Source organism: Peromyscus maniculatus, chromosome 4, assembly GCF_049852395.1.
Source record: "Peromyscus maniculatus bairdii isolate BWxNUB_F1_BW_parent chromosome 4, HU_Pman_BW_mat_3.1, whole genome shotgun sequence".
Taxonomy (NCBI): Eukaryota; Metazoa; Chordata; class Mammalia; order Rodentia; family Cricetidae; genus Peromyscus; species Peromyscus maniculatus.
The window spans coordinates 95,525,139-95,597,227 of NC_134855.1; the positions used below are offsets into that span (position 1 = coordinate 95,525,139).

General features: G+C 42.9%; 1 long non-coding RNA gene across 1 annotated transcript; it reads right to left on the reverse strand.

The window, feature by feature from the left end:
* Positions 1 to 27,674: 27,674 nt before the first annotated feature.
* Positions 27,675 to 35,961, reverse strand: LOC143272760 (uncharacterized). Its single transcript, XR_013050347.1, has 3 exons — positions 35,853 to 35,961; positions 30,693 to 30,805; positions 27,675 to 28,187 (listed from the first exon to the last, which is right to left on the reverse strand). It is a non-coding gene; the product is annotated as an uncharacterized LOC143272760 (long non-coding RNA).
* Between the last annotated feature and the right edge of the window lie 36,128 nt (positions 35,962 to 72,089).

Below are 72,089 nucleotides of genomic sequence, written 5' to 3' on the forward strand. Positions count from 1 at the left end.
TTACTTAGCAATTAGGAGAGCCGCAAGAACATAAGATTCATACTTAAGGGAAGCTGCCTTGTGAAGTTCCTGGGCTCCGAGTCTAAAGCACCAGCCGTAACATCCCAGTTCCAGCTGTGTGAAAGTGTCTATCTCCCCCTTAACCCCAGATTTCTCTTCTGTAAAACAGGAATATTAATCTTGAATGATCCTTTGAATTTTGTGTAAGGATTAGAGAAACTAACTATAAATGTTTGTCTAGTTCTTGGCAGGAAAGATGATGCTTGATGAATTGTAGAATAATTATGATGAGGATGATTGTTTAGGATAAACAACATTACACTGAGCCTGTCAACTGCTAAGATCCAACGTGCACTAACGCTTGTCATCCCTTCAACCAGGAAACCACTGAGAGTCTCAGGACCTTAACTGCCTGAGTTATGACCATGACTTTCACTTCTGGAAATTTTTCTATCATCAGCAAATTATAAAATTTCCCCTCTTTAAAATTCTTACACCTTCTCTTGTCTTTTGTTGTTTGACTTTTTGCATGAAAGCCTTGATATCAGACATTTTTAACCAAAATAATATTGTAAGTATTTTGTCATTCTGTCTTATGTTTACTAGAGGTTATTTTGAGGTTTAGGACATTGCCTTCTCAACTATAAATGCTTATTATGAATGATTTGGGGGGATTTATTCATGTGTTTTCTCTGCATTTATCAAGATGTTTATTTTTTGTTTACTACAATCTTCAATACTGTAAATAGCATTCACATATTTAAAAGTGTTTGACTTAGTTGCATCTTAGAAAGGGTCCAGCTTGGATAATAATAATTCATTATTTATTGTTAATGTATTGCTGGGTTCCAGTCACCAATTTTTTAATTTATTATTTTTATATCTTCTCCAATAAGTGGAAATGCTATATAACATTCTATTTTTCATCTGTACCTGGCTGTTTTGAGCATCATACTTTTATTTTACTCATAAAATAAAATGAGAATATTCACTGTTTTATCACTACCTGTCCTTTGGATGTGTGGTAGGACTCACTTCTAAAATTGTTGAGTTAAGTTTTTCTTTCTTTTTGTCTTTTCTTCTTTGCATGGGTATATGCATATTGTGCTTGTTCAAGTGTGTGTACATGTCCAAATACATAAGTGTGCATGTGTATGTGCAGGTAAGCAGCATGGGTGGGTGCACATGTATGTATAGAAGCCTGGGTCAGATATTGGGAATCTGTCTCCATTTCTATACTACCATGTTCTTTGAGGCAGGGCCTTACGAACAAACATGGAGCTTACAAAATGGCAACTCTCAGAGCCTTTGGAGATCTCCTGTCCCCAACTTCCAAGACTGGAGTCACAGGCAAGTCAACATACCCAACCATCATTTTCATGGGTTCTGGTGATATGAACTCAGGCCCTCTTGCTTGGCATAAGTTTTCACTCTGAGTGGATCCCAGCTCCTAAGTTTTCCTTATAGAAAGATTCTTCTGCCAGGGATTGCTCCGATTCCTTTAATAGTTACAGAATCACTCAAAGCTTTTTCCTGAGTCAGTCTTGGGTATCATTTTCTGAAAAATTATGTATTTTATCTAATATTTCTAATTTGATAGCCTACATTTCTACAAACTAAAATCTCTTTAATATACAGAATCTGTTATTAAAGTTCCCTTTCGATTTCACTTTCTTTCTCTTTTTACCCTTCATCAAGAATGGCTTCGTCGATTGTACTAAGTCTTTTGAGAAGCAGAGTCTTTGTCTCCTGTACTAGCAGCAGCAACACGTTTGAACATTGCAGTAGCCTCAGCACACAGAGTCCTGTCTGACATGCCATCTGAGTGTCAGGTCTGGGGAAGAGAGAGAAAAATCACAAGGAAAAGTGTGACCAAAAACCAAGCTTAACTAAATGCATAGATCTTCCCAGAAGAAAAAGAGAGTGACAGGCAGATAAACAACATACCCTCTAGTTACATCAGTATTCAATTTTTGGTTCACTAGAAGAATGCACAGATCTTAAAAGTTGCAAAGTCATGGGCATTTCCTTTCACCTTCTAGTGCTTTTAATTAAAACAAACAAAAAACCCTCTACCTTCAAGAACATGATGGGCTCTAGTGTCAGAATCAAGCAACGCTGAATTTGCTAATTTTTCTATATATTGGTCAATATCTGTCTTATGACATGTACTACTCCATCACCATTGTTCTTTTTCTAATCTTTGAGCATGTGGCTGATGTGCTGAGGGTGACCGGGCCACACAAATGCAGCGAAAGAGGAAATGTTGAAAGGAACATAGGCTTTGCTTATGTTGCTTAATGCACTCCTTCAGACGCTTGGTTGAGAAACAGATGTGTGGGCCACTCTTACCTTCAGGAAGAACTCTCTCTAGTGATCAGCAATCCTAACCCTCACATCTCTGCTCTTACAGCAAATTCAATAAGGAGGGATGAGAAGAGATATTACAGTTCCCGCCACATATTTCATCCATGTATTTAGTAGGAGTTGTCTGGTGCTCTTTGAGCTAACTGAGAATGAGGTCGGTTGCATGATTCTGTAAGATAGAAAATTAAAGTTGATTATTCTGGCCAAAGCACACACTTTGTAAACCCTAAGAAATCATTATATTGGGTCATATCTTACAATGTCTTCCCAAGATAAATTGTTGAGACAAACTGCAGGTAAATGAGTTTTAGGACAAACCACCTGAAGTTCAAGTCACTAAAGACTCTTCCTGGCAACTCAAGGGATCACAGTGAAGCTACTCAACACCAGCACTCAGATAAAGCAGTGGGCAGAGGCCCCAGTCCTGCTGACAAAAGGAGCCCCAATAAGGAGATGGCTAGAATCTCTGGCAGGAAGACCCCTCCTCCTGGAAGTCAGGCTAGGTGGACAGGATGAGAAACACATGCTTGCTGTAGATAGTAAAATGATTAGAAGAGAAAACATAATTCTCATAAGCACATGAATATTGAATATTATTTAATTATATTAAACAGGATATTTTTAAATATATATATGGCATAATCAAATGTTGTGAATATGGCATGGCAGGTATATGAGATTGTCCTGAATATTTAGAGTACAACTATATGCCAGTGTCTAGCACATAGTAGGTGCCCAACAGGCATTTTAAGAAAGATGCATAATATAAAGTGCATTGGTCTGGGTGTTAAAATCTCAACTTGAGTTATTAACTAGCTATGTAACTTCAGGAAAACCATTGAGTTTCTTTGGGTCTCAAGATTGTCTCCTACCAAGCAGAAAAGAAATTAAATGGCCATAAGATCATTTCCAGTTTGAGGACTCTACATCTCCTCAGTGCTACAAGAAGAATGGGCCCCCAAGACCATATAAGAATATTTGCTCAAGGAATCACTGGGCAGAATGCCAATGGCAGAGAAATGAATGAGATGTTCAGGGAGTTGCAGGTGGTCCCGTGTGCCTGAGAACTGAGCAGCAGATAGATGATGAAAGAGATAAGAACAGATGATCTGAAAATGACCATTGGAGGTGTGAAAGGTGAACAGGTACAGGTGAAGGCAAACTTGAGGGATCCAAGTTCATCTGTTAAGTCAGCAAGATGACTCAGTGAGTAAAGGCATACGCCACCTAACCTGACAACCTGAGTTTCATCCCCAGGTCCCCCATGGTGGAAGGACAGACTCCTGTAAGTTGTCCTTTGATCTCCACACACATACCAAGAAATGCATACCCATTTCACACACACATCACACACAATAAGTAAATGTAGAAAATTAAGACAAATGAAATCTAATACTATTTTAAACCAACCTATATTTTGATATGATAATTTGATCTTGGCCTATGCTATACACTGGAATCAGAGGGAAAAAAGAGTGGGAGAGGGAGAGAATAGATAAATAGAAAGATAGGTAATAGGTGATAGTAGATAGATAGGTAGTAGGTAGATAGATAAATGATTGATAGATAGATAGATAGATAGATAGATAGATAGATAGATAGATAGATAGATAGATAAATTTATTGATTCTGTGTGTCCCAGGTTAGTCTTGAACCTGGACCACTACTAAAGACTGACATAGTAGAACTGGGAAATTCTCAGCTATATGATGAAAATCATTGTCATGGTGCTTTACAGTTTGTAAACCTTTAACAAACCCTTAGTTCATCGTTAACACAGAGAAGGAGACTCCATAGATGTACTGGAACCCAAAGCACCATTTGAAATCACCAAAATTCCAATTTAGGCATAATAGAGTTGGTAACTTATACACTTATGGGCTTATTATTCCAAGGATGTAACAAGATGATCAAAGACTCGAAGGAGGCTCCAATAAGTTCATATACAATGAGTTAATTCATTAACTGTTTGAGAGCTATACTGTATTTACTCATGCATCTCTTAGAGACCAAGGCTAGGCTGGAGGTATTATAGTAATAAAAGTTATAGTCAGATACTCTCAGAGCTTACAGTCTATGATCCTGTCTCTTCCTTCTACTGAAAACTCAGGTATTCAAGCCCTCAAAGGAATGACTACCACATATAAGTGTATTTCCCACATTACCCCCAAACCAGTTACAGAACATGAGGATGTGGGTGTTGTTCATTACCACAGAAGACTCTGGAGCCTGGGTGACACCAAGCATGCTAGTTATTACGTGGTTAAAATGCGGAAGGAAACTAAGTTGCATAATTCCTGGAGTAGGCACCATCACATTTAGTGTCCATGAGGATCCTGAAATTATAATAATTATGATAATGTAATTTTCCTCTCCTCTTGAGTGAGTTAATTGGATTCTTCGAGCTTTAATAATATGCCCAAGGCTCAAGAGATTCATGTGGTCTGACTGAGATATGTCTATCTCTAAAAATGTGGTCTTCCCACTACTTGATGTTTCTGATAAACTACCAGCAGTTAAGAAAGACTGATACACCACCTTAAGAAATCACAAGATCAGAGGTGCCTGTGGCAGCCTATCCAGACCTCTGTGTTCGAAGAGCTGCATGTCATGTGAGTTGGAGTTTTGCTGCTTAGCTCAGCTCATTAGCTGTGATAATCAGCACACTACAAGAGGGCAGGGCACCTAACCTAGGGTGCCTGAGATGCTCACCTTGACATGTTCCTGCTAGCGTGTCGGCTGGTGTGAGGAATCCTGGTTCACTGAGTCACCCTGCCATTGCTTAACCGACATCGAGTTTTCAACAGTATGGTATGCTAAGTGATGTAGGCAAATGAATAATAAACATGAGAATGTGAGCAGTCAGAAGGTTGATGAATAATCAAACCTCCATTACCTATTGTATAAGCTAGAACTCATAGACTTTGGTGCCTTTAATTCCACAGATTGCTATGCCCTAAGGAAACACATGGCATTACACACTCTGTCAAAATACACACCAAACTGAATGATACCCAGTTGGTATAGAGAACTGAGTGCCAAACCTTTAATGCCCTAGTCTTCTACAGACAAATTGCCCACAGCATGTGCAGCTTTACCAGCATCACCTAATCTTGACTGGCAACTCCAGTCAACATCAAAGCCGCCATATTGCCTCCAGCTATGACCGTCTCTGTAGCTTCACTCTTGCTATCCCCATATCCTCTTTTACTCCAGTTCCGGTTGCTCCATCAGCAGCCAGACCATCTTCTTGGAACACAGACGTTATCCATCGAGTTCCTCTATCAAGCCTTCTATGGTTTTCTAGACATGGTGCTGCCCGTAGTGGGCTGGACTCTCCTACATCAGTTAGCACACAAGAAAATGCCCCCACAGACATGCCCACAGGCCAACCTGATGGAGGCAATTCCTCAGCCAAGGTTCTCTCTTCCCAAGTGTGTCAAATTGACAACCACGATTAGCCATCACAACTCATGTCTGTGTGTCAGAGGTTTACCACACAGCTCCGATTTGCCTGAATCACGATGTTTCCCCACCCTCAGCCTTAGATTAGTTCAGTCATCTTGTTCCTGCTGAAATATTTGTATAAAATTGTCCTTACATAACTCATGCAATGAAATATTTTTAACATTTATTTGATATTGGTTGACTGAATGGATGAGTGAACATGCTTATCCTTTCCTGAAAGGAATTGCTTTCTATAACTCTGAAAATCTGTGGAGAATCAAATTATCACCCCTTGACACAGAATGACTTATCACACCCCCATACTGCTCACTTACCTACTGCCAGCCCATGTCACAGCTTCTGGTCTATGGGATTACTCTGTTGCATGAGCCCCATTTTAGGTTATAAGCATAGAACTCACCTTTTCAGCACATGAGGTCACAAGAAGCAGTCAGTTGCTCACCTTGCACAAAACTTGACATTTGATAAACGCTCTATTGAAATCTTAAATTTTAACAAACCTTTTTAAAAGCCTTACATTTGTCTTAAAGTTAGTATGTGGTTTCAAACATCGCAACACATGGGAGTATGTGTTTGCCAAAGTGCATTTCATTTGTTGGTTAAGAAAGCATGACAGTGAGAGTCAACATCTGCTTTTTCAACTCAAACTCAAAAGACAAAGCAAAGAGCACTGTGAGGTTTAGTGAATGCTTTATGGTGCAAAACCATCTGCCTCTACCTGAGGAATTTGGAGACCCAGACAAAGAAGAATGTAAGGTGTGGACAGTATTAAGGATGGCACCATACCCACAGACGTGGTGTTGACCATGTATTTTGTGAGGTAAAGATGGTGGAAGTGTGCAAATGGGCCAGTGCAGTGTGGACATTGGAGTGATGTAGATATGAGGACAGCAAGGCTGAGCAATGCCAGCTCTGTCTTCTTGGTATGTATCCTAAAAGTGGACCTCACCCTTGCAGGGAATATCAGATGCTGAAACAGTGGTATAAAAGACAAAGACAGATGCAAATAAAGTGAGGACAAACCCCTAAATGAGTTAAGCCAGTAACCAGGGTGAGTGCATGATACCACATCCTTAGGCCATTCAAGTGCTCAGTGTTCTGAAGTAGAAGCAGATTTCAAAGAAAGCTTAGCAAGTCCCTCCTCTCAGAGGGGTGCAGAAGCAGAGGCAGAACGATTGTAAGAGCCAGAGCGGGAGCAGTGTTTTACCTTACTAGTCTTCTGCTGTCTATTCTGGTTTCCAATTTTGTGTTTTTATGTTTGGTTGGTTGGTTGGGGCTTTGGAGTGTGTGTGTGTGTGTATGTGTGTGTGTGTGTGTGTGTGTGTGTGTGTGTGTGTGTGTGTGTGTGTGTGTGTGTGTGTTTCATGCTGTTTCTTTTAAATTCTGGTTTGTTTGGGTTTTTTATTTGTCTGGCTTTTTGGTTTTTTGTTTTGTTTTGTTTTGCTTTGCTTTGTTTTGCTTTTTTTTTAAGAGAGAAGAGATAAGAGAGGGGAATGTGTGATCAGAATGTATTGTAAGGGACAGGAGAGATGGCCCAGAGGATAAGAGATTTGCCTGCTCTTCTAGAGATTCTGAGTTCAATTCCCAGCAATCACATGGTGGCTTATAACCATCAATGATGAGATTTGATGTTCTCTTCTGGTGTGTAGGCATACATGCAGACAGAACATTGTATACATAATAATTAAATAAATATTAAAAAATAAAACACATAGCCGGGTGGTGGTGGCGCACACCTTTAATCCCAGCACTCAGGAGGCAGAGGCAGGTGGGTCTCTGTGAGTTCAAGGCCAGCCTGGGCTACATAATGAGTTCCAGGAAAGATACCAAAGCTACACAGGGAAAACCCTGTCTCAGAAAAATAAAAAAATAAAACACATACTTTAAAAAAGAATATATGTTTTTTTTTTTTTTTTTTTTTTTTTTTTTTTTTTTTTTTTTTTTTTTTCTTGCCCCAGCCCACCCCCCATTCCCACCTCCTCCAGATCAAGGTCTCCCCCGAGGACCGGGGTTGACCTGGTAGACTCAGTCCAGGCAGGTCCATTCCCCCCTCCCAGACCGAGCCAAGTGTCCCTGCATAAGTCCCAGGATTCAAACAGCCAACTCATGCAACGAGCCCAGGACCTGGCACCAATGCACAGCTGCCTCCCAAACAGATCAAGCCAACTGACTGTCTCACCCGTTCAGGTGGCCTGATCCAGTTGGGGGCCCCTCAGCCTTTGGTTCATAGATCCTGTGCTTCCATTCATTTGGTTATTTATCCCGGTGCTGTAGCCGGGCGGTGGTGGCGCACGCCTTTAATCCCAGCACTCGGGAGGCAGAGGCAGGCGGATCTCTGTGAGTTCGAGGCCAGCCTGGTCTCCCAAGTGAGTTCCAGGAAAGGCGCAAAGCTACACAGAGAAACCCTGTCTCGAAAAACCAAAAAAAAAAAAAAAAAAAGAATATATGTGAGAAAAAATTATTTTCGATAAAACACACAAAATATATAGACATATGGAATAATAACAAGTGTGTTGTCACACATGTGTTTGTTATCTATATGCCCTGAAATTGTCCCAATTTTAGCTGGGAAGGAAAGCTGCTATGAGTAAACTTAACACACGGCAGTGCCAGGAGAACTGAGGATGGTATTCTGCTTTTCTGTTCCTAGTGAGAGGATCAGACTATACGAAACAAGGAGCAAAGCTTATGCCCTTGAAACAGAAGGGCTATGTCCAGTTTTAAAAACAGAAGAAGCAGCTTAGTGGTTGTAGTCAGTGCCCTGCACAGAACTCATGCCGGAGACCATTGGAAATACCACAGGGAGGAAGACGGTGCCCACCTGCGCCTACATGCCCTGCACAGGCAAGTCAGCCAGTCAGTGCCACCCAGCTCCCATGTGAAGCCCTTCCCTGCTCCAGCCCTCACACCACTGGGGAACGCAGACTCCTTTGTCCTCTCAACACAGAAGCCATCCCTGTATCTCCAGGGCTCGACAGGAGTGGTCAGGACCCCTTGCTCATTTCCACAGGCGACCACATCAGATGCCAGACCCATAGAAAGGGCAGTGCAGTAAATACATACACAAGTATGCATACACATACACAAATCTGAGGGCCTGAGAAGTTCGCTCCACCACAGAACGATTTGCCCAACTGTAGTTTGGAATATGCCAAAGCAAGTTCTAACCAAATACTTTATCTCTGGGTTTGTCTTCCACATAATGTGTGAGTCACACTTGGAATCAAACAACTCAGGTTTTCTGTCTGTACCCCATTTCCTCCTTCAGACTCACAAGTCAGGAAGCCGCCAGCTCCAAGTCTCCTTGAGTCCCTTTGCTGAGCCTCAACAACCACGGATTTTCTTTGAAGGTCACTCCATAGCGATTGTGTGCATAAAGAAAGAAAGAGAAAGTAGGGCTGGGGGTGGGGACTGATGTCATCATCCCAGTGGACAGATGTTACTGGTGGATCAGACAAGATAACATCTGTCCTAGACTAGGTGAGGTGTGCTGTCACTCCAGAGTGTAAGCAGCTGCTTGCTGTCCAGATAATGGTTGTCATTCTGTCTTCACCATGGAGGGGCAACCCTTCAGGGCAGGTTTGTTGTTTTATCTTAAAGAAGCTCCTGAAAAAAACATTACTTTTTTATAGAAAGGACTACAACTTAGCATTTCATTAGATTATAAGTTATTGCTTAACTGAGATCTGAAAAGTCTATACTGATAGAGTGAAATCAAGGAATAAATTGTACTCACTTCCAAATTTTTGCTAGTTGTGGTCAAAATTGTGCCACTGTTCATTGTTTGACATTAGGCAATTGCTTAATCATACCAACCTCAACTTGGCTCGACTTCAAAAATGGAGATTTCAGTCTTTATTCCATGTCACGTGTTCTTAAAACTCCGATCTCTGTGTGCACATGAAGCAACACAGATGACAGAGAAGAAACAAAGCTTCCCCAATCTTCATGCAGAATCTCTTCATCAAAATCTCTTCGGTTGCTGAAGACAGGGAGCAAAGACTGCAAATCTGTGGTGGGAAACCTCAAGCAGAGAGCACTTTCCAAACATAGCATGGCAGGTGTACACATGAGTTCACAGTAACTGTGACAGCATACACAAGACTTGTGCAAGCACCAGACAGACAAAATTCCAGCATGGACAGGAGGAAGACAGACACACAATCCCATCTATTTGTTGACTGATAGCTGCTGGTGAGAGACGAATCTTAAAAAAAAAAAAAAAAAAAAAAAGGTCAGCTACACACCTGGATGGACCTCAATACCAAGGCTACCTGGACAACATGAACTGAATAGATGGAGAAGGAAGAAAGAAAAGAAGTAATCGCAAAGTCGACTGTGAAGGGATTTGGAGTGTTGAAAGAATGGTAAAAGGAGTTGAAGGTGGTGAATATGTTCAAAATACATTGTATGAAACTCCCAAAGAATTACTAAAATAATTTTTAAATACAAGGTGGGTGCTGGAGACATGGCTCAGCATTTAAGAGCACGGGCTGCTCTTCCAGAGGAACTGGGTTCAATTTCCAGCATCCACATGGTGGCTCACAACTGTAACTCCAGTTGCATGGAATCCAATGCCCTCTTCTGGCCTCCTTGGGCACTGGGCATGCACATGGTACACGGACTTACGTGTTCAGGCAAACACTTAGACACATAAAACAATAAAATAAATTTTAATTTGTTTGAACAAACAAGGTGGGTAACACTTGAGAGGCAATACCCAAGGTTGAGCCTTTTCTCCATGTGGATGTGCATGTCCACATGACTCTGTACACACACACACACACACACACACACACACACACACAAAGCAGGAGATGTCTTCATTCAAATCATGAGAGTAGAACTCTGTATCAGGCTCCTAATTCTTACGCACTTCAAGCCCAACTGGGAAGACAGAATTACCAATTTTACCATAATATGCAGTATCATAGAGTACAGATTGAGGAGGGAAGATGGGACACAGCTAAAGAAGAGAGGATCGGAGGAGCATTTGTAGAGTCCCTGGTTGGGATGGAAGAGCTAATGGTAAACACAGAGACAGACAAATGAGGTCAGAAGCTTATTATTGTTCTGGCTTGCTGTGGCTATGATTGCTATATCACAAATAGTTTTCCAGGCATTCCACCTGAAGAGAGGTATGATCTGTGATGGTAGAGTCACGCAAGACTGAATGTGCAAAGGGGAAGAACAGGCTTAGTTTCAGCCGTGGGACTGAGTGGGAGTTGACTTTTGGTGATTTATTTTGGTGATTCTATGTATTTATTTTAGGTTGATCATTTTCAATGTTGGTAGCTGTGTGCAAACTCCAAAACTTCATAAGTGTGCTGTGGATATCACTCTATATAAATAAAACACTGATGGCCAGTGACCAGACAGGAAGTATAGGTGGGACAAGGAGAGAGGAGAATTGGGGAAACAGGAAGAAGGAAGGAGGGACACTGCAGCCACTGCCAGGACAAGCAACATGTAAAGACGCCAGTAAGCCACCAGCCATGTGGCAAGGTATAGATTTATAAAAATGGGTTAATTTAAGATAAAAGAACAGTTAGCAAGAAGCCTGCCACGGCCATACAGTTTATAAGTAATATAAGCATCTGAGTGATTATTTTATACATGGATTGTGGGACTTGGGGCTTGGTGGAACCTGGAGAGAAGCCCTCCAGCAACATAAGTGAGCAGTATATAGAAAGAAACAAGGAAGAGGACCTGAGAGTATGGCAGGGGCCGTGGGAGAGGAGAAAGTGTCCAAGAGAAGGAAGCAGAAGTATGAGGAGGAGGCAAAAAAACATCTGTGGACAGGATGGCGCCAGGATATATGCACTTATAAAAGTCTCAGGCTAAAATCCATTCATTTGTATAATTAGCACATACTCATGATAAGAAGAAGAAAATAAAATGTGTTGAAGTTCTATACAAAACATAAGTTATTTGCAATAAGAAGTTAGATTGACAAAGCCAACAATTTCCACACTAAAATTAAAAAAAAAATAATCCTCTTCCTTCCTCTGATAGTTGGCACCATGACTCCTTGATCTGGAGACCTTCTTGACTTTTCTACAGCAATGCTTTCTCTGTGTGATGCTGTCACACCGAGCACAGCGGCTTCCTCTGTGGTCTCTGAAGGGCAGATGTTGCGCTGTTCCGGCCGTGGATATCACTCAAGCCATGAGCAGAGCAGGAAGAGACATTGCGTCACAGAAGCAATGATAGCGAGCTAGCACGTGAGAAGAACCCCAGAGTGTGGAAATTCAGGCCTCTCTCATGCGTCATACAGGATTGATCATCCCCATGACTTTTACATGCTACCATCTTTTCTCATAAGGACTACACTGGTTAGTATTTGTCAACTTGACAATAAAACCTCTACACACCTGGGAAGAAGGACTCTCAGTTGGGGAGCTTCTTCCATCAGATTGGCCTGTGGGCAGGTCTATGGGGCATTTTCTTGATTCATGATTGATTGGGATGCCCTACTCCACTATGAGCAGTGCCACCCTGAAAAAATGGGGACCCCATTTATTCATCTCCGTGTTTATCATTAGCCCTTCCATCCCAACCAGGGACTTTACAAATACTCCTCTGAGCCTCTCTTCTTTAGCTGTGTCCCATCTTCCCTCCTCAATCTGTACTCTATGATATTGCACATTATGGTAAAAGGAAGAACTGCTTATTCTGTCTCTCCAGTTGTATATGAAAGGTAGTAAGCCAAGAAGAGCACTCCTTCGTGGTCTCTGCTTCAGTTCCTGCCTCCTGGTTCCCACCTTGCCTTCCATCAATAATGGACCTCAACCTCTGAACTAAACACACTCTTTCCTTCTCTAATCTGCTTTTGGGCCAAGTTGAACTAAGCCACAGAGTAGAAGCTAAGAAATCCACTCACAGAAGCAAAAGTGAAAATCAAGAAAGAATTGTGTGGAAAGTACAATAGAAAACACCCCTGGTTTTAAATCTAGATGAGAATTCTTCATCACTCCAAGCTTTGGTTTCTTCCCCGACAACTAGAGATAATATTTTTATTAGTTAACAGTTAATAACTTTTCCCAAATGGAAAGAAGCTTATTCTAAATATAAGGAGATAGGGGTAGGTTTTTAAGAGACTTCATCACCAATACAAGCATTCAAAGTTGACCATTTCAGCATGCAAAGCAGTAGGAAATATTAACTTCAGTAGGCAAAAAAAAGTATGTTTTCCCTTTATTGCCCTTGGCCCTAAGGCTCTGGAAAAGTCAGATAGTTTTTTGTTTTGTTTTGTTTTGTTTTGTTTTGTTTTGTTTTGTTTTGTTTTGTTTTGTTTTGTTTTGTTTTGTTTTGTTTTGTTTAGATCTCTGATGTGCCAGGCTATGCTGCAGTAGAGCATGGGCAGAGCTGGTCTGTAACTCCTTTTCCATTCCCAGTGTGATGGCGGTAGAGGTAAAGGACAAAACTTGGTCATAACACTTGTTAGGGATGGAGATGCGGCCCTCATTTGTGGGAAGCTATGGTCCTCGGTGTAAGGACCATTGCAATGGGGTCTTCAGGAGATCCCAGACTTACCTCCAGGAGCCAGTTAGGATTTATAGCCAAAGGGGAAGCTGCAGACAGTGCAAATGAAATTCCTAAGAGGAAACAGCAAGGGTACAGGGTTGTCTGGCCAAGATAAGGTCATGGGATTAGTGCCAAAAATGGCCCAGAGTGATAAGACATAGTCTTATAATGCAGACTTTTTGTCTAAACAGTAGAATTGTTATCCCGAGTAGAGTCTATAAAAACAAAGGGGGAAGTCTGTCCTCATCAAGCAAAGAGCTCTAAGGAGCCTGACCAAAGAGGAGGTGTTTCACGTAAATGAATTGTCGGTTAAACAGCTGACATTCTTCTCTAGATGCTCCATTCAGAACCCATCCCGGCCATCAGTTAAAGTGTCTCTCTTCCAGCTCATCCTGTATCTTATCAAGTTATTTCTCCCACAGAATTCTTTTGCTTTTATCTGTGTCACATTCTTATGAGTGAAGACGTAAAGGCTGGGAAAGGAAGTTCAAGGCCATAGCTCAACTCAAGGACAGAATAAGAAGCTCTGGAAAGAACCTATGCCACAGACTCACCATTCCTCTGAGTTGGGATGTTTCGAAATGTGCTGCCCCCAGGTGTAGCCTGCATAGCCCTACATACTTTCATCTCGCTAGGAGGGGCAGCACTCTGAAGATGGGTAGGAACTGCAAAGCTTAAAGAAAGCATGAAAAGGATTCTACTTGCAAAAGCCCAGAATCAACTGCTGGATCGAACTGCCAAGTTAAGGGATATGAACTTTCCCCAATAGGTAGGGAAGAGCCAGTGAAGATCTGGGGGGAAAGAAATGGCAAAAATTCACAGCGTACAGCTGTGTACTTCAAGGATCTGTCTGAGAGCAGAAAGTGGCATCCATCAAAATTGAGGTGTCACACAAAAGATCAAAATGTCTAGAAGCAAGAGGGTGCCCATGACACTACACAGTGCCTTCTTTATTGGACAAGGAACTAGAAAAGAGAATTCAGAAGAGATGTCCGGATCGCAGATGTTCAGGACACTAGGTGAAAAATAGTACGTTGTAGGATCACTTCTGCTGTTGTGATAAAATACCCCCACAAAAAGCAACTTAGGTGAGAAATAGGAGCCAAGCCAAGATTTTGCCTCTGTAAACTATTAACTGGCATATTTGGGTATCAGCTGAGCTGGCTGGTGTCTGGCAATAGATACCATTGGCTGATGTTTTGACCATGCAAAGAAGTGATCACATCTGTTTGAGAGGTAATCAAAAAAGAATGTCAGAGAGAAATACCCCAGGGAGAAGAAATGCATCTGACTTCTTAGATGGTGGTTTCAAAAACCAAAGACAAATGACAAGCTGGAAATAGCACACTAGTGGAATCCGTAATAGTACTGGGAAATAGCTTGCATCTGCAAGATGGACCACATATCTACCACCCCTGGCTCAGAGGAACTGGTGCCTAAGAATGATAAGTTTCCCAGTATGACTAACTTTTTGAGTGACTCTCTGACGCTTTCCCCATAATGTGGATGGGAAATGAGGTGTCAGTGTAAGGAAACATTTGGGGCACAACCTCCCCGGCTGTTCTGAGGCTCACCTCCCCTTAACAAATCCTCTGGGGTACAAACAGACATCATCTGCAGCTCAAGAGGACACTTCCATTGTTAGTTCCCACTCCAAGGAAAACAAGGATCAAATATGTGGGGAGACTCAGGAAGGACATTCTTCCTGGTGACTTAGTTTGGGAGGTGTGTAGGAATAGTCCTTGATCCCTGTATATCAAAATGCATTCCAAATTCCCAATGAAACAAGTGCAAAAGCTCCCAATTAGATATTAAAATCCCTGCTTTTCCAGGCAAAGTTCAAGAATATGAATGGGCCACTCTAAAAGATAATACTGAACGGAGTTTAAAAGTCGCTTACACCTGAGGTATTAGTTCAATTAGTGTAGTGTCTGTAGTGCAAGTGTGAGGACCTGAGCTCAAATCCAGGAACAGATCTGTAAATCCAGGCATGGGACACCTGCTTATAATCCCAGTACTGGGGATGGGGAGACAGATGGATCTCCAGGGCTCACTGGCCAACCAGCCTAGCCTAGTGGGGCAAGCACCAGGCCAATGAGAGACCTTATCTCAAAATAAGACGAGTAGCAGTTTTGAGGAACAACAGCTAAGGTTGCCCTCTGCTTTGCCACATACACACACTGCCATGTTTATCTGTGAGCACACGTGCATTCACACACAGTCACATGGCCTTCTTAAGTCTCATAAAGAGCAGCAACAGATTTAGTGTGGATGGTTCAAGACCCCCACCTGCCTATAGTCTTAACATGCAGTTTTATACTAAACAAGAAGTTAATCATGAAGTCCATCAGTTGGGGTCCCTCTATTGATTCCAGATGAAGCTGCAATGTAGGCTCCCTTTAGCTGAGTCATAGCCCAAGGTATAATGAACTAATTATCCAGCAAGTGCTGACGACTTTCACTCATACTTCTCAGTCATACTTTAATTATCCATGTAATAAAAACCCAGTAGTTATCCAAACTCCTCTGCTCAGGCAGGCCCAGAAATGCACTGAGGGGTGTAGGAATAGGGAAAGAAAACTCCCCCAATCAACAGTGCACCTCACTCTGCCTCATCATATCCACATGGACTCCCATTTAGTGTCGTGAGCGAAATTCACCTCAATATTACTCTGTCTGGGTACCTGGGAGCCCCTGAGGAAGATACGGAGGGACTCTTAAGTCAAGGAGACCACGGGTTCCTGTGGGAATTCCTAGCCACAGTTCCTGTGGGCCTGTGTCGGTTCACTCGGTTGACCTGTGCTGTGAACAGGCTCTGAGTTAGGTGGACAGTGACAGCCCTGGCTCTGCTGGTCGCCAGTTGCAACAAAATGACTTCAATCTCGGGTGCTTCTGGTTTTGTGTTATGGTTGGTTTTGCTGTTTCCGTAAAAAGGAAGAGGTCTCTAGAAAATGGTCTGGGGACTCTTGGCTACATGTCTTAGTCACAAGGCTCTAAGCAAAGAGCAGCAACATCTTATTCTCTGCTGTGACATCAACGTCAAACACAAACTTCTGGAACAGGATTGTTGTCAAGTGTTAGTTTTTAGCCGTGAGCTCTCACAACAACAAAAACCCCAATTGTCCAATTCAGCATATGTGGTTGGTTCACATCACTCAAGGCAAATGCTCCTCTCTTGCTTTATTTTTGTCTCAATTTCCTAGATGCTACCCTAAGCTGCCACTTTACTGGGAGTACTCAACTAATACATTGAATCTCACTGTCCCTTTCCGGAAACCATGTAAATCCTTTTAAAAAGGACATATGAATAACCAGTACGTCAGACATATCCACATAGTGAAAGCCACTATGTGGGAAAAAAATCACTAGGCTGGATGACAAGATTTATGATTAGAGATTTAGAACATTAAATGGATTCTGGGAAGAAAAATGGAAAACACTCCTCACAGGTGTTGACTAAGATAAAGTCAGCACTAGCCTGCAGAAAACTTTAAAAGGGGGGCATCATTTCTGAGTTTCCAAATTCCCCTCTTCGGTCCCTTTCCAAACTTCAACAAAGGAGTCATCGTTTATCACATTTGCATGTTTAAGTCTTCACTCTCTGATTGTGCAATTAAAGACAGCTGTCCAAAGAATTTCTGACACTAGAAAACACATGGTGACATCTTTGGCCGAACACAGAGACGCAGGGCGAGTTTCATGCTTCTCACTCTCACTACAACTGAGATGTCCTAAGCTGGGGGGCAAGAGCAGAAGCTCCGTCAGCAGAGTGCTTGCTGCATGGGCCTGAGGACCTGAGTTTGAGACCCAGAACCTATGCTAAAAAGGCCTTGGTGGAGTGCTCTTGTAATCCCAAAGCTGGGGAGTCAGAGACTGGTGACACCCCGAGGCTTGCTGGTCAGCCAGCTTAGACTAATTGGTAAGCACCAGGTCGCAGTAAAAGACCCTGCCTCTGAAAGCAAGGTGGGTGGCCTGTGAGGACGCACGCGCGCGCGCGCGCGCGCGCACACACACACACACACACACACACACACACACACACACACACACACGCACGCGCGCACACGCACACTCACACACGCACTGTCCTAAGCTGAAACAGCCTGTAGGAGCTTTTCCTGTACCCAGTAGTCCAAGTAATGAGGAGAAACCAGAGATTCAAACACTTACCTAAACAGATCAAGGGAGTTTCTGGCCTATACCCGTCTAGTCCCATCTTCCTGCTCCTAGACCCCAGGGGCTCGGGGTTCTGGGTTTCCTGGTGGAACTTTTTCTGCTTCTGACGCCGCTACTCCAGAACAAGGCCGTCCTAACTCCCTCACAAAATGCCATGACTTATTTTCCTGCCATCCTTTCCTTGCCCCCAGATAACTTCAGTTTCTAAGGTTTCTGGACATCTAGTTGTTTAAGCCTGGTCTCATTTTCTGAGCAAGATCCATAGCTAACCTATCATCTGAAAAAAAAATTAATTTAATTTAAAACCAACCCCCCCCCAAAAAAAAGCCAAAGTTATTTGAAGGTATATTACAATAGGATGTTGGTGATGCCACAAGATAGAAGAGCAAGCAGCTTCGTTATTGGGTTAGGTATCTAAAAAGCCAGCACTGTCTAGAGAGGAGCCGAAATCAAGGAGGAGAGAAGCACACTGAGGCCAAGATCTGGGGTCTGAGTGTGATTCTAAGTGATCATACAAATGTCAGTGTTGGTGCGGGTGAGAAAGGATATAGCAGCAGAGAAAACTCCTTCTTGTAAGAGTGACCACTAGTGCTCAGAGGTAAATAAAGAAGGAAAATAGTTCTACAGATAGTCATAAGTGCAGCCATTGTAAATACAGGAAGTTATCTGTGAATATCTGAGGCAATGCCCAGCAAATGCAGAAGAAGTTATGCCATCCGTATGTACCCAAACTTAGTGTAAATTCTTTGAAATGACAATGTTAACCTGAGCTGCTGAGTCTTCTTAACTTGCCATTTCTGACTGTCAAACTGTGGTTGTCTAAAGTAATGTGAGATGGCATTGTTGAAGAAATTTGACAACGGATTTGTTTAATATCCAACCCAATTTTCATACCCCAAACAGTAAATGAAACATTTTACTTTTGTGTAAACCCTTATTACTCAGTGCCTTAATATTCTGCTGGTAGTTTGAAATGAAAGAGAATTTACCACAAGAATTTTTTGAAGGCTTTACAATTTTTTACGACTATGGGTCATATTCAGTGTTGTCGGGTGACCCCTGTTTATGAAAATCAGTTAAAAAGTGTTTAAACATGCTGTGAGTCACCATTTTCCCCCAGCCCACCTCAGTGTGCTCACTTAGAAATTAGGACAATGATTGCTATGAGAACCTGTACACCAACCACTGGTCCCATGCAAGGGACCTCATTACTAAGAGAGATCTCTACATCATCCAGACAACATCTTGCCAGAGTTGTAGATGAACACTTTTGCAGACCCTGAAAAGCCAGTGTGCCAGATGAGAATGCCAAAGGAAGGATAAATGTGCAACTGAGACAGCAGATATGAGAAGCTCTTGAGAGGGGAAATGTTTAAGCATTTAACATGCAGGTTGAAACACTTCAACTCTGTTCCTGAGGACCTTAGTCCATTTCAGAGCTTTCCAAACTTGCACAGAGTTAAGCTGTGTGTTAGCTAATGTCAGGATATAGTAACTAAGGCTAGTGATGTTCTTTTTGCCAATTCTATTTATTATTATCACTAACATTCTCTTGTTTTTTGGGTCTCAATTCATGACAGTTGATTCTGATATATAATTGGATGTTTGCATGCATTTAGTTATTATTCACTTTGTATACTCATTTATAAAGACACCAGAATTTTTATTACATGTATTTATTTATGTGTTTTGTGTATGTATGGGGGTATGGGACACATGAGTCTGTTATCTCCTTCCACCGTGTGAATCCCAGTGATTGAACTCAAGATTGTCAGGTTTGGCAGCAAGTGCCTTGACCTACTAAGCCATTTCAATGGCCTCTTTTTCTAAGCAGTTTTAAGGACAATGACCCATGTACTGTGATATTATTATTTCCCTTGTTTTGAATACAATGTAAACAAAGTTCAGATATGCTAGGAAGGACGCCTGAGGTCACAAAGCAAGGAAGATTCCAGACAGCAGCAAACAAACACAGGCTTGTTTCTGAAGGACGGAATTAAGTAGTGTCAGTTCCCTGCGTGCAGACTAGGATTCCTACCAACAAAATTTAGCGCAAAACTAGTATTATGGCATAAGTTATTAACAGATCTGGAGGGAAAATAACCAAACACTTAAAAAAAAGAAAACTAAACCACGGTAGTAGCGGTGACAATAACGGCGGGAGGAATGGAGAAAATAGAGCAGAGTTAGTGTTTCCTTGTGAGTGACGTTCGAGAATCCCTCCCTTCACTTGAGGTCTTCCAAATCAAAAAACAAGACTGTGGAGTGCAGATATCTAGTCCTCCGGGAATGGTACCCCTCCAACCCTGGCCAGTGAGATGCCAGGAAATACAGACAGACACGGGAACAAGGCATACTCCCTAATGAATTTCCCAGTTTGTGCAAGTGTACAGATATTTTACCGATGTGATCATAAAGCATCATTGTCACTAGGAGACTGGGACACTGTGACTGCTACGGTTTGGGCCACAAGCCCCCTGCAGGACAGCGCCTCTTCCTGACAAGTGACTGGTGTATGACGGCTAAGTCCTGCCTGGTGTAAGTTAGAAGGTATTTTCTGTCTTGACCTGGAAGCAAAGTCATGCTTTCATAATCTAGTCTAGGATCAGAGGCTCCCCCGAGTTCTCGGAGCTTCACTGGATGCCAGCTACAGCACATTTGTTCAATAAACAATGGATATGTGCTGAGGATGAGCCTAGTGCTCCACCCTGTGTGGGGAGATGCCAGTAAGTGAAGACATGATCCCCTGTCTAGCAGAAAACACGGGCTTGGAGTCACACATAACTCATTGCCAACCTTCTCTTGGGTGCTTGGGCCAAGAGATTTCTCCAAGGCTTCACTCACTCACGGTGTCTTGAGGTGATCTATGGGTCATAGCTGCAATTCTCAGACAGCTCAGTCACCAGTTCTCCAACCTTGACCCTTCAATGCTTGTGTACCAGCTCCAAGTCAAGCTCCTACCTTGGTTGGATTCCTTTTCCTAAGCTGATTGATCTACCTAGATGTACAATCCAGGTTTCCCTGGTGGATTAGAGCATGTCTTGTTTTGATATATTTCTGAGGGGAAAACTACAAAGGTAGAAACATGCAGCAAACTGGTTGGATACCTCTTCTGAACTCCCTGGACACACCCTTGTTCCTCTTCAGCTATGGGCCTGGTGCTTTCCCTTGGTGGCTGGGGTATTTCCTCCCCAGATGTCATATCTCTACTTTCAAATAAAGCTCCTCTGACCACCACACTAAAAGCATTAAAGCCCCATCACTCTTTCTCTCTACCTTATTAATTATCATCACTATAATAAAACATGTTTTCATACTGTCTGTCTTCTCCCACTGGCACGTCCAGACGAGAGCTTTGTGTACCTTCTGTTTTCTGCTCATCGCCCAGACTGGGCATTTAAGAAGCACTTAATCAGTGTATGTTGAGTTAAAACAAAACAAGACAAGATGGACGAGGCAAACCCAGTTGTTTTTAAGCCAGAGATCAGTTGTCTGCGCAGGAAGGCAAACATTAGCTTGAAGCTGGCTCTGCCCACTAAACCACGCAGATGTTATTTTCTTTTCATCCTGGCAGCTTGTGCCTTGCTCTCTTCTCCCAGGGTATGTTTAGCCCCAGAGCCTCAAGAAGGATTTAAACAAAGTTTATTAAAGACCAAGATTTGGACGGCGGCACATACCCAGGCTCAAGATCAGACTTGTGGTAAAACCACAGACAGGCATGGAATGGCTGTGGACTCCCCCATGATCAAAGCCTGGTCATAACATAGCAATGGAAGATTATCTGCAGGACAGTGAGGTACCTGAGACACTCAATTGTTTCAACCACAGCTGGTTTTGTTATTTAAAATATTACATGTATAAATACATGGGTGTGAGATGTAATGAGGAAAAGCTTTTGCTACATGTATATGTTTATTCTGATTTGCTCAATTCTAAGTATGCATTTCTATCTACAAATTATGCATATATGTATGTGTATATTCTGATCTCACACAATAATCACACACATAAGAAATTTCAAATCTATTATGGAAGAGTTTTTTTTTTAAGGAGTAATGTGTTTAAGGGTTAGAGGGCTTACACACAACAGATTTCAAAAGTTAAAAGTTTCATGGCCTCTTATTTCCTCATTCTCAATGACCTAAAGCTGGGACACAGGGAAGGGAAATGGTTTGCCCAATGACCCACAGCTTATCAGAAGTACCACCCTTAGAAACCACTAGGCATCCACGTTTCCTGCTCGTGACCACAGTAAGAGAATCCTAAAGATACAGAGGGTAAACTCACACCCCACTGTCAGGCCACAAGAAGGAATTATACACAGACTCATCACAATCATATGTGCACTAACACTCCTACCCCGCACACCACCAAATGAATGGAGAGTGCTCTTCCCAAGTTGACCACGAAAACGGTTGCTTTTACAGCAGCTTTCTCCTCTTTCTGAAACTTCAGGGAGCCTCTTTCAGTCTTCTTGTCCTTGTGCACACTTTTCAGGTCTCACGGCCTGATATACCATCCCCAGGAAAGCAGCCCTCAGCAGGTTAAGTGTCTTGCCTTGAATTTCTCAAAATTCAGACATATATATGTGATTACAAGGTCCCCTGTCTTTCATTTCCTCTCAAAAGTGGCTCTCAGAGAATCTGCTTTACTTATGAAGAAGTGGTAGGGGGTTCCTCTTATAACACTGTATAGTATCTCCCCTCAAAGCAAAGTGAAATGCAACAAACACAGCAAACTAATGGTAGATGAAAAAGATGGCAAAGGAAGCTAAGTTGTATCATTTCTATAGACTTTCTTTCTCTTGGGCTCACTGCTCGGTTCAACTTGTACTACCCATCTCCTTTCACTGGCCTTCCCTTTGCCCTTTCAATATATTTAAATGTTGATGTGAGAGACAATTTTGACTTTTTATCCTTTTAGTTAGGTGGAGTATCTGGGCTCTTTATATCCAGTTAAAACCAGTACCCCTTCCTATGGTAGTATAAGACCAGACAGTATGCTCTCCCTCTATTGTGGTCCTTAAGAAGGGAGGTGTGGTATGCCCTCCAGGGACCATGTCTCTTCCTTACCACTTGGGGGGGGGGCAATGGCATCTAAACAATAAAGGCCAGGGACACTCTTACACAACCTGTAATACAAACACATCCCCCAACAAAGAATACTAGAGTGTCAAAACTGCCGGCGCTGAGCATCCCGCCCCTCAGCTTTCTCCTCACTCCTTTCTCTGTAATTAGTTAAGAGGGCATTTGCAGTCCTCTCAGCACAGTTTAATGCTCAAATTCCAAAACTTGTCCCAAGCCCTCCCTCCTCCTAGGAAGCCTTGGATCTTACTTACATCTACACTTCAGCTAGTTGATGCCATCTTTAAGGCATATCTCTTCATTGCAAGCTTCCAGGCTGAGTGTACTCTTTGTTCTTTCTAAATTTACAGAAGGCTTCTGCCAGTCTTCCTTTGTGACTGTAATCTGGAACATGTACTGTAGTTCTAAGGAAGGAAAAGCCTGCTTGTTCAAGGCTGGCTAGCTAGTATCTAGAACCATGCTTGAACTAGAGCAAGAGTTAAGGCATTTGTTGATCAAACAGAGGATTATCCATGCTCCATTCTAACATTTCTCTTATAAGATTTAAGTTCTCTAGAGTTGGAAGGAGCTTAATAAATATGTCATATAGCTAAATAGCTCAATAAATAAATATAAGAATATAAAGTTAAGTAAAAGCCCAAGGAAAAAAATATCATTACAATACATTGAACACACAATGATAACCATTCAGGCTGTGGAAATCTTAAGCAACAGTTCATCTATTGTAATTTTTAATCATGGCAAAGAATCATGTCACAAATGTGTTCCAGTGTTTTACATTTTCTCATTTAAAAAAAAAAAGAAAAAGAAAGAAAGAAAACCACTCAAGTGAACATTCAAATGTTAATGGCTCATCTGGGAGCACATGAAGAAAACACAGGAAGGCAGGTGCACCATTAGCCGGGCCTGAGCTAACACAGCACCCCAAAATGCAGGCTGCAGATCCAGCGATACAGCAAAACTTCACAGAACGACTCGGCGAAGACTGGGATGAACAACTCTGGCAGCAATTAAAGAAAGCAGAATAAGGGAGGTCACACTGAACATCAAGGGTTAAAGGAAGTTTAACTTTACACCTAGCATATCTAATGAGCTACATCCACGGCCATTTGGTTTTCTTTTTTATATCTTTCCATACTATTCCAGTGTGGTGTGGCGCTCCATAATCTCTTACCCTTCTTTTCTTTGGACATGTTGGAGTAAACCTTATATTGTAATTAATGTTTCCTATATGTCAGTCTCAGATACCCTCCAAAGCATTTTGCATTATCTCATTTAATTCTGACAAGAACCTTCAAAGGTAAGTTCTGTGATAACCCCATTGTTTCACACTAAGAAAATAAGTTCAGAAAACTTGAGGCTCTGACTGAGATCACACAGTTTAAGTGAGTCAGAGCTCTTGTTGGTTGTGAGTAGTCACACATTTTTTAAATATATATGAATTCCTTCAACATTTGAGCAAATATTTACCGAGCACCAATAACGACCCAGGTTATATGAAGGCTTCGGAGGGAAAGTAGAAAGCATTCGGACACTCGGAAATCCTTCCCTGGAAGCTCATTTTCTACTGCACGAGGTAGAGATTAATCAGAGTATCATAATCATAAACACAAATCTGCAAAGTAAGCGAAGCTGTCAGAGGTGCTGAGGACCTGTAATGAAGACGGTGGCCTCCTGTGACGAGAGCCAAGAAGGAGTCCTCTGACGGTGATTTCTGATAGGATCTGAAGGACAAATAGGAGGTCATCTGGAATACAGAGCTGGACTGAAGAGCCATATTGGAGGCATTCTAGAAAGGAAGGCCAGTGTGTGCAGAGGTCATGCTGGGAAGGAGCCCTACACAGACAGCAACCTCAGAAGGACAGTAAGAGTAGACAAAAAGAAGACATATGGGGCCAGGCTTCTTTTGAGGTCCCTGGCTGCCAACTCTGAGAAAAAGACTGGGTTCAAGCCATCTAATTTAAAAGTGATTTCAGAGAGCTCAATCAGGGATGAGAAAAATGAGAGAGTGGGGAGAAGACCTCAACAGAGGAAGAGTGATAAGTGGATTTCACTAGGGACAGTTGGAGCACTATCCTGCCAATGACTCTGAGACTATGAGGGAGACAGTTGAGATACCTGGGTCTGGGATGGGCAAGAGGCTCATGGAATCACCTGCCAAATGCACTTTGACCTTTCTAGTTCAGAACATCCTTGTCCCAAGACACCACACCAACCCCTTCCTTCCTTATGTCTGAATCAGCTTCCCATTGTAGGTAGATGGAGGGCATGTTCATATAATGAGGAAGAGGAGGTTAGGTACAGGCTGGGGCACTAGAAAACAGGAGAGTGTCCAGCTAAGAATCATCCAAGCTGGTGGAGAGGGAGCTACTGGATGAGATGGTATATGGGTCAAGACTCTATAGTCCAATCCATCAGACTCTACTTACAAGATGTATATTGTAAGACAAAAATCACTAAGAAATTCAAGACAGCTCAAGCAGAGCATTCAACCCAAGTGTCCCTGTGCAGCATGTGGTTCTGTGTGTCTGCACTGGTCGCAGATACACAAAATCAACCGTCAGTCTAGGACAGAGAGAATGGTCCCTTAGGCTAGTATTGAGGATAAGCAGGGTCAACCCATCAGAGCAAAATGTCTCCAGTAAAACTACCTTGGCATGGCAGTTGGTTAGATTTGGTATGGTCAGGTAGAATGGGGTAAACTGGTAAGAAGACAGGAGAGGAAGCTGTGTGGCAGTGGGGGTGTGCTGTGTGGATTTCCCTTCACAATGAAAAGAAAAGGAAACTTGGCAGTCAGCTGTAGAAGTGTAGCTAGCTGATTCTCCAGCCTTGGCACCTGTGGGGTTTGCATCAGCCTCCACGCTAAAGGCTCACTTTTGGCTTTCCTGGTACCATGCTAGGCCTACACAGTAGTTGGACTCTCCTGCCTGAACACTGTTTCTCCCTCTCCAGTTTATCTTTTGCAGATTAAGAAGCTGTGTGCATCCCTAGAGTCAGTCCTCACCCAACCTTGTCTCTTCTCTGTGGTCGTTATTCCTGCCTCACCTCCATCTCAGCATCTTCCTCCTGGAGGATCTGACTGACACCAGATGTCACGCACTGGCATCTACCTGGACTGGTTTGGGACTGCAGAACAGTGAATCTATTATACATTAACCAACAAATATTACTGAGCCGTTTTTTCTTAACTCGATTCATGTATTGTATGTTTTTATGAGGGGACATGTGTGCCACGGCATATGTGTGGAGGTTAGAGGATGACTTTGGGAACAGGTTCCCTCTCTCCACCATGTGGGTCCCAGGTCATTAGACTGGGTAGGAAGTACCTTTACCCACTAAGTCATCTCACCAGCCCTGGAGCATCTTTTCTTTCTTTATAAAGTTTTAGTTTTACAGCATAGTATGTTTGTTGAAAACAGAATGGAGATCCTCAAGCAGTCTACCCCCTGAGCAGGAAGGATACGGCTCAGAAACATGCAGGGTTCTTTTCCAGAGAGCTTAAAAATATTTTTTTCATTTGAAACAGGGTCTCATGTAGCCAAGGCTGGCCTTGAACTTGCTATGTAGGATGACCTTAAGCTTCTGACCCTCTTAGCTTCTGCCCCTAAGTTCTGGGACTACAGATGTGCAAGGCCACACTGGTTTATACGGTACTGGGGACCAGACACAGGACTTCATACATGCTAGTAAAGCCGTCTACCAAGTGATCCCCATTAGTAGTCCCAAGAATTCTTTACAGGAGATAAAATCCTCCAGATGTGGAAGCAAACCACACCCCAAAGATGACACAGAAAGTTTCCTCTACCATCCGTAATATTGTTTCCAGGCCGTGTGTACACGTGCGTGCATGCATGCATCTATCTATCTGTCTGTCTTTGTCTCTGTGTCTTTACTCTCTCTGTCTTCTCTCTCTCTCTCTCTCTCTCTCTCTCTCTCTCTCTCTCTCTCTCTCTCTCTCTGTCTTCTCTCTCTCTCTCCCTCTCTCTCTCACTCTCTCTCTCTCTCTCTCTCTCTCTCTCTCTCTCTCTCTGTGTGTGTGTGTGTGTGTGTGTGTGCGCATGCGCGCGCGCGCATGCGCATGCACACATGCCTGTACTCACATCTGTGTTAGAATTACATAGTTTCCTATCTCTGTATAAAGTTACTCTCATATACCCTCAAGAAATCTATCTTGATATTCAGGAGAGTCTAAAACAGACCCCAATTTTATATTCAAGATATGATTAAATCTGATTTTTCTTCCAACAAGTCCCCAGAGGCTGGGTCTGAGCTCAGCCTTGGCAGGAGCCTGTAAAGCAGGCCTTGCTCTGCCCCCCAAAGGCCCAAGCTCTGTGTCCCACCAGGCCTGGCTGGCCTAATTTGGAAAGCTGTTCCCAGGATTTTGTCTGTGTAATCTGAGGGTAACATCAAAGGAGCGATGCCCCATCTGTCGATTCTCACTTTTATGTTTGCTCTTTATTGTAGCCATTCACAAATAGAGGCTTATGGAATTAATAAACTCCAAAAAGGAGCATCATTAGCTGTATCTCTGCCAGGTGTTCTAGTGGAACAAAGAGAAGTGTGAGATCCAATGCCAAGCTTTGGAGAACTGAGACAGCTGGGCTGCTTTCGGAGAGAGGCCTCATCCCACTGCTGACAGTTCCGTGATGAGGCACCTTGTCCCTCTCTTGGAGAGTCTAGGTGTCACTGCAGAAGTGGGATGTGCACTTGATTGTCCTGTACAAGGAAGACTGGGGCCACCATCCACTCCTGACCCCAGATTCCCTGGTGGACACTTCTCCATTGGCACAGAAGTTTTTAGAATATGGATGGTTCTCGGCAACAGTCTCAAATAGTCAAACTGGACAGGCTGCAGCAGTGGAAGGCAGTCCTTGTAAACTCACTGTAAACTAAAAGTCTTAGTGAGGGAGCTCTGCCCTATCCCTCTTTCTAGGTGTGGAAGGTGAAGTCCAGACAAGAGGGAGCTGTCTGTCCTAGGTCTCTCTCACCTGTGCTTCCATCAAATAGAAGAAGGAAGACAGAAGGAGTGTGGAGGCATAGATCACAGGGTGGATGCCTAACCTTTGGAAATCTGAAGCACCGATGAGTCCTGATGGCCATATTGGCAGCACATTGTAAATGACTCTCAAGCACAGAGTGGTGGGGAGTCGGTAAATGCGGGATTATGACACTCTACATCCTAGGAGACTTTCTGTTCTCTAAGTCTAACAAGACAAAAGAGGTGCATGGACTCAAATCTTCACCTGTTGTTTCATTGTTTGTTTTTGTTTGAGGGTTTCTTTTTTGTGGAGTGGTTGCTGTTGTTGTTGTTATTGCTGCTACTGCTGCTGCTGCTGCTGCTGTTTGAGACAGGATCTCTCTATGTAGCCCTGGTTGTCCTGGAATTTGCAGAAGCCAGCCTGCCTCTGCTTCCCCAGTGTGCTGTTTCTATAAGCAGGTATGTGGTTCTGTCACTGTGGCTCTTGCCAGCCCGGCACAGTTCGAGTCTATGGCTCAGGACTCCACAGCTGGACGATGCCAGCACCAGGGCACCCTGGTGACTCTGCCAGGTTACAGCAATTCCTACTGGAAATGAAAAGCAGGCCGTTAATTTCCTCTTTTCACTCAATACACCTTCTCCCAACACTAGTCCCACATTTACCTAGCATTCACCTTGCCTAACAGACACACAAGAAGACATTGGCTGAACAACTCTAAGTCATCAAAGTTGTTCACAAGAGGTCACCATGAGGAAAAGCAAAGCAAAATGTCACACCAGGAGTTGGAATATTGAGTTGAAGATGATAGTCTCAACAATTATGTGACAAAATATCACCATTATTTTCAAGCAAGTTTTCTTTTTCTTTTTTTTTTCTTTTTTCTTTTTTTTTTTTTTTTGCAAATGAATGAATCCTGGAATTTGTAGAGCCCCCGAAGGGGGATGGCCAAAGGGTCTGCTGATGGGACCAGCTGCTGCTCGACTCTGAGAGGAGCCACACAGGACTTTAACAGCACAGGACTCTCGCCTGTTCCCCCCTGGTCACGGTAGGCGCTCTGTATTCACATCATGGTTCCTCTCACTAATTCACTCCCTAACACCAAGCCTGGGACCAACCTACACAGAAAGTCTTCTCGATGCACTAATATTTAGGAGGAGAGCAGAATCCTGCACAAATAAGAACATAGCGCTCTAGCAACAGTGGCAGAAGAGAACTCAAAACAGCAAGAGCAATAGCTTTCCTCTTCAGTTCAGCAAGCATCTACGACTCACCTAAAACACCTAAGTACTAAGGAGTGGGTAAGAGGGAGAGAGGGAGGGAGAGAGGGGGAGGGAAGGAGAAAGAGAGAGAGAGAAAGGGGAGGGAAGGAGAGAGGAGGAGAAGTGGGTGGAGGGGATATTCGAAATGGATGCATATGGCTCTCACCACCTAGGAGCTAACACCTAAGAAATGGTGTGACCATTCTCTCTAGTAACTGGTCCAGAGCCTAGCATGGATGCTGCTCAAATCGAAGCTCACAAGGTTAAAGTGACCCCAGAACTGACTGACTGATTTCTTAACACCAGTCAGCCCTTAGGAGGAAGTTGACTTCAGAAGTAAACCACAGACACAAAGCAACGTGTAAACGGCGGAGGCAAGGTAGTTCCTGCTGTTTGGATTTATTACTCGTTCTGTCCCTGACTGTTCTACACAACATTCTGTCTCTTTGTGTTTGTTCAGTGCTAACTGCAAAGAGCATCTGTCAGCCACATGCCTCTCTGGATCCTCAGCAACAAAGGTCGAGCATGAGGCTGCAAGCATGCGGCTGCAGAGGCTGCCTCCAGTCCTTGGGGCTACATTGTTCTGCTTTGCCCACTCTGGTTACTGCCCATAGTTGGTGCCAAACGAGTCTTGTCACTTGGCAACAGGGAACCTGCATAGATCTGGCTCTCTGGATCTAAGCTCGGGACCACCCTGAATCATGGAACAAGACACATAGGAGGGGAGGGATTGATCTCACCCCAGCTTTCCTGTGGTTAGTCACACCCCAGCTGTGTCCTAGCAACTAAGAAAGCCTGCCACACGTGTCATCGTGACTCTTCACAGCGCCATCACATTTGACAAAGACACTGAACCCGATGTAGGATTCATAGGAAGTGAGTCCTCATGTTCTGCTCCACTGACGTTTCTTCTCCAACTTGGGTTGTGTAATAAATATTTAGAGTTTTCAGGGCCTTTTCATAGATACTGGGGCACCCCCTTAGTTTCCTCATGTTAAGGCTCTGTGCTGAACCAACAGTGCCAGAATCACAGCCCATTTCTGATTTTAGCCAAAGGGAGTTCCCAACCAAAAACTAAGAAGGTGCATATAAGCACTGTATCTCTTGTTCACTTCTAGGTGTACCAGTCTCATAACAAAAAGATGAGCCTCCTCTTTTCAAACTGATTTCAGGTACCAGGATCTCTGGTATATTTTTCTGACAAACGGTGAGCTATGAATTGTCTGCTTAAAGTCAGAGATGGACCCAAGATCTCGAGCTTCCCAAGTAAGCAGCAGTTCGGGCAATGAAGGGTGCCTGCAGCAGTTCGAAAACACCAGTTTGGGAATGTCAAGCTCTTTCTGTCCTCACACAGTACCGAGAAGGTAGCTGTGGTCCACTAAAGGAGCCCCCTGGTCCTCACCACACTGGCTGAGAATGTAAAGGATGCCCTTGGAATTCTAAACCAGACCAGACCAAAGTTTGATCTCCAATCCCACGTGTGAAGCAAGTAGACACAGGTGACCCAGGAGAGTTAGTGCTTCAGAGGAGTTCCTCTGTGCTTTTAGACCCCTTGGTTTACTGAGCCAGAATCCAAGAGAAGCTCAGAGTCCACGGATTTGAAAGATTTGAAAGGGAGAAGCTGGGTGGTGCTATGTGCTTCATGTCCCTACAGCATACCCTACCCATAGATATCCAGGTGGGGCAGTCACCAATGAGATCCCTAGACTGCCATCTTCCCTGAGACCTTTGTGGCTTTGACCACACAGACCAAATTTTCTTGAAGCTTCCTTAATACTTCTGGATTTCTGCTTTAATATCAAGTAAATAAATAATACAAGTTTATTACTTACTTGAGAAATATTCTATATTGTGCAAGGGTTTGTTTGTAGTTATCATATTCCAGGCACTACTATGCTTGATCCTGAAGATGGTGGAATGGCATTTCTGGAGTTTACCATCTAATCTGGAATCAAATTATAGACAAATAATTCAATGGTCATATAATTAAGCAGTCCCACTATAAGAGGGCCTATGCACAAGGGTATGCTTGCCAACATTTCAGTGCTGACTGGCAGAGTGTTGGGTGCAGTTATTCAGTAAGTAATGCTCAGAAAAAGTCTACAAGCTAAGTGCTCCTGGCTTCACTTGACCAATAGGAAAACTGAAGTTCAGACCACAAACAGCTGAGCTCAAACATGAACCTGAGTCAAACTGCAAAATCCATCTTGTTCCGCTTCAACTTCCAAATAGCAAAGGAAGCAAAAGAAAGAGAAGAGAAAGACATGGTGTCAAAATTTCGTGCAAGAGATTTTGCAGTCTTAATTGCTCAACTTCAGCACATCTTTTAACATTCAAAAATGCTTCCAGTCACAGATGAGGTGTTAGAAAATAGTGGCACTAACTCCTAGAATTGGAACCCAGCCTTTCAGGGCACTCCTCTATTCTATACTCTCGTGTTCTCTCTAAGGTACCTGTATCCTCTCACCCTGAATCCTTCAGCTTCCCAGGTGATGGATAACAATGAGGAGATGCTTTATGGTACCCAAGAGATCCTCCTGGATACTCAATGAAAACAATGTGTCTTTCCACACATACACCTTCACAGATACTCACATAAGCATTTACACACACACACACACACACACACACACACAAATCCAAATCTCTTGGCTACTCTCTTAAACCTTACTTCTATACCCTATTTCTGGAAGATTATTCCTACATTGGTGGCCCTAGGATGAGGTCTCTTATACACACTTAAATTGTAAATTCCTCCACCACTGATAACATGCCGCCTGGAGATGACTGTGAAGAGTAGGTAGCTTTTTCTCTCAATGTCCACCTTCCCACATGATTTGTAACCTGCTGTTGGAACTATCAGCACTTAGTTTACATTGTATGTGCTGCTTTCCAATCATCTTGTAAATAAACACACCTAGTTCAAAAGGGATTCATTTGTTTTTATTAAAGATAACAGGAAAGATGTCTTTAGTAATCTCCATCCTAGGTGCTGTGTAATATGGACATTTTATCCCATCTAAAAGGGACAATATTTACACTGGAAAACTAGAGGGTGACTGCCCAGAGCCTGAGGTGTCGGGAAGAGAGATCAGAGGGAAAAAAGGAAAGTGTTACACACAAAGGCAAAGAGGAAATGAAATAACCTCCCTGCATCTTAATCCTCAGAAGTTTTCAAGAGCCTGTCTGGGGCTGCAGCCTCAGGAAACGCCAAGGCTATTACTTGCCTTCACCTTTGGGTTCTGTTTTATTACCATTCATTAAGGAGATCTTTCCCATCAGCCTTATCTTCTCTTTCTTGGCTCTCGGTCTGGTTGAGTCAGACCTGAAACATTTACTTTCCCAAAGACTAACCAGTCTTTTGTCTAGACACATGATTCTGCTGAAGAAGCTGATAAACACACAGACTTTTATGTGGCTTACTAGTATGAACAGAGAACTGAGGGTAGGGAAGACAGAAAAGGGGACAGGGGATCTAGAAATAAGTGTGTGGGGGAAACTGAACACACAGTAGCCTCTTGGTTTGGAAAGTCGAAGGAGAAAATTTAGTGGACCCTTGCTGGGGCTTTCAAATCCACATTGAAACTTGGTCCCCAAGGCCCCAAGGATCTTTGCCCACTCTGTTGCCTTGGCCTGCATGGCATTGTACTTCCTCTTCCTGTGGCCAACTCTTCCTCATTCTGCAATTGTATTCTAAAGCCCACTTCCTTGGGAAAACTTTCCCTAGCTGCCAGCTTCGGTAGACTGCCAGTGTGTAATCTCACCACTGTGCCAGTAGGTTATCACAGCATTATAATTAAAGGATGATGTATACATGGTTATTTGGAGAATGACTACCCAGGGTCATTAGCTGTTGAGTGTTTTCTAAATTATCTTATAATGGACTTAATTGCAATTTCTACGTAGAATTATTACAAAAGTAATGTACATGGTTATATTAGACAAATAATGTTGTTTTCCTGGCTAGATTTTCAACCTCTCAATGGCACAGTTGTTTGGGCCTGTACATCTTTAGGTAGCCACCCCCTAACACTACACCCAACGTATAGTTGGAGATCAAAATACTACATGTTGCATGAAAATGTCCACAGGGTTTCTGGTTACAAGAGGAACAACACAGTGGGAAAATTACCCAGAAGATGGATTGTGACAGTTTAGGATGGGCAAGTGGCTCCCAACATCACAGCTGCCCCCAAAACTCTAATGAGGAGCCTGGTGCCAATGCCATTTGATGCATAGACTCTTTTGAACCTCATTCTACTGCTGCCTTTATGAGCAAAGAAGAAAAAACTTGGTAGTCTGTTTTGAGCACACTGTTAAAAACATAAATACTTTTGTGGTTTTGCACACTGTTAGTTTGTTTTGTTTTATTTTGTTTAGTTTTGTAACAATCAATTCACAAGATAGGATTGTTTCCTTGGCAACAATTTTCCAGATCATGCCACTTTCTTTGATAACTGGTGAAGACAAACCCAGGTTCTTTTATTCCGATCTTAATTGCTAATATTAACTCTCAGATCACACATTGCACAGTCAGTATATCTATATAGGCATATATGTAGCTTACGAAGTGGCTGCAAAGGGTTAGAAGCTGCAGCAGACTTCAAGAAGTTTCACAGAGGCCTGAGGAGCTGAAACTGTGCAACTAAGTGGGATTCAAAGATAGTCTCTTTGAAAATAAGATTGCAAACCAGGCTGGAGTTCTGATGATGATGAGGATGAGGATGATGATGATGATGATGACAGTGACAATTATGATGACATAAGTCAGGCTGCAGGACCAGTTTCAGAGGAACGGATGGACAGGTAGATGGCAGTTCTAATAGGGCCACATTAGCAGTGTGGACCAAGCTGAGCTGAAGTCCCTAGAGTTCTGATTGTTGGTACCTTTACAGACATGTCAGGTGATAGGTCAGTGGGGCCATTCCTATCACATAAGTGTCTTCCTCTTAATGTGGTTCACATGAGTGAATTTCATCCTTTCCTCAGCCTGGAGAGTCCAGTAAGTTCTTGGGCCTGGTTTTTCTGACATGGTTATTACTATAACCATGTGCCCCACAGCAACAATTAACATTGATCAATTTATAGGGTGGTGCCATTCTATTCTTCAGAGTAAGTTATGTGTAGGTGGTGCTCAACAGATGAATTTTTTTATATGTCTCCCCAGGTACAGAGTCATCCTATGTTCTCAAAATGGAGTCAAATGCTGTTTGTAAGATAAACTATCTAAAGGCAAGATACAGTCCAAAAACTTCACTACTTTACATGATATGGAGTAACTTAAAGCAGGACATAGCCTGATCTCAGTTCCCTGGTACTATGTATTTCTAGTTTGAAAGCAAAAATAGTCTTTGGTCATTTCAGAAATTTTTGAAATTCATATTTTAATGTGAACTCACTGAAATACCAGAACTACCTTTGGGTAGTGAATCAGAGCATGGTCTAGGAGTCATTCTTGTGGAACCCAAACACAACAGTCTTGGGTCAATGCCTGAGAAGTAGACACCCTGACTAGACAACAACCATAAACACGGGTCCTTTTAAGATTGATCTTACTTCTGTCCGTGGGAGAATAAAAACATAAAATCAAACAAAAACCACAGTTTGGCAACATTTCCAGCCTTTAAGAGGATTAAATAAACAAGAGCTTGGGTCAGAGAAAAAAAAACAGCCATTTCAGGGCTGAGGGGTCAGCAAGACACATGTTGAGAAATATCAGCAGGGCTCAGCTTCGAGCTTATGATGGAAACCCAAGTAAGTTCCATAGGAGCTGAAATTTAACAAATGCCACCCTTCCGTTTTATGGTAAAAGGCCAATTAGAGCTGGGTAAATGCTTTAGAGGAAAGCAGATATGGTCAAGGCAACAAAGCCAGGAGATTTATATGTATGCTTCCATTCTCCAGGTCCTCACAAGATCCATACCACTGGTTAGCCTCCCACATGCACAAGGGTAGGCTCACCCTCCAGATCACATCAGAGAGCATCCCACCAGGGCCTGGGACTCTGGACCACAGAGGAGCCATTGAGAAGCTGTCCAAAGGCAATTTGTGTTCCCTCGTGGATTTGGCAAGCTCTGAAGGTCACATCTCAGCTTGCCCTAAAGACTGCAGCTTCCTCTATGAACTTTAGTTCCCCTTTCCTTGACTCCCTCCTACCACAGGCTGCAAAAAGCTAGTGCGGTCTCCTACATCAAAGAATGCCTTTTGTTTAAAGAGTCAAGGCTACTTCTTCTGGTCCCTCTACCATATATGGCTTAAGAAAGGGAAGGCGGGAAGAAAAGCACCCTGAATATTTACTGTGCTTCCCTTTAAAGCCTGCTCTGTTTGCAGAGGGGTTATCTTGTATCCACACAGGCTGTTTGCCCCAGGTCTGAAGTGGAAGTTTAATGGAGTGAGCCTGGTTCCTTTAGGACCTCAGAGACAGTACTCACTGTCAGTACCCACTGACAGACTTGAGACCACATATAAGAGAGAAAGAGAGAGAGAGAGAGAGAGAGAGAGAGAGAGAGAGAGAGAGAGAGAGAGAGAGAGAGAGAGAGAGAGAAGCAGGCCCATGAATCCCCCAATGTTAGGACATGGCTCTCTGGTTTTGCTAAATTCTCAATGGATCAGCCCCCTTTCTATCAGGATTTCCCAAACATGAGGAAAAGCAAAGATGAATGCCCCAATTATCTCTGGCCTGTGGGAAAATGTTTTTAAAAATAGACTGGGGAGAAGAGAAATCCTTGCATTCCCACTTTGGAAGGTGTATTACACTCTTTACTATGAAAACACACAAGTCTTTGAAACCTTTCTATCCTCTTTCTCCTTCTCATAGCTACTAGAGGTAATACTAAAAATAAAAAGTCAGATCTGGAAGGAAGGGGGAAGGAAGAAAGGAAGAAAAGAAAAGAGAGGGAGGAAGGAAAAGAAAAGAAAGGAAGGAAGCACACTCTCATTTGGCTTTGTGTTCATGAGTATGCCTAATTTCCTACAAAATAGTCCCAAAATACCTGTCAGTCCAACTTCTACCCTTCTTGGCCAGTCTATCAGTCTGAAGGGGTCACCTCTGACTCTTGCAGTAGGAAGTGATTCTGTCAGGCAACTGGTGAGATAGTCCCTGTCAAAGCAAATAGCTCACTAAAATGCTAATATATTTCAAATAAGATTATTATTATTATTATTATTGATACAAATACCCAAACACTTCTGACTCAAGGTAAACAGAATGCAAAACAAAACAACTGCCTTTCAAATGACCTTGCATTCGTCTAAAGCAGGGGTCTGTTAGGGGCCAGGGATTAGGTTTTCATGAACTTGATATAAGCAAGAGTCACTTGGGAAGAGGGACCCTCAACTGACAAAATGCCTCCACCGGATTGGCCTATAGGCAAGTCTGTGCACATGATTAATGTGGGAGATCCCAGTCCACTGTGGACAAGACCACCCCTGGGCACATGGTCCTGGGTTGTATAAGAAAGCAAGATAAGCAAGCCAGGAGGAGTCAGCCTTCATGCAGATCTCTTTCATGGTCTCTGCTATAGTTCCTGCCTTTAGTTGCTGCCCTGACTTCCCTTCATGACAGAATAAGCTGTAAGATGAAACAAACCTTTTCCTCCAAGTTGCTTCTCTGGTCATGGTCTTTATCACAGCAAGAGAAACCAAACTAGAATGGAATCTATGTCAGGTGTTAACAAGCTATAGTCCACAGGCCAAATGCAATCTTCCACATTAATTTTGTAAATAAATTTCCCTGGAGTTCAGCCACAGCCATTTGTTTATGAACTGCCTATGGCCTCTTTTACTGCAAAGGCAAAGATGAGAGTTACCAACAAAGATATGCTAGGCCACATGCTAGCCATGTGAGCCAAAAATCCTTACAATCTGCTCTTTTATGGCAAATATGCCAAGTTGCTGTGGAATAAAGATGGGAAATACACAGAGTCTGGATCCTATATGTTATTGTGTTGTCTTTGAATTTTTTGACTGCTAATGAAGGAGTGATAGCTGCTAAGAGACATTTTATTATGAAAGCTACTAGATTAAACTAACCTATATATTTTTAAAATGTCTTGACTTCAAGCTGGGCAATGGTGGCACATGTCTTTAATCCCAGCATTAATGAAGCAGAGGCAGGTGGATCTCTGTGAGTTTAAGGCCAGCCTGGTCTCCAAAGCAAGTTCTAGGACAGACTCCAAAGCTACACAGAGAGACCCTGTCTCAAAAAAAAAAACCAAAAACTAAAAAAAAATAAAAGATATCTTGACTTCAAAATGGAAATCAAAAGGTTTGTTGCTTTGGGGGAGAAGTTATGCTTTTATTTCCACAAGAAATGAGAGGCTATGGATTCATTCTAGGTTGATATGGATCAAGTTTGATTGAGGAAGACCCCCTGAAAATTCTGGAAACAAAGAAATAAGCCTAGAAAAACTGCAAAACAAAAAAACATCTTTGGCTGACTTACATACAATGAACAGTCTATACTTATATTAATGCAAGTATGTATGTTACCTTTAAAAGTTTATGTATTACAGATATATAAGGCAAATGGTCTTTTTATAGCAATAGTTCAATTAAAAATTAAAGCTGTCTTTGAAGTTGGAACATGGTTGTCTCCTTCTCTAAACTCAAACATGCTTGTTAAAGGAAATCCAAAATCTTTGTCTCATGTCAGAAGAGCCACCTGATATGGGACAGAAGAAAAACCAAAATTAAGGGACTATTTATTCTATTGTCACTACTCTCATAATTCTTTGATTTTATTTTGACTCTTTAAAACTTTTCTTAAGGTATAAATATTATCTCAAAATTTATATATATACAAATATATATTAAACTTTCTGCCATGATGTTAATGGTCATATAGAGTACTAACTAATTCTAGAAAAAGACTTCACCGGGCGGTTGGTGGTACATGCCTTTAATCCCAGCACTCGAGAGGCAGAGCCAGGTGGATCTCTGTAAGTTCAAGTCCAGCCTGGTCTGCAGAGCGAGATCCAAAACAGGCACCAAAACTACACAGAGAAACCCTGTCTTGAAAAAAATAAAAAGAAAGAAAGAAAAGATAAAAAGAAAAAGGCTTCATCTAGCTTCCTGTACATGATTTCGGGTTTGAGTCTCTACCAGGTAACTAGGAATTAAATTTTTGTACTCTGGATAAACTTAACAAATTATGTTCCTTTAGCCTCTTTGAGATCTTCTGCATATGACATTTTTAAATGCTTAAGTTTTCTGCAGTGAACTGTGACCATTCCTAGCAGCAACCTTTGAAGTCCCCAAAAAGAGAACAGAGCCCCACATTGAAGATTCCACCTGGGTTGTGGTAATGCCACTAAGCTGACACACACCACCCAAAGATCGGCTTTGGACTACAAACTGCTCAGGACAATTTCAAGGTGGCTAGCTGAGATGATCCAGCTTCGCAGACTACTCTAGCAGGACTTGAGATAAGCTCTGCTCTTTCCAATTTCATAGAGACTGGACAACAAATGATACAGCTAGCTCTCCCAGGACTTGACAATTATCCCAGTTTTCTCACGATCCCCTAAAGATGTCATTACCCCCAGATAACAGAAAGTAATTTTAAGAACATGGTGCCCATATTACTAAGAGGTAGGGTGGGTGGTTTTTAGTTGTAAACAAACACTAAAGTGGGCTATGGCTACTTGTCATCATTTAACGGGCTTGGTTACAAGTTGTTATTGGTAATGGTCAGGAAAAAAGATGAATAAAGGAGATTAGATTCAGGGATCTTGTTCTGAAAATAAAAAGGAGGGATATAGAAATGACAGGACAAAAGGGTAATTATTATATAGATTATTATATACTTTAAAACCAAAAAAGCAACTCCTAGTCTTAATCTTTTAAATTTTTATGGATTTTTGTATATTGCTAGAAGTTTGAGGTTATTCTTATTATACTGGGTATAGGTTTCTACTCTTGTTTAAGATAATTTTGTATATTGATACATATTTAAAGTTACTTTTGTTAGAACATATTGTACATATGTTCCTACTCTTGTTTAAGTTATTGTATCTATGTAACTCATTTAACAATGTAACGTAAATTTCTAGTCCTTGAAAGTTATTATTACAAACTGTTTAGGATAACAAAAAATTGCAGGTTAGTCACCTATTATACTCAAACTTGTAGTCATGTTAAGTATGTTTTCAAGGCCATACACATATATTTAGATAGATATATAGTCTTCAAACACTTCAAAGACATTCAGAATATGGCATTTAAAATGTTTTTAATAACATAAAGCTTTTCATGACAGTGAGACACATCTGCTCCTCACAACAGCAACTTACTTCAATAGAGGATAATGGTGATCGAAGGAGCTCTGTATGGAGTTTGTTTTTTTAATGGCAAATGCTAGCCATTTGGGCAAAGAAACTGCCCTTGCCTCAATTGCTGACAATTTGCTACCCAAACTGGACCAAAAGGATGCAAAAAAAAAGTGACTGCCAAACTTTGCCAAGACAAGGTAGGATAGTCCTTCAAAAATCCCTGCTCATCAAAAATGTCATATATTCTAGGCCTGTAGGCCAAAGATGGATGCTCCAACATTACAGAATAACTTTAGGTTACTGTCCAGGAAGCGATCCCTGTTACTCGATAGCATTTAGCCTTTCTGGGGTCTTTGATGCAGTTGAAGACTAAAAAAGTAATTAGACTTAAAGTTTGATCAAATGGCCTTAGAACATCTGCACTCAACTCAGTTGGGCGGAAGGGTAGGCAAATGGAAGAGGCAGCAAAGGCTACAACTTGGTGATCTGGGCATGTGTAGCCACAAGATGAACTCGTACACAGAGTCTGCCATTCTGGGCAGCATGGACCCAGCAGGATTCCAGTGTTCTCTGGTACTTGGAGGACTGGTATCAGGAGACAACTAGCATCGTCTACTACAGCAAAGAAAGATTGCCTCAGGGTGAGTAAGTCTAGACAATCATTTCCAGAAAGGTTTATGTACTGAGAGTAGAAATAGATTATCCGAGGAGCAAAGACAGAAGTTTTGTTTCTGGGAAAATATTCAAAAAGGGGATCACCCCAGTAACAGACTTCCTCAAACTTCTCCTGTTTGCCTCAAAATTCATACAGTCCCTGGAATGTTCCAGATCAAAGGGCATGACCTTCCTACTGAACTTCAGTCTGTCTGGTGTGGGCTGCCAGCCATCATGTGATGTCCTGCCGTGAGTCTGTGGCACAGAAATGCTAGCACAGAGCAGATAAACCAGGAAGTGCACTTCCACAGCCCTCCACCCAGGGCAAAAGGACAGCGACTACCTCATCCAAAACTCCTTAAGAGCCTTATCAAAGCTGAAATGAAAAAAGCAGGAAAGAGGTGGGCAGGCATGCTCCCCTCAGCCCTAGATCCAAAAACACCTACCCCAGATGAAAGAAAGGAAAACTTAATTCAGACACAGAGCGTGAAGAAAGGTACAGGCTACCCCCACGTTCTGTTCCTCCCAGGCTTCCTTCAAGCTACTGTTCATCACTTTGAAGGTTCACCCATAAAGTTGTACACAAGCAATGCTTAGGCTGTGTCCAAAAGAGGGAGAGAAGAGAGACAAATACAGAATCCGAATATGAAGGCCATCGTTGCCAAAGGGAGTTTTTGGTAAAGGCACCAAGTGTGGCTTGAACAATTCATATGACAGAGAACCAAATGTATTATCCTGCTCTTCCGCATTTCATCACCCAGGGGGAGCACCTTTCATGTTTCTTATAAAGAGATCCCTCACAGATAGGGAGCAGGATAAGGGGAGGCCATCAGGTCTCTTCGGCCCCGACGGCATATGCACCTTGCTTTGTCGCCCTGGCTGTGGTGATGAAAGATGTCAGCGAAAGACTCTTGATGTCCCCATGGCACTGAGCTGCTCTGAGCCTGGAGAAGGTCGTCATGGGGGAAGAATGCACCTACCAGTCACTATCTGTGCTGAAGAGAGCCAAGGCTGTCCCTCAGCTAACCCCTGCTGTCTGCTCTCAGCTCTCTCCTCACTTCCTCTCTCCATCTTTGGCCCAGTTCTTAGCCCACTTCTCCGAGGACTCTCCAGACTGCTTATCAAGCACTTCACCCACATCAGCCGCCCCTATCAGCCCTGTCTGGGGCTAGACTTCCTTCAGCATTCCCTGCTACTAAGATGTGTGCTCTGTGTATTTCATGTTACCACAGGAAAATGGTCAGTGTTCAAAAGGAGCTGATGAGACACTTCCCCAAATAGATCTTGGATAAAAGAGGAAGCCAATTTTGCAGTTTCAAGGTTTTTGAAGAAAAAAAATTACTTTTTTGGGGGGGACATATCGAAATTTAGAGAACAACTGGCATCTTGAATATGTCTGAAATGTTAAACAGGAACTATGAATATCTGAAAAAAATCATAAGGAATCATACTGTTAACTGTCTGTTAATTAGTCTAAAATCCTACAGTACACATAAGTTTGCATATAAGTGCACACATAAAGTTTAAATGAAATGTTCCCATCTGGGCTGACAATGCTCCCCCAAAGAGCCAAAGACCATCTAACAAAAAGTCCACTACCAAACTTGAGAAGCCCTCCTTTGAGGGTAGGGTTGTCCAAGAAACTTCCCGAACCCACAGGGTATTGCTATCAACCTTTTTACCCACCCACCCCCAAGTGGAAGTCAAGTCCTGATTGCTAAAAGCACCGTGCACTTCAGACACAGGGCCCAGAGACCTGTGAGCTGGAACCGATCTAAAAGCCTCCTTTGAGGACTAGATTTCATGGTACCAGAAGTTTGCTGTTCTTGGAAAAGACCTGAGCTCAGGTCTTAGCACTCACATGACAGTGTATCACTTCCTGTAACTCCAGCTCCTAAGAATCCAATGTCTTCTTCTGCCCCCTGTGGGTACTGCACATATGTGCGTACATACATACATACATATGTACACACATACTACAGTAAATTTTAAGTATGAGGTAATTATGGAAAATATGAAAAAGAAGTATAATAAGCAAGGGCTCATATGTTATCTATAATGTGACTATTAAAGCAATGTGATGCTAATACAGTAGGCAAGCTGTAGAGAACTGTAGCATGTACTGTCTTTATTCTTGGAGAGGTCTTAAAATAAATTTAATAGTGGAAATCCTTGATAAAATGCCATACCACTTACAATAAAAAAAAATGTGAATACACACTGTTGCAGAATCATGGCAAGGAGATTTCCATTCTCTCTTGGAGATCCCTGACATGGTCTTGTGGCTCCAGGTAGGCCCCAGTGGTGGTGAGGTATGCCATGGCTCACCAAACTAAGCAGGCATCATGGTAGAAAGAGCTCGAGTAAGCCACCATGGGGACCCCTAAGGAACCTGAGCTGGGATTAGAAGTGTAACCAGATTGTGAAGGGGTCTCAATGTTTGGGGGGTGCAGGGGTCCAATGGATTCTTCCCTGAGGAAGCAGGGAATGCTCAGAACCTATACTCAGAAGTGATGAGTCGCTTTGCAGTGATTTCAGGTCACATGCAGAGCTGAAAGCCACTATTCGTAAGCTGTGGGTTGTTGCTGAAGCAAGGAGTTATATAATGCTGGCTTTGTTTTGGAAATGGTATTGTGGCAGCTGTGCGGACATGTACTTGAAATAATGGAATAAAATGAACCTCGGAAAGAATGTACCAGAGGTATGTTACCCAAAGGTAACACCACAGACTAAGGGCAGTGTATCCCTAGCACGTGGAACTCCTCACCCCAACCCAGTACCCTTTTCTCTAGCAGATGGAATTTCTAAATACTAGAAGGCAAGTCTAAAGTGTATTATGTCGTACTCCAAAGTGATCCACTGTCCATTCTCCTCCCGAGACAGATCCTGTCCATCTCTCACTGCAGATAATGAGGAACACGAGCTGGCTGAGTCCAGTTTGTAAGAACAAATAATGACACCAAGGAATTCAGCATGACAGGCCTAGATAACAAAATCTACATCCCTACACAGCTGGGTGAAGTAGCAGCTTGTTGTTGCAAATGGGGACTTCCTAACTGTTTTCACGGAATGAATGGGCAACATCGGTTTGAATTTCTAAGTCTGCATTGCTATTTTTTGTTCCCTTTCCAAGAAGCCTGGGTCATTGTGTGTGTGTGTGTGTGTGTGTGTGTGTGTGTGTGTGTGTGTGTGTGTGTGTGTGTCTGTGTGTGTACATGTGTGTATGTGTGTATGTGTGTGTGTATGTGTGTGTATGTATGTGTGTCTATAAGTATGTGTGTGTCACAATAGAGAAGGCAGTCTTGTTCTGCTTGTTTTTAAATTTCTAACAAACGAGTCTGGAATATTCTCCTAAAAAGAAACAATTCCGTGCTGACAGCCTTGACATCACTTCCCTTGTCTAAACCTAGGATCATGTATTAACTAGGAAAGCAGCAGCTGATGCCTTGTTTTTGGAAGATTAGCAGGAGGAAAGGAATGGAGGGAAGGACAGGGGGAAAACAGTGGAAGGACACACTGCCCCTTTGACACCTCCCCTCTAGCATGCAATACTTAAGAATTCCCCCCAAATGATACTGAGAGCAATAAATAAAGCCACAGAAACACTCTCTGAGATCCCAAATCCAGGAGCAAATTTGATGCTCAGACTTGGACTCCCATCTCAGAGTGATGGTTAAAAACCTTACCATGAGGTTATGTGGTTAGTGCTAACGTAGGTCTGGGGCCGGGGGAAATGGCAGGCACTTCAAACACTCCTTTAATCCCCAGGACTGAGAGTCTAGACCTATAATATCATAGTCTAGTGGGCCCATATGAGCTTTATAGCTCAAAAGCATAGGGTTTCTGCATGTGTGGAAGGCAAGGCCAGTAACAGTAGCATGGGAAGTGTGAGACAGGATCAACCAAGGCTCACTTCTGCTTATACCCTAGTAAGAGTCCTGTTTCGCTCATTTTCTTCCTTAGTGTTCTCTGAGGTCTGAAATTGACACTGTTCTTTTGTAGATGGTCTGCTTGTATGTGGGGGAGCCACAGTGATTTTTAGAGCAGCTTATACAGCTGGGGAAAATTGAATAATGTCCTTCCTCTTTGTAAAACCACTTGTCACACTGGCAACTTTTCCATCCTCCCTCATATCTGGACTCAATTTAACACTCCCTTATATTGGTTACATGGTCTTAAACATGGCTTCTTAATGATGCAATGTTATATACATGAGTAGGAAAAAAACTGTAGATTCCGTTTGTGACCTCATCTATATAGAATCTAGAATAACATATGTAGCCTTTATGTAGCATTATTTCTCACTTATCAATGACAGTACACATTGTACATAAAATATGAAGCACATTAGTGTCTGGCATCTGGAAATTATATGGGGAACTGTGAGTATTGTGAATTTGCATCAATGGGTTTAGAATTCTAATGGCTACAAGAATCACCTAGAGCAACAGTTCTCAACCTGTGGGTCATGGCCCCTTTGGGAGTCACATATCAGATATCCTGCATATCAGATATTTATATTATGATTCGTAACAGTAATAAAATTACAGTTATGAAGTAGCAATGAAATGATTTTATGGTTGTGGGTCACCACAACATGAGGAACTGTTTTAAAGGGTCACAGCATCAGGAAGGTTGAGAACCACTGACCTAAAGCTTAAGGAAATCTAGGTTCCCCAGTCTCACATCCAAACACTATGGTTTGTTAGGAAAGACAAGGAATTCAGGAATCTTCCTGTAGAGTCCTAGTATCACATGGTCCAGGCTGTCTGCAGATTTCTGTGAAAGCCTTTCTCGCAAGTTCTGCTTCCAGTACAGACACTTTTTGTGCTAGTCACTCTTCTGATGCTGTGCTAAAATACCAGAGCCAAAAGGGACTTAGGGGAGCAAGCATGTTTTGGATTACGGTTCCAGAGGGTCCATCACGGCAGGAATGCATGGGAGCAAGCCACAAGCATGGCTGCTAGAGCAGGAGGCTGAGAGTTCACATATTCAAACACAAACATGAAGCAGAGAAAACGAACTGGAAGAGGTGTGAGGCTTTAAACTCTCAAAGCCTATCCCAGGTGACGTACTTCCTCTACCAAGGCCACACCTCCTAAGCCTCCCCAAATAGCACTACCAACTGGAGACTAAGTGTTCAAACACCCAAGCCTATGGGGGATTTTTCTCATTCAAATCATCACACTTTTCCAATGGTCTGAAATGGCAATAAGTGGGCAGGTCAGCCGCTCAAACCCCAAGACCCTATTGATCCTTAAACATCCCTATCAAGTTCAGGTAACATTCTTAAAAATCACAGGAAGTGTTAATCTCATGAATATCCAAGATCTTCCCCCCTAAGATGATCAGTGACAGATAAGGAAAAGACACCAATTTTATCATTATCCTTAATAATTTAATGAAGGATGCCAAGGGCAGAGGACCACTCCTGCATTAAGACTGGAGCATCATTCTCCGTGAAGACAGATGTGCTGCCGAGGCTCTGCATAAGGAAGTAAAGTGTGTGCACTGCATCTCTTCAGCTTGGTTTCTCATCTAAGAATTAGAGTTTGCATAGAGAACTTTATATCTAGAACACTCCCAGTTTTGAAATTCCAGCCAGGATGAGACGGGAGAGAGAGATGGCCAAAGAGAAAGAACAAAAGAACAAAAATCCACTACAATAATGCAGAAAAATGGTCCCATACACTGAGAGAAAGTGGAAATGCCTGGGAAGGGCGAGCCTTGTAAGTAGTTCTTTTACATGCTGAAAAATACATAAACTGAGGCTCCCCATGTTCTTCAGCGAATTGGAAAGAAAATGCTTTGGGGTCTCCATGGACCGAATTTGAATGATTCAGAGGATGCTGCCTTCTGCTCCTTGCTGTGGTGGAAATGGTCCCAAATACGGCCACCTGGAGGAATTTTGTGTCTTATCTTATTTAATCCATCACTGAACAACCAAAAGATCCTAAAATCTGACCCTGTGCCTGATTCACCCCAAGAGGAACTTTAAGTAAATCTCTTTATGTCCTTGTTTTGTTTTGGGTAGTCCATCCATAAACCAAAAATAATACTGTAGTATTTCAGAAAAGTGTGTTAGAACACACATACCCTTTCACACAAGAAGGATAGAAATAAAGCCTCTTAAAATTGTCCACTGTTTTATTTATGTAGAAAAGATAGAACTTTTCTCAATTAAAAAAGAATTCTTCAAATTTAAAAGGTCAATAATAAGTGAGCTGGAGAGATGGGTCCATGGTAAAGTATTTGCCTAGTGTGCCCAAGGCCCTGTGTTCTATTTCTAGCAATGCAAAATAAAATATAATAAACTTTTAAAGCATCACTTTTAACAATAATGTTTAAAGTTAAATTTATCATTGGCCAGCCAGCCTAGCCTATGTGGCAAATTCCAGGCCAGTGAGAAATTCCATCTCAACAAATAAGGTAGATAGCACCTAAGAAATGCCATCCAAGGATCCAAGGTTGACCTCTAGCCTGCATGCGCACACACACACACACACACACACACACACACACACACACACAAATTTCATAATCAAGGAATTGCAATGGCAACACCCATTTGTAACAGGCTTAAAATGTTGAACGTGAGACGTGAGACCTATTGAGAAAACCATATCCCAGTGGCCAGTATAAGAGTTGGACCCACAACCTTGGCCTGATTATCACTTCATGTCATTAAGGCACAGTCAAACAAAGATTATGATCAGAAAGCATTTAGGACCTGTGACCATAATGACAGGCTCAAAAACTGCAACCCCGAAAAAGTGGACATAGAGGGGGACTCTCTAATACTTTTAGTGACTCCGAGCCTTACCAATGAGATCACACACACACACACACACACACACACACACACACACACACACACACACACGAGAGAGAGAGAGAGAGAGAGAGAGAGAGAGAGAGAGAGAGAGAGAGAGACAGACAGACAGAGAGACAGAGACAGAGACAGAGAGACAGAGACAAAGAGAGACAGAGAGGGACCCTGCACTACTTGCCTTGTCATTTCATTCTTCTCAGCCCCAAGAGTCTTTCAAAAGAAATGGAACACAATGAGTACTACAAGCATTTTGTTTAGCTTTTAGTGGGTTTTAGTTTGGTTTGGATTTCAGTGTTGGGCATCAAGGATGCAACATCACGCCTTGTATATGTGTACATACTAAGCAAACAACAACAACACAAATGATTTTTAACTCTATACAATGAGCCCAATGGGGCCTTGAACTCCTGCCTCAGCTTCCCTAGTCTGGGAGTTCAGGTCTGAGCCTCCAGGTCCCACTCTCGTATGTAGCAGGGAAAGAGTGTTCAATTGGCACTATAATTGACCCAGTGTCAGACTCTGGCCTTTTTTTTCCCCTATGCCAGCCACAACCCAAGAAACTCCAACCACATAGTGAACTCTCCAGAGGTCCAGAGTGGGAAGCCTCAGCTCCCCCTTCTCTCCTGTCCCAGGAACCCTTGGGAAGCCTCAGCTCCTCCTTCTCTCCTGTCCCAGGAACCCTTGGGAAGCCTCAGCTCCTCCTTCTCTGCTGTCCCAGGAACCCTTGGGAAGCCTCAGCTCCTCCTTCTCTGCTGTCCCCAGCACCTTCACTCAGATTTCATTATGTCAACAGGAAAGCACTCATTTCTGGTTTCCTCGAACTTTGTGAATAACCATACCTGTGGACCCATGTGAGAAAAAGATGCTTGGGTAAATCCATCATGCACACATGCTCCAAAGAGAAGCACTACCCCCACCTATCCCTGACTCTGCATCTGATACTCATTTTCCTTTTAGAGGGATTTCCCACATCTCAGCAGTGTGTATTCCTTCCATCATCCAGCAGACAAAAGCATGTTCCCTCTAACACCAGGACATGTGACAACACTCTTGAAGGATCCCTTGGGGGAATGTTGGAGTCATAGAACCATGAAGTGTCTTCCTTTTGTTCTTTCTCCATATCAGAAGACCATCTGAAACAGTGTGTGAGTTACATGGGGTACTAACTAGATTATGTTCCCGGATAAGGATTTCTAAGTCCCTAGGCTAAGGAAGGGCTGGATGACTCTTTCTGAGACTGCTAAACACATTATTTATCCAGTGATTCATGTGAAGCCCACAGGGATCATATGAGATTGATCTGAAAGCTTCTAAAAGGTGCCCAAATTCTTGAGCATGATAAGGGATGTGGGACCTTAATTCATGGCTCCTTTTGCCCCTCACACTGCATTTCTTCAGTATCTTAGCTTGATTCTGCTTGCCCATGAGAGGCAGAAAGCCCTACACAGAATTATCTCAAAGGACACATGGTCTAAATATCACTATGAAAGGTCAGGGTCTGGTTCTCTGGGAAACCAGAGATCTATCTATTTTTCAACTGTGCATGGCCTCAGACAATCCAAAATGTCAATCAGACTCTAAGCAGGAAACTAGAGGAAAGGATGGTGGAGAGGTGGAGGAAGAGGTCACCTCCCACTGTCTCTTAAGGAGTCCACCAGACCCTTCCATGTGGCATTTCTGAAAATAGTTAGTGACCAAAACTGGGCACAAGGAGTCCAGAAAATGGGAACCAGTGAAAAGTCATGGTTTTGTCACTAAGGAAAAAGAGAATGGCCATTAGAGGATTACTAACAGGCTACTAGTGTATTTTGTGATTTTTCAAATCACAAAGAACACTAGAATAGGAGACGGTAATGGCCAAAGGCTGGCAACAGATCAGAGGAAATCATTGATGATACGCTGAAAACACAAAAGGCTGAAAACAAAAATCAAAATCAGAGGCAATGTGAGAGGAGAACAGGGATGAATGAGAGGAGCTGGCAGTGAATGGAGACTCATTTACCCAGCTGCTGGGGCCTATGTCTGCCTTAATCCCAGAACTTGAGCAGCAAAAACAGACGTAATGCCGCAAATTCATAGCCACTCTGTGCTACCCCGTGAATGTCAGAGTAACCATAGCTACAGAGTGAGTCCCTGTCTAAACAACTTAGAAATTTCTAGATATTGAACCCCAAACCTATAGGAATTAAGAGGATCTTAACAATACAGAAAAAGGCAGCCAACAGTTCAGAATAGACCCCATAAGCAGTATCAGATACATGTGTGAGGAAAGATGGGTTAGCCAATACTTGGAAAACAAAGGACTATTCCATTTAGGGGTGATACAGGTTTAATAACTTCCGATGCTAGCTACGGTATTCTAGAAACAGACCCTGAAGCAAGCCTTATGTGCTCAAGTCCACCAGAAGCTTTGATTTCAGGGAAATGCAAGCGGAAGAAAAGAGAAGGGAGGTAAGGATGATGGGAGGCCAGCAGGAGGCAATGACGACTGGGCTAGGGCTTCACGAGGAGACACAGCTAGTCACAACCAGGCAAAGGCCCCCTACACACACACACACACACACACACACACACACACACACACACACACACACACAGAGTATTAAAGGAGTGTCTCTGAGCACTTTGGAAGAGCTCGCAGAAAGAGAGTTGGGATGTTCTTCTGTCTTCTATTCCCCCTTAGTCATCATTCACAACACAAGGGTTACCTGTCCTTACTTCTAGATTGTGTCTTCTGGCCAAACCTACAATTGCTAAAGATGCCAGCTACATTCTTTCCTACTCTGGAGATGAAGGAGGGGCCAGAGGCTTGGGTTTCCAATGTAAGCCTGGCAGACAACATGAATATCAGTATGACGGCCCCCCAAGGCAGGGCAAGTGGACCCAGGAATCATGGGAGTTACAATCATTACACAAGAGCACATTCTACACAGAATCAAATACTAGACAGACTAAATGTGTCAGTGTTTAAAAAAAAAAAAAAAGCCAAGGAAAGGTGAAAGAAAAAATCCTACATATTATTTTGTGACAAAAAAGCCTTTTCTAAGTCTAACATGGATTCAAAATCATAAAAGATTAAAAAAATAGCAGATTTGACTAAAACATATTCCTGGGAAAAGACATAGGTGTACATGCAAATGTAAAATAAGACTCGGAAAACATAGACATTATTTACCTCAGACAAAACAAATCAAAGATAAGCAGTGGCAGGCTCTAAGGAGCCCCTGGAAGTCATAAGGGGAACTGACTGGGGGAACAGTGAATCTTGAAAGCCAGGGCTCAGTCTACCAGATAGCCACTTCTACAGTGGCCCAACTCCTCAAGAAAATCCAGATGAGGAATTGCTCGGGGGCCGAGAAGATGCATTCCAATGGTACAGATTGCTTTACAGTGTGAGAATAAACTCAACACATTTCTGCCAGATGAACTGAAAATTACCTGTTATGTTCTCACTTCTGTAGCTTCAACTCAAAGGTGTGTGTGTGTGTGTGTGTGTGTGTGTGTGTGTGTGTGTGTGTGTGTGTGTGGTGTGTGTGTGTGTGGTGTGTGTGTGTGTGTGTGGTGTGTGTGTGTGTGTGTGCTGTGTGTGTGTGTGCTGTGTGTGTGTGTGCTGTGTGTGTGGTGTGTGTGGTGTGTGTGTGTAGTGTGTGTGTGGTGTGTGTGTGTGTGGTGTGTGTGTGTGTGTGTGTGTGGTGTGTGTGTGTGTGTGTGTGTGGTGTGTGTGTGGTGTGTGTGGTGTGTGTGTGTGTGGTGTGTGTGGTGTGTGTGTGTGTGTAGTGTGTGTGTGTGTGTAGTGTGTGTGTGGTGGGGGGGTGTGGGGGGGTGTGGGTGTGTGTGGTGTGTGTGGTGTGTATGTGGTGTGTGTGTGGTGTGTGTGTGTGGTGTGTGTGTGTGTGGTGTGTGTGTGTGTGTGTGTGGTGTGTGTGTGTGTGTGTGGTGTGTGTGGTGTGTGTGTGTGGTGTGTGTGTGGTGTGTGTGTGTGGTGTGGTGTGTGTGTGTGTGTGTGTGTGTGTGTGTGTGTGTGTAAGGAAGTCTCAGTTTTCTGTCTACTCCTTAGAATCTGAGATACCATACTGAATCCTTTTGTGTTGAATTCTAACTCATTTATACCATAGATTTTTGCCTGGCCACCCCAACTTCATAAAATTCTAAAGTGTTTATTTAAATGTCTTCCTAAGCTGCTAAGAATGAGTGCAAATATCTGTAACCCTAGCACTTGGGAAATGAAGGATCAGGAGTTCAAGTTCAGCCATAAGTCTGTATCTCAAAAATGCCAGAAAAACCAAGTGGGGGATGGATGCTCATATCCACTTGAAACACAGATTGGATAAAGAACAGATCTAATGCATAAAACCCAATGACAAGAAAAATGACAACTAAATTCGAAGAGCCTACTTGATTGTCAGACTTCATGGTTTCTCCTGAACAGTGCATAAATACGATGGGCAAGGCAATGACTTATTTTCAAAATCTATATCTCTCTAGAGATTTATAACAGAGTTTGGCAGCTTCAAAAAAAGTTGTTTGTATTCAACTTTCCACTAAGCAGCAACGGCTAACTAATAAATGAATGCAATAAGAGAAGCTAGAATTTGCAAGGAATGCCAGGAGCCCAGCCCTTTTCCTTTACTATATGAATTTTCGTCAGGGAATGAGTTCTAGGCATTAATTTCCATGATCATTTCCCTTCATCCCTGAACTGGGGAAGGAAATCAGAGATTCTTCCAGGCAGGATCTTCTCCCCTTCTACTGAAACCCAGCTTCAGATACAGGCAGTATCATCTAATACTCACCACGCAATAAGCATGCGGTGGCACCTTTGCCAAGCCCCAGGCACCAGGCTCTGTTGAATCTCTTGGTAGGATTCGAAATCTACCCAGGCTAGACATGTTTGTCTTCCAATTTTGGCCATGACTGATAAAAGGAAAAATAAGTGGGGAAGCCAGAAATGTGAAAAGAATTTAACACTTCTGAAGGCTTTGGACTTGATTTCTACTTGAGGCAGTAACTCAAAAACTCAAGTAAAATCTTACTTGATCTGTTTCATCTCTATTTTACTTGCACTGAGTCCAATAGTCCCAAGTCCAAAATAGCAATGACCAAGAAAGTTTCCCCATAGAGTTCTACTCACTAAAATGAAATCCCAAAGAAGGCAAGGGTATTCACCAGACTTCACTAGTTTATCCCAAGTGCCTAGAAGCCTGTTCAACAAATGACTTAAGATCTAAGAGACCCTGTGGCAGGATATTTCTTTCTGGTCTCACTTGACTCTGAGAAAATAGAAGCTTATATCTGATGTGCTGACATTCACAGATCCAATTACTTTTGGGGGCCTAGTCCCCAGCAGACTTCTCCACTATGAGAGAAATCCATTGAATTATGCCAAATGCCTTCAATTTAATTTGGTTTTGGTTTTGTATGTGTGGTGTGCATGTGTTGTGCATGAATGTATGAGTGTGATGTGTTGTGTGCTGCATGCATGTACACATGCAAGTACACATGCCCATGGGCAGTCATGAGGAGGCCAGAGGAAGACATCAAGTGTTTCCTTCTATCACTCTCCACCTTAATTCTTCAAGTCAGGGTCTCTCATCCTTTTGTCTAGGTTGACGGACCAGCAAGCTACCAGGATCTGCTAGGATGTGCAGCCATGCTCATCTTTCCACATGGGTGCTGGGGAATTTAAACTCTGGTCCTCGTGCTTATAAAGCAAATGTTCTTACCCACTGAGCCATCTCCCCTGCTTGACTCTGATATTTTCTTAACCATTGAACTGTCAAGATTTAGACACATATCTCATAACTATCCTTTTATATGAAAGCTTTGTGGTTTGTCTTTTTCTTGCTCAGCCTAGTGTAAGAACAAAAGATTTCACAGATTACATTTCTTAAACAAAGAAACTAATTCTAAAGAAGTGGGGGGAAACCCTTAGAGAACAAACTGGCTTGGAAGTGAAAGGGGGAAATTGAAAAATGTGGCTCCGGATGATTGTAAAGTAGCAGGTCTGTAAAGTGGTAGTAGGAGGGATAGAGAGAGCAGAATCAGTAGGGAAAATAGGCTGTGGTGGCCACTCTGCTCAGTGCTGGGATGTAACAGATGGGCGAAGGAGGTTTGAGGGACCCTACCAGAGTCACACCAATATCATAAATCATGAAGGAAGAATGCATGTTCCAAAGGAAATGATGATTCCCAGCATATTGCAGAATAGACACCAGGAAGCTGAGAACATATGCCCCTTACAACAACCTTCAGTAACCTAGTGACCCATAAGGCTAGACTCTACAGTTAGAAAAGCAAAGCCCACCAAAAGCACTCTCCACTCAAAAAGACAGAGTGCATGAGTACAGCCTGTGAAGGTAAGCACTGCTAACAGGTCAGAGGGCAACTGGGAAAGTCTTCAGGAAACCAAGTAAGTAAAAATAGTTGCTGATCAGAGTTCATGTGCAACTTCTCAGAATTAGTGTTGCTCAGGGACATGTCTCCCACCCTTTTGATGCAAGAGCCATGGAAGGTGGAAGCAAGGCCCCTGTTTAGACACCCACAGCTGGCATCTACAGAATGGGATTGACAGCAGAAGCCAATTTGTCATTCCCAGGCTACACGCTTATCCTGGCACTTAGTGTCTTTGTCATTTAAAAATAGAGGAAGTACCTTCTTTGCACAACATCATGGAACCAGAAAATGACTGTACAAGCTGACTATGCAGAGAGGCCTGAATAATCAGTTGGAGAAACTATAGCCAATTCCGTTGCCTTAAAAAGATTTATTGAAACATTAAAAATTCTGCAACCATAGGTTTTGAGTACATAGGTAATTGAAAAACTAATTTAAACCAATATTTGTTCAGTCCTATGCCATTTAAAACCTTAGAAACATTGAAAATTGAAATCTTATGTTTCTTTGCAAAGACTTAAGAGTAGCTTGAACTGGATTCCCTTTTTCTCATATCGTAAGTCTGAAGTGAGTGTCTTTTCTAAGCTTTGACAAACGTCATTCCACATTTGAGTCAGCTTCTAGCGTTCTATCCTTTGTACTTTCAATGTTGTGAAATATCTTCAAGAGTTCCCTTAACATAAAGCCGTGTGTGTGTGTGTGTGTGTGTGTGTGTGTGTGTGTGTGTGTGTGCGCGTGCGTGCGTGCGCGCACGCGCGCGCTGGCACCACTTCCCCTGGGTGCTTTCAGCATCTCCGTCATGACCTTTCCTCCCTTTACACGGGTGAGTCCATCTTCACTGAGTTCCCAGCTGACTTTTTGGGGTGTCTCAAAGGGCAGGGTGTGACTCTCATTTGGGTCAGTAACAGTAAATCATTTATCTCAAACCTAAAATTAAAATTCTCTATTCTTTTTCCAGTAAGTAAAAGGCTGCTTCTCCACACAGAACTGTAACCAATAGAAATGCCTGAAGAGACTAGCCAGAGGTCCAGTCTGGTATTCTAGCACTTTATCCAGGATTGCCAGAAACTAATTGTGGATGTCAGAGAGCACCTTGCATGCAATTGTCATGAGGAACTGAGAAGAAGCCCTCAGGATGGAGTGGCTAAAAGCCACTTAGCATCTCCACTTGGGCTATGCTGGCTTACACTGGCTTTGGCATCTGCAGCCCTCCTGATCCATAATGGAGAACACATGGAGCTCAAGAGTAATGAAAAAGCATACCATTCTCATGCTTTAGTGTATAGATCTGAGGAAAATACCTTTTAAGTGAAATTGAACCAAACATCTGTCTGGCTCCCACTTGAAGAGTACAGAATGTACTGTATGGACTAATCAAACTTCATAGCCCTGCTGTGACCTTGTCATTTCCTAACAACATGTCTCTTCCAGAGCTGTCACTTATTAGAAATTCATCTGTAACCATTCTCTATACTGCTCAGAATAGAATGGAAGTATCCCAAGGTACATTTGACTCAGAGCACGAGAAAGCAAGAAACATATGTACACATTCCACATTATGTCTTTCTCAAACACTCACATGTACATGAACAAATCTGAAACAAGAGGAAGAAAATATTTGGCTTGTTGGCCAAGTTGCACACGATGCATTTGATTAAATTAACTCTCTCATCTGCACATTCTTAGAAACACATAACAGATTACATCTGATGAAAGATGATTGTTATTGTAATTTTACAGAGAACAGAGGTGATCTAGTGGCACAATGAAGCACAAACGAAAGCAATAATCCTGACTCTGTGCACTTACCATGATACAAAGACTGTAAGAGAGACCAGAAAAGCCACACTGGATTCTTAAGGACCTGCTGTCATCAGACTATGGTGTGTGTACATGTGCATTTGTGGGACTGTGTACGGAGATGTAGAGATCCTCCCATGTGAAGACTGTATCCTCAGCAAAGGTGTGGAGATGGTAGTGTAGGATGTGTTTCAGGGAGAGGCAGTCACCAAGACAAGACAGTGAGGCAGTAGTACCATCTACAGCTGGGACAGGCAACTATTTCATGGGGTTAGTAAATATCTGACCTCAAGAATAGTTTCTCAATTTGAGGGTATAGATAATAAGACACAGGTCTCCCAGAGTTTGCACATTAAGCTCCATTAAAACACTACTGATTTTTAAAGCACCATTCAATAGCAATAGAGCATGCAATAGGAGTTATTTTGATGGTGGTGATTGTGGTCAGAGTTGGGGGTCAGTGGTAGTGGTGAGTATGGTCATGTTGGTGATAGTGGTAGTTGTGGCCATGGTTGTGGTGGTGGAGGTCAAGGTAGAGGTCGTGATAGTGGTGGTGGCCATAGTTATCCTCATAGTGGCTGTGATCATGATTGTAGCTGGGGTGGTCATGGGCCTAGCAGTAGTGGTGCTTGTTGTCATGATGGCAGTTACACTTAGGATGGTGGGTGTGGTGATGGCTGTGGTTGTGGTAGTGTTGGTCATTGCGGTAGTGACAGTAGTCAGTGTGGTGGTGGTGGTCATTGTGGTGGGAGTAGTTGTACTGGTCATCGTGGTGGTGATGGTTATCGTGTTCACGGAGGTAGTAGTGATGATGGTGGTTGTGGTAGTCATGGTGGTAATGGTGTTTACAGTGGTAATGAGTTGTGGGAGTGATGCTCATTGTGGTGGTAGTGGTGGTGGTAGTCATGGGGGTGATGGTGGTAGTGGTAATTGTGGTCATGGTGGTCATGATGGTAATGGTGACTATGGTTTGGCTTCGGTTTTTGATTGTCTTTTCTGGGTGAGGTTATGATTCTGATATGCCCTTGATGTCCACAATAAGGCTACCTTTTCCCAGAGTAGGAAAGGGAGATGTAGGGAAGGTAAGTAACGCCAACATGGTCACACATCCTACTGCAACCCAAGTAAGTCTAAGGCTAAACCCTGTGCTCTCTGCCATCATATGTTCACTCCTTGCCTGTTCTTTGAGAGTAAAAGAAGAAAAATGCTTCAAGTCCACTGTTACAAGACCCGGTGGTCCCCAACATTGGCTTCCCTTGACAGACACAGCTTCTCCTCACTGAACTGCTAGCAAAGAAGAAAACTCTAGAGAACCACCCAAGCTTTGGCAGGCTTCCAACAGCTTCTCAGACCTTCTGGCAAAGGCACCATGGGCCCTGATCTGCTTCCCAAGAGAGGTCACGCCAGAACAATTGTTCCCAACTTTGTTATGACACTGATTCGTCTACTTCAACACAGCTGCTCTTCTCCAGAACATAGCCATTTCCAGTTTCCTGAGTCATATCTTTGGGCCTCTGCACCCTAAAAAAAATGACCAGGCTCTTCCCACTCCTTGGCTGCACCAAGGCCTTGGCCAAAGCGGGTGGAACACGCAGTAGCGAGTGGAATGTCCCCTGTGGCCCTGAGCTCCTTTTTTGGCTCTGTAATAAACTGGGTTCCAGTCAAAAGTGACCTGCCTTTTCTCTACTTCACTTTTTCTCTCTTTCATTTTTTTTCTGCGGTTTGTTTTGGTGTTTTTTAGAGTTTAATTTTAAACTTACACACAGTAAATTTAACTCCTTTTGGTGGATGGTTCTGAGTTTTGACAGATACCCAGCCATGAAACCACCTCTGCTATCTGGATACAGAATAATTTCTTCCGTCTAAAAACCTTTCTCTTGCTCACTCTCAACACCTACCAGTAACTAATGCTCCTCTGGCTCTGGAACTTGGCTTGCACTCCAGCGCCACACAGATGGACTTGTGTGTAAATAGACTTTCCAGTCTGGACCCTCTCATCTATCACACAGCAATACACGAACAATCCATCAAGGAAGAATGTTTGGATTTGCATTTTAAGGTGAGTATGAACAATGTCCATAAACATTTGCATACAGGTTTGCCACAAACATTTTTGTCTGTTTGGTCAGGATTGATAGATCCTGTGCTAAGTGCATGTTGAATGTAAGAAACTTTCAAATATGCTTTCCCAGGTAACTCCAGAATTTTATGTTTCCACCAATAATATGTGAGAGTCTGTACTGCCTTGTACCTCACTGGCGCCTGGCATGGTCAGGGCTTCTCCTGTCTGTCTGTCTTTCCCTGAAACCAACATCAGTTATGAAGCTACTTGTCTAAGGAACCCCCTGCTAACAGAAAAAGGGCATGGGTGAAGTATATACAGATCCACATGGAACCTGAATGTTTGACAAGCTCCTGGCAGTCATGAGGTAAGGAACATCAGAGATGTCCATCCTGCCTTGGCCAAAAAGAGTCATAGTCCACCATGAGTCACAAACTCAGCAGATGCCTGCCTTGAGCACTCTCCTGACAGGAAGTTGGTAGTATCTATTATATAACATGTATTAAACTAAGCCACTGCCTAAATAAATGCCTCCACTTTGTCCTCTGGACCTTCCTATATACCTCAGAGCACGGGAGAAGCTCCCACATAAGAGCCACATAACTGATGGTAGCAGCTACAGAGATAGTTAACACCCAGGACCACTCTGTGTCCAAAAGAGCCAAGGGAGTAAGGCTGGATTATAGAACCAGTTCTAAAAATGACGGGTCCGAACTCTGGGGAAACCATTAACTCTCTGGAGTTGGAGTTACAGGTGATTGTGAGCCACCTGATGTCAGTGTTGGGAACTGAATTCCAATCCTCTGGAACAGCTGCCTGTCATCTCTTCAGCCTTCCACCTCTAACAATCTTGAAGATGTTTTAGAGTCCTACTGGAAAAAGTAAAAAAAAAAAAAAAAAAAAAAAGTCCAAAAAATGCCCTTGAAGTCTATTCTTAGACCCCAGGTAAGAACCATTTCATTCATTGGATGTTAGTTATTATTCCAGCTCTTGTCCAAACCTAAGAGAACTAATGCCTCTTCAAATAAGGAGACCTGAAGAGTTTATGAGCAACTTTTTCCTAAGCCATATCATCTAACTTTACCTTGCACAGCTATCTCACTATACACAGAGGCAAAAGCACATTGTCTGTCACATAAGTGAGCACTGAGCTCAGGGACTTGATTCTACACCATGTGTCTTTGGAAATGCTTCACCTATCTGACCCTCTCTGTGGTCTTCTTCCACAGACTGGGAGTTTGGATCTGTTTCCTTTTGTTTGTGACAGATCTGGGGGTCACTCTGCTTCAACCTCCCTAGTGCTGGGATTATAGCATCACTACCACACCCTGTTAGAAATTTGGATCTGGAATCTGTGGAGCCCTTTTTCTGACTCATGTGGTCCATGATGCTGTCCAAGTGGGACACTGGTTGCTTTGATCTCCCCTCTTTGGATGAACCCACATTTCCCTCTAGCTATGGCTTAGGCAGCCTCCTCCAACAAATTCTCCTCCCAAACATCTCTTTCCTCACCAACAATCCCCATCAACTCAGATTTGGTCCTGTGAACTTCAAGCAAGCAGAGTTCCTGTTTGTTAATGATAAACTGACTTGCCATGATTGGATCATTAGATAATAAATGTACATCACATCTCCCCAAGAGCTGCAGGAAGACTGCAAGGGATAGAGCTATTTACTTCATGTTTTATATGCCTGTTGTGCTTTTGATGAGCAAGATGCAGAGAAGCTCTCCCCATAAATAACACTGGGCTCATGGACCACACTGACTCCCATGATTCCCTCGGGTTTCTTCCTGTTGCTGGAGGAGCTGGAGCCCTAGGGGTGTATCTTACCAGCTGCATTTCTCAGCTGAAGAAATCACCCTCCCTTAGCTGTTGATTCATTTGTCTTCTTTCCCAAATTAAACTATAAACCTAAAACATCCCTCCCTGGTTTCGAAACAAAATGACAGATGTAAATGCATGAAGCCATCAAACCTTTTAGACACACACACCTACTGATGCATCACAGAATGAGTCCCTTGATTATCCCTTGACTGTGGCCCCATGACTGTCCTTTGCCATCTGTAACTGGGTAGCCTCTGCCTGAGGCCATCTGCCTGGTGATCTCACATCTGGAAGCTACAGAGTCAAGCATCCATCCTCAGGGGAGTGCTGCAAGAGCAGCTGGAAGCCTCAGCATCCTGGCCGGCCATAAGGGCCCCGGGTCCTCACTCTCTGTGCTCCAAAACCGGCCTTCTAAACTGAGCTTTGTTAGACAAGCAGCCAAAAATCAATCAAATGAAGGAAGAAACAGAACCTCTGAGGAGAACCTAAGAGCATGAATCTAGGAGAACAAAACCTCTCCAGGAACATGGATGACACTGGGCATCTTTTAAGTCAGTTACTTCACAGTTGAAGGTGATTCTGCTTGGATAGAATTCTAAGTTCAGCTTCTTCTCCTCACTGTCTGAGGTCTACTTACCTCCTTTCCCTGGCCTTAGGCCTCTCTATGTCCTGACCCCTTCCCTGGGTCCTTACATACTGTTTGCTTTCTCCCCCAACTCAGGAAGGATTAAGATGATCCACACAGAAATACTGACTGGGAAATCTCTACAGGCTGGAAATCCCTCAAGTCCTACAGGTGTCATTCACAAGGCCAAACAAGCATCAAGCTGTATCTTCGGACCAGGGAGCCCACTTTGATTTCTAACTTCCTCTCCCCATCCAGCTACCAATGCCTCCCTGCTGGGGAAGTGACTCAGAGCATACTAGTCCCCACCCCAACCCCAGGCAGGGTCCTGTGCAATAAACAGAGCATGTCATAGAGTCAACTGGCCACCACATCAGTGGATAAGTGTGACTTAAGCCACACCAGGAGTGTCTAATCTACCATTCCAGATCTCAGAGGATCATGGATAGAATGAAGAAAGTTGCAAGCTTACATGGGAAAAAATAAAACAGGGCCTTTTTGTCCAGCTAACATCTAAGTGGAAGATAGATTTCCCCCTCCAAGATGAATATGGACAGTATCCCTAAGTGGTATCATAGGACCTGCAACTTTATTATCAAAATTAAAAAAAAAAAAACTATAGGTATTTCAACAACTCACTGTAGTTGCCACAGAAATTCCAGAATGTTGTTATGATGCAGCACTATCTTGACATGATGAGAGTCACTAGACCCACTAGTTAAGTTGATTTGGCTCATCACTTAACAGGTACATCTATTACTATATTACATTTCTAAATCAGTGACTGTTCCAACAATGTATTCTCCTTGGCAATCCTGTAAATATTATTTTTAAATTAAAAAAAAACTAAACATCTACAAATGTCAAAAGGTTCACACTGAAAATAATGCTAAGAACTCTTCATTTAGAATAATATATGAATTGATATTTCTGCCAATCCTCCCTGGGCTACTTCAGCCCCACTGGTAGGGCCAAACTCTGTTTAAATACATTCTACAGGAAGAGAAGAAGTTCGAGAGTTCATTGGTTGGCATGTTGCTCTTCTTACAAGTTCCCATTTGGGCTTGGATTATGAATTTCCTGTAACTAGATTGCTGCCCGCTCCAGAGTTCCTCTGTGACTCAGACCGTACCTTGCTACCGAGCCGTTGCTATGAGAAACTTTAAAGGTCTCCTGGAAGGGCTAACAGCCAAGGACTCTTACCCAATCAATTGGGAGCATTGTTGTATTGACCTTGTTTACTTCCACAAAAATTCCTGATGTGGATCACTGCCAAGAGACAATTCAAAAGACATTTCAAGTTGAATCATAAAATGACAGCAGTCTCATCCTGGATAGTATCCCAGGGGAGGAGCTTTCTGCTTCATAGGCACAGTGACCTTACTTACAATTTCTGTGCAGGGCTCCCAAAGGAACTGATGGTGTGATGTGTACTGAGTTTTGTGCAAAGTATAGAATCTAATGAACCACCCTGTCTTCCTCTTATATATTTGAGGGTTATTATAACACTTAGAGGGAAAGATCAAAACAGCTATAAAATTGCTTCATAACTTTTAAATAAGAATGTTGTCCTGGATAATTAGAACTGAAAAAAATACAAAATCTAATATAAAATAGTCCACCCTTTCTATGTTCGAAGATTTTCTCACGAAGAATGATGGATCCCGAAGACCTTCTTATCTCTGAAAACATGACCTCTTTCTCAGCAGTATTTTGCTAAACTCTGAAGATTTCTAGGGGACTGAGCAAAGCCAAAAAGAGAACTTGAGTACATGCTCAGAACAAGACTTGTTCAAATCCCAGAGGAGGTGTCTCAGACTTTACATGTTCTCTGCTAGCATCCCAGAAATGACATTATTGTCAGATTAACTCCTTTGGGTTCTTGAGGAGTAAACAAGAAGATGTGAATTGATTTGATTTTCTTTACCTTAAAATTTTCATATTTGGCTCCAAGAAAAATGACTAAGTTCTTTTCTGAGAATCCAGAGTCAAGAGATATTTGGTCTGATTTCTTGGCATGCAGTGATGAGAACCGACAGTGCCCAATGCTGTGCTTCTTGGAGCCCTGCTCTAGCTCCTACTCCCTCAGTCTCTACGTCCCCATGAAGAGCCATTTCTTCCCAAATTCACCTTCAGCAATATGGTGTCAAGTACTGTTAATATAAAATCCAAGCAGAACATTTCCTTGGTTTTCATCTTCATAAAGACTACTTACTTGAAAACCAAGGAGTTTCCCACAGAGATAATCCCCGTTCTTTTGTTCCTGCACCAACCTGGTGAAAATGGCTACAGTGTGCATGCAAAATGCAGTGAGTCTTGCTGTGATGGTTAGTTTTTATTGTCACCCTGATACTGTGTAAGGGACAGGACTCTCGGTGAGGAGTTTTCTGGGTTGGTTGGCTTGTGAGCTTATCTGCAAGGATTTTCTTAGTTGAGTTGATTGAGGTGGGAAGACTCACTCTGAATTTGGGCATCAAATTTGGGCTGGACCCTGGAATGGGCAAAAAGAAGAATGCCCCGTGATCATTAGCAAGCATGCATTCATTGACCCTTGTTCTTGATGATGGATGTGATGTAACCAGTTCCTTCAAGCAGCAGCTTTGACTTCCCTGCTAGGATGGATGTGTGCTGGCTAGTTTTTGTCAACTAGAAACTACAGTCATCTGAGAAGAGTGAGCCTTGAGGAATTGTTTCCAGATTGGCCTAGAGGCCAGTGCTGAGGAGTGTCTGGGGCTGCTTTGCACAGCCAGGTAGAGTGCTCGATGGATGAAATTCAAGCTTTAATCTCGGTTCATTTTGTTTTGAAGTCACAAGTGCACTCTAGCATGTGACTTCTCATCCAGGATAGACCAGGCAGCTCTGAGACTCTCTCCTGACCACTTAAAGGAAGTAATCTATTCATCCCCAAATGCTTCACTTAGACAGAACACCAAGGCAGACACCCAGCCCTCCGAACTTACATTTAAATCATGAAGTCACCAGCAGATGGCCTAAACCAAAGCGGAAATTCTCAGGTTGACAAGTCCTCGGATTTTAAAAAAAAATAATCTAAACAGTAGCATAAAGCTGAGGGAGATCATGAGTTGAAAAGTTGAAGACAGGAAAAAATGAATTATCCAGTCACCCAAGCTACCAGCTTCTGTGTATCCTTCTCACAGTGGAAGAAGCGTCCATCCTATGAGGCCAATCCCTGTACCATGGACTTGGATCCTTTCTCTCTGCCAGTGATCCTCTCTCACAGCTTGATTTCTCCCAGACACCTACTTCTCACTAGCCTTGTCCCCCACAAGCTTCTCCTAACTTGAAGATAGTAACAAACTGAAAGCCAAGCGTTCTAACTCTGCGCTGCCCCATGTGCTCTCTGTCTTCACCCCGACGTGTGTGTCCATCTGCTCACCTCCCATGTCCTCAACAGCCCACTCGTCTCTGCCCTCCGTCATCCCTACACTCCACTTCAACCATTCTTGTGAAGATAAACAGCAGATTCTCAAATTAAACCCACAAGAAACTTTCTCCATCTTACATGACTAGCGTCTTGTGTTGGAACCCTGACTTCTCCATCCTTCATCTCCCCATCCTCCTCCTCCTCCCCATCTACTGTTTCTTTCCCTCTCCTTTGCCATTTCTCACCCCTTGACCAACTTTAATACACCGACTCTGCAGAGGCATCTGTCCACTTCTCAATCAAGCACCCTTGGTAGATGAATCCCCGTGAATTAAATGACAACTTTGTTCTGAAAACTTCCAAACTTAGAAAACTATTTTTCCAGAGCTTTGGGTCGGAATATCCAACTACATAAAAACTATCACCAACAGATTTTTTAGACATCTCAAATTTCAACATGGAACGCTTCTTTCTCCTAGCCTGATTCTCTGTAACATTCTGCCCCAGTAAATAGAATACCATATAATTGTCTTCTCAAGTTAGAAAAGCAGGTATCATCCTGTCTTTCATCGTTCTTTGTTCTCTCTGTATCTCAGAATACCAAGTCCCAATTATTCTATCTGATAAACAATATTTTCAGCATATCACTGCTTCTTCTTTTCTCTGCCAACATTAAGCCTGAGTCCTCTCTTTCACATCATGTCCCTATCCTCCCAACTTCCAGGTACAGATCCCTCCAGTCCACTCTCTACATTACCATTGGCTGCTGTTTCTGAAGTGAAGTATTGACCTTCCCCTACACACAGACTCCAATTCCTTCAAATATCCCCCTCCCGGTGCCTCAGTATAGAGGCTTCAAACAACTAGTTTGTCTCAAGCATTTTTGTTTTGTTTTATTCATTAAATTGATTTGTTTCTATTTTATAATTGTGACATAAAAAGTCTTTCACTAAGCGAATTAGGAAGTTGGTGGCCAATATTATGTCAGAGAGACTTTGCGAAGGGAAGAACTATGTCTTTTGTGACTGGGCCAAAGGAGTCATAAACTCCGTTGGAAGCAACATGGATGCTGTGTGATAAGAGAACATTCCAAGTCCTAGAAAAAGCTCTCTCATCCCTCAGAAACCAGAATTCCAGCTGATAATTATCTTCAGACCTCAGATAACAGTGAAACTTAGGAGCGATGTCTTTTGATTGTACCCACTAACAGCCGATGACTAGAAAGGAAAAGCCTCGGGATGGTCTCTGCTGCTCACAGTAGAACACAGTTCAGACATTCCCAGACAGCTACAAACGTAGAGGGCTGAAGACTAACTCAGAGACACACGTAATCTTGGCCTAACCTCAGAAGCAAGTTGCTCATCCAAAGTCAAGGTTTCCAAAGCCTAGGTGCCATGTATGTGCATGCAAGTGTGTGCCTGTGTACACGTATGGTTTGTTAAGGGCTAAAACGACTGCTTATATTTCTTACATATACAGTTACATCATCACTCCCAGTGCTCCAGTGGGATCATCGCAACACCATGTCCATATCACTCACTCTTTCATGCAAAACGTACTGAACCCATCTATTTATTTAACTCTTAGCTTACATTACAGTTAATCTTCACATTTCCTCAGCAACTATTTTCTCATCCTTACAGACGATTAAACCAAGGCCCTAACAGACCCAAGTTCTTGGGACAGTAAAGAGGGGGAGCCTGGGGCAGAACCTGGACTGCTGCATTCTGAAAACAGCCCTCTTTCCACGCCACCTTCCTCCACCATAAATCGTCACATTTCTCATCGTGGAAGTAAGAAGAAAAATGTGGACGAGAAAGTTTCTGCTTTACGATAAACCACTCCGATAAAAATGATTCAACGATTATTTTTGAGATGTCAGAGCTGAAAATGTACAGATTTCATGAAGAACCTGCCAAATCCTGATTGCACAATCAAAGCCCTGTGAGGAACCAAGGAGGCCGACTGTGTGTTGGAAAAATCACAGATGTCATCTGGGAACGCTCAGAGCCCTTTTCAGATGGAGACAGTCTGTGCTTCCGCCGGAACCACAGCCTTATAAGGCCAAGCTAAGTTACTTCCTTGTCTGAATCAACCCAGCACATACTGCCTGCTCCCTTAGATCACTGAGATCCTACCGCCTGAGCATCATGGAAAGAATGTCACTGCTGGGCGGCGGGCTCAGTCCCCATCCTGCACTGTCCCGCAACACCCACCTTGTAATAAAGCTGCTGCGAGTCTGTCCGTGGGGAGATGGGGGAGGCAAGAGACTGGGGTCAAGAGTGGAGATAGTTAGCTCCCCTGGGAAATTAATCACACATCATTTCCCTTCCTCTTCATTTACAGCCATTTATTTGGGAGCAGAGGACTCTAAATGAATGAAAAGCAAAGTCCTTTCCACCACAACATGTGTTCTGCAGGTCACAGGAAGGCTTCTCCTCTGCTTCGGGGTGTGCAGACTGCCTGCTCACAGCTGCACCTCCAGTGAGCTAATCAGACTGCAAAGGCTCACACGGAAGAGGGAGGGCTCCAGGGAACAAAATCAGCCATCTTTTGGCCCTGCTTCATCATTACACCAAAACCCAAGGAGGATAAAAGGGACGGAATCCCTCCAAGAGGGCTGATTCCGAGAATTCACATTAAGCAGCGGTTAAGAAGCAAGGAAAGGCCCTGCAGAGTTGAACACGCTTCAGAAAGGGAACGTTCACACTCTTGCCAAGTTACTTCCCTCAAAAATATTGATTACTCTCTGCAGAGTATGGAAAATACTTGTCTCAGCTGTTGTTCTTTCAACCGCTCTCATTCTCGGCTATGAGTGTAGCAGGGCGGCCATAAGGCATTCATTCCAGACTTTCTCCCCAGGGTAAATTACTGCTGGGTGTTATGTTCCAAGGGAAGGGTGTGCCGATTTCTATAAGAACCCCACCAATCTGAGAAGAAGGGACTGCAAACGCTCTGTGGAAACTCATTAAAGCAGTTCTCTGGGGTGACCCAAGAGAAAGACTCCAGATAAGAATGAGCCATCAACCACTGTAAAAGAAAACATCACGGGGAAAAAACACAATAGGCCAGTGGGCAGGTCTATGCTCTAACACAGGCTTCCGAGAATGAGGAGACACTTTGGTTCTCTGATACCTTACCTAATGAGCTGGCACACACCTAACCCTAATGAATACAAGCTTGTATCGTAAAGAATGGGGACACAGAGAGCCCAGGGTAACAGGCTGACATTTTATTCCAAGAAGGAGAATTTGGTTTGGGGATTTGGGGGACAAGGAAAAAATAAGGACCCATTGTGTCTGGGGTAGTGTGAAGAGAAGGAGCTCAGCCCCTCGCTTCCTTCCCACCACTGGGTTTACCCATCTAATTTACATTTTCCTGAGTTAGAAGTTTGACATCAGCTGTCTCACTTGGCAGCCAGGAACTGCATAGCTAAACAACCAGTTTCTAGATAAGTAATGACATATGCAGTGAGTTGTGTAGACATGAGGATGTGCCTCACAGACCTCCTTTTACAGGGCATGGAATTAACCCGGGGCCCCAATTATACGTTAGAAGTGTATCTCTTGAGCTGTTCCCTGCTAATACAGAGGAAGAGAGTTCCTCCAAATACCAATGGTTGGACTCTACATTGCCAGAGGCCTGGTAGAGTTCTCTAGATGATAGGGCATTGACTAGTAGCCCTTGAGACCTGCACATTCTGCCTGGCCCCACCAGGATTAGAATGAGATAGCCTTTTGGGAAGAAAAGAGGTGATCACAGGAGTATTGACTCGCTTTCCACCCTGTCTACATGTAACTGATAACAGAAAAATCATTTCATCAAGTACTCATTACATAAAGTAATGAATTTCCATTCATTGCTTTCCCTAATCCACTTAGTCACTAGGTACATTTATTGAGTATTTACAAGCCAGCATTTCCAAGGATCCAAGAGAAAACAAGTCTAAAGAGTCCCAGCCTCCATGAAGCTGATGAGAGAGAGGGGATATAGAAAGAATTTTTTTTAAGAAAGCACATGTAGACATATATTTTGAGCACTGATAAACACTATAAAGAAAAATCACATTACACTCTCTCCTCAGAATGGAAGAAGAAACTGAGGGTCAAAGATGTCCCAGATTTATTTGGAACTCCAGAAAAGCCCATATTGTTAAATATTATGCTTTTGTCATCAAGGTGGATTCTAGAACTTTCCATTTACTTCCTAAAACCAATGATAAGGCTCAGACTTCTCCATAGCCTTTTTTATGGACATCTTGTGTAATCTCCCAGTGGAATTGTTGGAGTACTGAATGGTCACCTTAACATTAGCTGGGCTAGGGCAGTCCTTACCCCAGTTTCCCGTCCATTCTCTGGTCCTGGCAGAGTCTTCCATTGTCTCTTCTCTTTCTCAGGATGGCATTGGCCAGATAACTCAGTTCCTAAGCAGTATATGTTGGAGGCCAAGACCCTGAAGAAAGTGGCCAAATCCTGTTTCTTCAAAGGCATGACTGCACCCTCAGGGAAATGCAAACGTTCAGACAGAGCAAAAAATAGAGTCTTCCACCAGCTTGAACATGGAAACTAACAGCATCTTCATGGAGATAACAATCTCATTAAAGCTGTCATGGAGTAAACAAGCCACAACAGGCACCCCAGCTACAAGACATGAACTCAGAAAACAAGTCCTGAGTCCCCACAGGTTTACTAATCAATTGTCCCTAAATAGTCCTTGACACACTCTACGTTCTCAATAGGAAGTCATCATTGCTACAGTCATTGATAACTCATGATAACTCCCTTTCCTACCTCCCATTCTGGGAGGACCCTATCACTGCCTCATAAAGGTACATTTCCCTGTAGCAGGTAGCCAGCCTGAGCAGAAGGCTAAGTGGGATAAAGATCTCCAACTTTCAGTGAGAAAAAGTGTGAGTATATTTGTGTTGTTCTTGCTACAGAACATTCTTCTCTCTAGGGTAATAACTGAGCCTCATAAATAGAGTCCAAACATCTACCAGTGCACCAAAAATAAAGCTGTAGAGCATAAGCTTTTAGGACCCACAAACTTGGCTGGGTGGTTCACAGTTAGCATTCTTCCCCCATCTGCTTTATTTGAATTCTTCATTTAGTTCAAAGGCCTACATCATAGTCAAAGACCCAAGCCCACACACCCATGGTTTACTGGTCCCTGAATGGCCAGGGTGCTCCTTGGTGTCCATAAAGTTTGAGGTTGTTTTTACTTTTTAATTTGTTTCCTCAGCAGACACTCTTATTTTATTACCTTAGTTTCTGGCCTGTGATTAAAATACTTGTTTCACTGATCTCTTCAATAAGTGGCCCCAGATGTTTAAAAGGTAGTAAGCTTTCTGTATAGTCTTCCAAACTAAGAGCTGACTTACCTTGAGGGTAGAGTTGCTCCTGATTAATTCAGTACATAAAGAAGTCCAACCATCCTCCATATTCCTAAATGGTTATTGTGACTGTTCGCAGTGATGACTTACATGGTTCAGGAGTAACGTTTCTTCCCACTCATATTAGCTACTTCTGTGTTGCTGTGATAAAATACCCTGACAGAAGTATCGGGGAGGGGTTTATTTGGGCTTATTCTTTGAGGATATATTCCATCATGGCAGGGTGGGAGGGAATCATGGAAGCAGAATCCTGAGGCTGTTGTTCAAATTGTATCCACAGTCAGAAAGCCAAGAACAGTGAATGTGGATGCTTGTTTCTCATTCTCCTTTTTTATACAGTCCAGGAAACAGCCATGTGGTAGTATCACCCACATTAGGGTGAGTATTTCTACTTCAATTTAGTAAACTAGACAAGGCCCCACAGGCATGTCCCAAGGCTAACCTAACCTAGAGAATTTCCACAGACATGACCAGAGGTTCCTTTCCTGGGTGATCCTGCGTCCTTCCAAGCTGGCAAGCTGATAGGAACCATCACTTCACTTCCATTTAATCTTCTGCATATACATTGGAATTTACATCTGGCAGAGATTTGATACAGCTTCATCTTCTCCTTCTTTACTTTTTATTGGTGGTCCCTCAAGTAAGCAGTCAATTTCAACATCTGAGAAAGAAAGGGTCATCACATGAGTATGAACACTTCATTGAATGTAAATATAAAGATAGGGTTTGGAGGAATTTCTTCATCCATAAAGCAGCTGCCTTGAAAATGGAAGGACCCAATTTGAGCTCCAGAAGCCATGTTAAAATGGTGGGAATGGTGGTGCACACTTGTAAGCCCAGTGCTGGAGAGACAGGGACAGTAGAACCCCTGGGGTTCACTAGAAAAATAGCTTAATTTGGTGAGATCCATGCCAACCACAGACCTTATCTCAAAAGAAGAGGATGGTATTCCTAAAGATGGAAATCTAAGGTTGTCCTCCAACATACACACACACACACACACACACACACACACAACAACAACAACAACAACAACAGCAGCAATAACTACAACTACAACAACAACTACTACTACTACAACCCTCTAGTGAGTACTAGCTGACTTCTTAGGTGTATGCTATGTTCCAGGTAAGGCCTCAAAGTTGCCCAAACACTGACCAGAAACCCTTCTGTATTTTAAAAGAAAGAATCAGCTGATGAGCAGTCAATGTGGTGGTCCATCAGACTAGCTGGAGAAGCTGCTCACAGAATGCTCTTTATTTCTTGGACTCAACTGTACTTTCTCTCCTTTTTATGAACAACAACAAAAAGAAAAAAATTTTATGCATCCTAAAATCAGCATCCAGGGACAGGAGAATCGATGCACACAAAGTACCCAAAGTACTCAGTCACTGAGACCTTAGGACCCTTTCTCATGTTGGTCTCCTGCCATTCCCATTAGCCCAACTGTAGTGTTTCTGACTTTAGCTTAGACATCTCTGCTCAGCCTTTGACCTCAGCTAAACTCAGATTCTGCCATGACCGGAAGGACAATACAGGTGGTGCAGGTCAAATCTCTGCCTCCCAGGCCAGAAAGATGCTCTCTGGTAAAGTTTCCCCTGTGCAAATCCAACTATGATAGACACACATGGGCATCTATCATAGGAATAATAATAATCAGGAGTTTAAGTTCTAACAGTTATTGGTACAATGGTACTGGGTTACCTTGAGATTCTTTCGCTGGAATTTTTTTTAATTTCTATTACATGGAGGGGGTGCTGTGTATGTGCTGGGTGTCCCATGCCACGTCTCAGATGTGAGGGTCAGGAGGGTGTACATATGCTGGGTATCCCATGCCACATCTCAGAAGTGAGGGTCAGGAGGGTGTACATGTGCTGGGTGTCCCATGCCACGTCTCAGAAGTGAGGGTCAGGGAACAACCTGTAGGAATCAGTTCTCGCACTCCACCATGTGGATCTTGGGACTCAAACTCAGATCATTAGGCTTGGCTGCAAGCCCCTTTAGCCCAATGAGCCATCTCATCATTCTCCTTCCCTAGAATTTCTATCAAGCAAGCCGCTCACCTAGTGTGTGTTGACACCTATTTATAGCTAGGTCTTCAAGGCTTATGCTTCCAAGAAAATAATATGTCTTCCACCAGGAACAATTGAAAGTATTTTATGATTTCATAGGATTCTTGAATAAGGAAGTTCACTGTGTCTGTTCATCATTTCAACTCTGTGGTCATATAAATGGTTGCTTTAGGGGGCTTTCCAAACAACGCAGGCTTGAGCTCTGTGTCTTGTCTTCCACGTCCAGGTACGTCTCTTAGCTGTGCTGAGGATCCACAAGACATCAGCTGCGAAAGTGGGAAGAAGAGGAACATGGAGGGAGTCGCCTCCCAGAGACTCAGGACACCTGAACTCTGACCTCAGCCCTGTCAGTAACTAGTTGTGAGAATCAAGGCTAGCCTGGCGGTGGTGGTGCGCACCTTTAATCCCAGCACTTGAGAGGCAGAGGCAGGAGGATCTCTGTGAGTTTGAGGCCAGCCTGGTCTACAGAATGAGTTCCAGGACAGGCACCAAAACTACACAGAGAAACCCTGTCTCAAAAAAAAAAAAAAAAAAAAAAAAACAAGAAAAAAATAAAATAAAATATCTACATTTCAGATAATCAAAGCTAATTGATGAATGATTCTGAGCATCAGTTAAGTTGAGTCTGAACCAGGAATGGTGTTTGGCATATTTCCATACAAAATTGGGCACAGCAAGATGTCCATGGAGGAGCCACCGCAGCCCAGGAGGCATGGAGATGAGAAGTACCAGAATCCTCTTTAAAGCAAATGGTCCTTAGCTCAGAGGCCCCTCCTGCCCTGACTAAGCAGACAAAGTCCTTCTCTCTGTTCTCAACGAGGCCAGTTGTTCAAAGCAGTAGAAGTCTACATACATCCTTTCCATGCCCACTTAAGTCCGACATTCCCGAAGTTACTCTTTAACTGCCAAACCTGCAAGGCACAGCAGGCAATTCGAATACTGACAGACTGTCCTTCTTAGAAGGAAGGCATTTGGAAACAAACTGGTTTTCTTACTAAGGGAATCCAAGTACACTATGTGATTTGGTGTGGACAAAGCTACTCTGTCATACATCACTTCACTTTTCGCTGCTTTTCTCTGTGGGGTGGTTACCATCACAAAGGAGCCTAATTAAAATTGCTTTTTAACCACTGTTGAAAGTGTTTTCATGAGTGAATTCATATTTAGACGCCACTTGCTAACAACTGAATGTTGTCTCAGAGACAGGAAGTCCCCAGAGATGTGGAGCCAAGCTCCTTATTTGACAGCGGAAAAGGTGGGAAATGCTTCACCAGACAGTGACGGAGATAAGCCAGGAAGTAGTATTGCTGTTCTGTCTCTTAATCCACTGCATTTTACACACGAGGCCAGGAGTGTGGCTAAAAGAGCACGTAAGATGGGTGGTACAGTGTTCAGGGCTGGGGTGCTAGCTACCCTTTACCTTTGAAAACATTTGAATTTTCTTAGTCAAAAGATACTTCAACGATGAGATGACCTCTCTAAAGATAAACTACAAGCCATTCCTCAAGTGAATACGTGCTACAAGTATGCACAGTCATAGATGGGAAGATTCCTATATCTTGAGAAATACAGATGAAAATATGGTAAAATATAGATAAAATGGGAAATAAAAGACAGGAGAAATTAAATACAGAAATGTGTGTGTAGAGATTGATTCCTATACACTACGACCTCATTTTGGTGTGAGTTTTCTAGTCCCAGGACAACAGCTGTGAGTGAAAAGTATAACAAGACACAAGGCACTTTTTTGTTCTGATGACATTTAATTCGGAAAGGACAGTCAGATGGAATACAGGCTGCTGCTTCATACAAGGTCTCTAGCCTCTAGGAGCTCCTCCATCAGAGACACATAAACATGCAAATGGCAACAGAGTGAGCTATCTGTTATAAGGGAAATAGGCAGCTGCTACAATGAAG